The following is a 72,089-nucleotide window of genomic DNA, read 5'->3' on the forward strand; positions in this document are numbered from 1 at the left end:
ATGCCCCTAGTACATGCCATACACATTAATGCCCCCTATAACACCTTATGCCACACACAGTAATGCCCTTTATAACACATTATGCCACACAGTAAAGCCCCATGCACATTAAGCCACGTATAGTAATATTATGCCACTTCCCCACCTCCGGTGTCCCACCTGCAGCCGGTTACCTCTCTCTTTGTGTGCCCAGCAGCCTCAGTCTGTGCTCCCCTTGTGTGCTAGATCAACAGGTGGCCAGGTGTCGGGCCGCCCGCCAGCTCCTTAACATGCAGAGTCCAGACACAACCATGAGAGACTGCGCCGCTGTAATTCAAATCTGGCGCTAGACACGAGCAAATCGGACCTCGCAGACTGGCAGGTGCTGTTGATTGGCTGCCGGGGCACGAGCTCTGATTGACTCGCAACTGAAGCCAGATTATAATGAAGGCTGTGCTGTGTTTAAAGGGCTGCGGCTGCATGCCCACTAAATTCATGCTGATCCGGGCCCCCCTCCTCAGCGGAAGTGGTCAGACCGGCCCATCAGATGGTCACTCAGGCCCTGCTGTCAGCAGAAAGGAAAAGGTGAAAGGGAGGTAGCAATAGAACTATCATAGGTGTGCCCAAACATACCCTAATAGAGATGCAATTAGCAAAAGTAATGGTGCTCTGCAGGCATTACAATGAGATGATCGTGTTGCACCCTGATTATCTCCAGCCCAAGGAGCTGAGGACAGAACAATGCTATCATGTGCAATATAAAATACATTGTCAAGTTCAACTTGCATAAAATGAATTGGGGATACTACTGTGTGGCATAATGTGGTTATAGGTAAGTGAGGTGATGGAGTTGGGTGGATTGATGAGGACATATGATAAAATGAGAAGAGATTGAATGGGACATGATTTTGGGGGGAATTATGAGATGGGGGATTGATGATAGGGAAATAGTGCTAGACACATCTCTAAGTGGTGCTAGACAGGCCCTTTGGTGCACACCCTTATGAAACGTGCCATTCAATGAGTACAGTCGTGTGCTGAGTTCTTCCCTTTTGGAGAGAATCTTTAGCTGCCTAAACTGCACGGGAACAAGGTAAGTCATACTCATGATTTTTTGGTGGGTGAATCTCCAGCATCTCACCCACTTCCTAGTGAAGTGGACATAATGGGGAGTTAATATTGGCAATCACGGGTCTGTAGGGAGGGAGTGTAGTAGAGCCAATATAACTTCATTCTTTTTTGCCATGGCCCCTCCCCGCAGACCCTTAATTTGTGGCATGTTGCAGCAATGTGGGCATGGCCTAATGGCCTGAAGAGCAGGTCCCCGGAGTGGTTACCTGCAAGTCGATAAGCATTAAGTATGAACTGTCCTGTCATCACTACCCCCTGCCCAAGCTATGATGCATTCCTCCACCAAACATTATATTGCACCTGGTATATGCCCATTCATCATCACCAGCATATATGTGTCCCTGCAGTTGCCAGGGTTGTAACTAGGGTGGTGCAACATGTGCTTTCTCTGTGTGCCAGGGCTCGTTGGAACTTTGCATCCAACAGGCCAGGGTGTAGGAGGATAAGGGGAGGCCTTGTCTGTTACATGTAAACTGATTTCTGATGGCCGCTCTGAACACAGCCACCGATTTCCAAACCAGGCGTTACCTGTATGCTTGAGTACCATTGTCTGAGTTCAGCTGCCGACACAGTGTACAAACATGGATCTCCCCACCGCTGATATTTGCTGCATATACACTACAAGTAACACGCTTTCTATACCTTCAGTCGGTGATCTGCACTGCCAGCTCCTGGCTTGTACACAACTGTTCTGATGGACAAATCCTGCATCCTGTGCACCTTCACCAGTGCTCTCCTACATCTAAAGCTTGTGCATTATACTGCATAATTATTGTGTATTATCACTGCAGCCATTGGATTCACACTGCATTTGGCACGGACACCTAGTGGTACAACTGGATCCCCTTCATCATCGTACGGGACAAATTAGAGTAGTCATGCTGTTATGAAACACCAGAATATAACAGAGGTCTTCTGCATATAACTGCCACCCATTATTGCCTTAAGGTGGGTACACACCTGACAGATATATCTGCAGATAATGGTCATTCATACACACTGAACGGCCGTCATCTGCTTGTGCCCCCGGGTCTCGGAGGCCGGTGGGCATGTCGGGGGCATGTCCCGCCCACCTCCTCACTGCTGCCACTGTGTGTGTACACACTTGCCGATGGACAGATATGTCTGCAGACATATCTGTCCATCGGCTGTGTAGCACAGCCAATGTGATATGTCAGTGAACGGCGACGTTCACCGGCATATCGCGGGTACACACTGGCCAATGGGCAGCAGATACATTGGCCAATGTACCTGTCAGTGTGTACCCAGCATTAGAGTACAGCGCACTCACTGGTACTTAGGATGCCACCAGGTCTTAAACTCAGGACAATAAGGACTTATACAATACTTTGGTGATCGCAGCATATTTTGGCTGGAGTGCCGATTTCACCCATGCAACAAGCCCATCACAAGACTTAATAGTGTATAATAGCAGATGGTAAATGAAAAACTGAATATATATAGGATGCAGCTTGCAATAACAACCACTGCAAGGATTACAGTCACTGGTACAGTTGTAATAGCAGTCAGTGCTATAGCAGAGGTAGTAATACACTTTTCAGCAGGATATAACAGTTTGCAGATAGTATTGAATTGCATGTGTAATACAATCAGGGTATATCTGAGGTGGTAATACATGAGAGCAGGCTATAAGAGCTTGCAGATGGTAAAAGCACTAAAGAAATGCTGAGGCTGTAAATATACAATGGCTCACGATTTGCAGATCAAGATACTGATTCCAACAGACTGGGGGGCTCCAACACACAGACCAAGCAAAGGCAAATGCAGGAAAGTCACCAGGATCAGGAAAACAGGATCAGGCCAGAGGCATCCACAGGATGCAGAAACTATCACTGGCCAAGTGTGCAGGGCTGGATGCCCTTTTAACAAGAACCTGTACCAATGGCAGGTTTCATAACAGACCAGCCCCCTATCATTATAACTGCTTACAGTTGCTGAGATGCAAGCAGCCGGCATCCTGGCTGGGACTATAAATGCCTCAAAGCTGCACGGCAACCAGCGGGACCATTGGCCCTAGCGTCTATGGAGGTGCGGCGTCCCTGCTGCCTAGCAACTGCGCCTGTAATGAGCTGTGACAGCGGATCATAACACATGCCTCTTCCCCATGAGGCCATGCCTCTTTTTCAGACATGCATCTTATGTCCCTGGGCCAGAAAGAGTCACTGCTCTTTGTGGCCAGGGCACCAAAAAGTCTAGTTATGTGTCTGGCAGGTGCAATATATATAACTTGTAATAGCGTGTTCCTACCAGTCTGCCTGATCATGATAAGTACTAACACTTTTTCACTATACTAATTCTGCATTTCCACAACCCGTCCCTCCCCCTCTCCAGTCACAAGGAGGTACAGTGCCAGGTACATTACTTTACTATCACTTAAATGTATCAAAGGGCTTTTGAAGCATTTTTTTTGCAAAAAATTCATTTAATTTGCACTCTTTTAGTAAGCAGATAGCATTTCCAATACTTGTAATGTGATATGCAATCTATTTCACATTTACTAAAAGAAACTGTAAAAAATACCGGAAGGGAGTCCTGTGATAATAACACTATCTGGAAATGGCATTATGCAGGGCTCCTCCCTCCCAGTGCTTAAAGTGGTCCTATAGACGTGGTGGAACTCCCCTCATCCTCTGCACTTTTTCAATAAAGAGACAGCGCGCGCTGGAGCCGTGTGCTGCACAAAAAAGGGGCATGGTCTCAAAAAGGGGCGGGGTCACACAATATTATCCCCAATTCAAATTATGCCACACAGTAGCACAATCTTAGCCACATTACACTGCACATAGTGCCCGAGTCACATTACACCACATAGTAGTGTCCCTTCTTCATGTTATGACACACAGTAATGCCCCTTTTACACAATGCCCACATTAGTGTCCCTTATACACAGTGCCCACAGTAATAGTGCCCCTAATACGCATAATGCCCATAGTAGTGCCCCTCATACAATGCTCACAGCAGCAGTGCCCCTTACACATACTGCCCACACCAGTAGTGCGTAGTGCCCCTTATGCAATGTTCACTGTAGTGGTACCACTTATGCGGTGCCCCCTATGCAATGCTCCCATTAGTAGTGCACCCAGTAGTAAATACCCCTGTAGTAGTGCCTCCAGTAGTAATGCCCCCTGTAGTAGTGCCTCCAGTAGTAATTGCCCCTGTAGTATTGCCCACAAATAGTAATGCCCCCAGTAGTAATGCCCCTAGTAGTAGTTCCCCCAGTAGTAATGCCCCCTGTAGTAGTGCCCACAGTAGTAGTGCCACCAGTAGTAATGCCCCCTGTAGTAGTACCCCAGTAGTAATGCCCCCTGTAGTAGTGCCACCTGTAGTAATGCCACCAGTGGTAGTGCTCCCAGTAGTAGTGCCCCTTACACAATACTTACTTTAATCCACGCTCCTGCGTCTGCTGCCGCCCGGTCCGACCATTCCTCGGAACTATGGGAGAAACGTCATGACGTTTCTCCCATAGTGCCCACTGCTGGAGCCGGAAGCCGAAGCTCAGGAGTGAACTCCAGCCACTGGCTGCCGCTGTGGAGAAGGAGCCGGGCGCCTGCTGGTAACAAAATCTCAGCGGGCGTCTGGCAAATGGATCCTCCCTGTGGAACAGGGCGACTGGCTGAGTGGGCTGGAGGGTTCCTCCTCCAAATGGAACTGACAATGCATTTCCGCCCCGTTCTGGCCCACTTTAACCCATGCTCCCCCCATTTCTCAAACTCCAGCTCAGAATTCCCTGCCTGTTGAAAAGGGAGAGCAGAACCTGGAGCAGGCTTCTGTGATCAGCAATGTGTGTCTGATAGACCACATGTTGATCACAAAGAAAAATACGTTGGAATCTTAAAAAAAATTTACACTTACCTGCACCAGGGGCCGGTGATCGGTAAGCTCCTCTGTGACCCGGTGAGCTGATCACTGTGTTCCTTCTATAACACCGGTCATCTGCTCTGCACTGTGAACTGAGATGCTGTAAAGTCCCAGGTTACTGCACAGATCAGCTCCCCGTGGTCAAAGAGCAGTAACCCAGCAATTAGCTGACTGGGTCACCGAGGAGAAGTGCGCAGAGGAAATTCACAGGGACAGAACTTTCTCGCAAGCTCTATCGCGGCATGTGATTAATAATACAGTACATTCTTGTAAAAATAATACAACTCTTAATCCGAGTTCAGGGCCTGATTCACTACTGTACGCAACTGCGAATATGCACGCAATCTGCCGATTGCTTCGCCATGCACATGCATACGCATTGCAGTGCGCGTGCATGAACCAGCCGCTGCGATGGGGACTGCGATCGCAGTGGCTACGCAGACCCATTGCAGAGTGATTGACAGGAAGTGCCATTTGTGTGTGCTAATGGGAGGGTGGTCTGGGAAACGCAGGCATGCACAAACTAGCAACAGTGATACCATGCGCAGACTGAGGTCTCATAGTGTGCGAGGAAGTTAGCAACTTCTGAGTAAGGTCTGGGCTTGTGCAAGTGTATGTACAGTATGGGTCTGATGTTACCGATTATTTCACTATATTGCTAAAGTATATGGATGTGAGTAAGAGGAAGTAGGCGTCCTTATGTTAGGCTGCGATCATCGCAATGCAAATGCAATAATTTGCATATCGCTGCTGATATTAGCAACTACATCGCGTGCGTATTAGCAGAATAGCGATCCTTGCTGAATCAGTCGTTATTTTCACATCACAAATGCAAATTAATTGGTGATTGTGATAAATAGGCCTGTATAACTTAATACCAGTAGATGGTGCTATTGCAATCTTTGTACACTAAGGCAACTACAGTATATTGGTAATATAAATTATATATAGTGTTTCAGCAGATAGAAGCAGGAATAATGATGTGTACATATAGATTACAGAGAGCAGAGAAGTAGATAAAATATTAGATCTGCAGAGAGGCAATAGCTGTATAGGCAGTTTGATACAGTACTAATGGAAACTTATGAACCACCCAAAATATGTGTATTTAGGGCCTGATTCAGTACTGAACGGAATTGCAAAGCTGCACGCAAGCAGTTTTGCAATTCCATCTTTGTAGATATGGTAATGCAGCAGGAGGCATCACGCCTCCTGTGCATTACTTATCCGAGCTGCATTGTCCAGCGCAGCATCGGATAATCTGCGGGAACATCGGCCGGCTAAGTGACCTCTTCCCTCCCCCTCCATTCCCGGAAACGTAGGTCATCGCCGCTCCCAGACGGCAGCAGACTGTTAATTACTGACAGCCTGCTGCCACTCTGTGTGCATTCACGCAGGACCCACAGGTCAGACGCCTGCCCAGATTCCTGACCATCGGGAACCTGCGTTCAGCAGTGCACTAGCATGCTGTGCTGAATAAGGGCATTAGTGTTCCCCGCAGCTGTAATCACCTGATGTCCCCAGGATATGTATGCCATTCAGAGAGAAGTTACACATTGAGATGGTAGGATAATAAATTGGGTTTTTATAATAGATGTTGATATTTGAGGTGCTATTTGTGTTTAGTACAAGCAGTTCAGAGAAGACAGCAACTAAAATACAAGTTCTCTAACACCTAGAATTTTTTTTACATATGTATATGTATTTTATTTTAATATATATACATTTACTTTTTGAGGGAACTCTTATTTAAAGGAATTCTAAGCCTATTTTATTTTTATGTTTTTCATTTTCCTTATGTGTTTTCATAATAAAAATGGTAAGGAATTCTATAATAGAGGAACAAAAGGGGTCTCGACTGCTGCAGCCTTTTCTGATCTGGAATTTCCCTCACCCATATGTTCCTGCTTTTTCCTGTCGCAGTAATGCTGGCCATACACGATTTTGGGCCGATTACCCGATTTTCGACGCGTCATACGAAGAATCGTGTAGAAATTGTGTATTTTTTAAGTAGGATACGATCCGATGCTCGCTCCCGCAGCTCCTAAAACGTATCCTATGATCAGATGTGCAGCCCATATGATCCGTCGTATTCGTATGCTGATCGTGCCGTGTTTTTCAGCACGCGATGCATCGTGCATCTGACCGGCGTCATTTCAGTGACATTTTGAAGAATGTGTGTTCTTTCAATAACCCTCCCTCCTAAACTGGTGATCGATCGTATTGTGAGATCGTATGTACATCGTGTGTCAGTGGTGCGGCCGAGACTGCCAGGGAGCTGCCGGGGAGTTTAAGGGAAATCGTAAGATGAATCTTATCTTATGCTGGTCGTACTAGTTTATGGCCAGCCGCCAGTATAAGACTTCTCTTCCACTCTCACCACTTCATATATCTACTGCATCACTCTGCAAATCCCTATCCTCTAGGATGCAATTATAATTACTCACCTACAAACCCTCATCAAGGAATAATCTCCCTCTTAGATCTACTTCTCACCTGTGCCCTGCCTCCTCTCTGTTATCCACCTCTCATGCCCGCCTATAAGATGACATTACCCATTTATGGAACTCCCTATACCCCCTTGACCAGACTCTCTCCATCCTTTAAATTGCTGAATGGCCTCAATAGTGCCCTTTTCACGCTAGGGGCCGGATTCAATTAGATGTGAAAAGCCGTAAGTTTAGCCTATTGCCGCTTTTCATCTGTTTGCGGCTTATCTCCAAATTCAATTCCAGGACGTTATCGCCTACGCGTAAACACAATGGACTGTAACTGGCGGAAAAGTTTCTCCAATGAATGGCAGACGGAACTACCGAAAATAGGTTTCTTGGGGAGTTGTATGGATGGGGCAGGTGTTTTAGGATTGCAGGAGCATGCAGCAAGGAGATTTTTTACTTTTTTTTTAAATGCACTTTAGAGACACAAAAATATGCTAGCACCCATTTCAAGTACCCCAAATTTGACTGGACTATTTATTTTCACCAAAAAATACTGTTTTATATCATTCTTCATCACTTTTACAAATATGCTTCTAGAAAGATTTTAACACAACTTAAGGACACAAAGTACATTTATTAGGACTAATAGTACACATCTGTAATGATTCCCAGTGTCAGAGCTTCTTATTTTGGGGTACAGACTGATTCCCCCAATCTATTCAGTACTTTTCGCCTGTTATGCATTCGCCTATTTGCATTTTCGCCTGTTCTGTGATTGAATAGGGCGAAACGCAGGGACGCGCATGGCGCGAATTTGTGTCCCAAACAGGCCAATGTGGTGGAAAGTTCAACAGGACTTTTTGCGGCTAATGGAATACGGGCCTAGATTGGAAATGCTCTTGTAAGCTGGTCCGTCTCTACCAGTTGTTTTCACACCTAAAATTACTGTTGTTTGTCTATCCTGAACATACTTGTCTTATCCATTCTCTGATAGTCTAACTGTCGGTGCAGGTGCACTGTGGCACCAGATAAATTCCTTTAGAATGTAAGCTCTTACGAGCAGGACCTCTACCCTCTTGGGCTTCTCCTTACTTTACTTTCACCTACTTCTCCAAATTCAATTCCAGGACGTTATCGCCTACGCGTAAACTCAATGGACTGTAACTGGCGGAAAAGTTTCTCCAATGAATGGCAGACGGAACTACCGAAAATAGGTTTCTTGGGGAGCTGTATGGATGGGGCAGGTGTTTTAGGATTGCAGGTGCATGCAGCAAGGAGATTTTTTACTTTTTTTTTAAATGCACTTTAGAGACACAAAAATATGCTAGCACCCATTTCAAGTACCCCAAATTTGACTGGACTATTTATTTTCACCAAAAAATACTGTTTTATATCATTCTTCATCACTTTTACAAATATGCTTCTAGAAAGATTTTAACACAACTTAAGGACACAAAGTACATTTATTAGGACTAATAGTACACATCTGTAATGATTCCCAGTGTCAGAGCTTCTTATTTTGGGGTACAGACTGATTCCCCCAATCTATTCAGTACTTTTTGCCTGTTATGCATTCGCCTATTTGCATTTTCGCCTGTTCTGTGATTGAATAGGGCGAAACGCAGGGACGCGCATGGCGCGAATTTGTGTCCCAAACAGGCCAATGTGGTGGAAAGTTCAACAGGACTTTTTGCGGCTAATGGAATACGGGCCTAGATTGGAAATGCTCTTGTAAGCTGGTCCGTCTCTACCAGTTGTTTTCACACCTAAAATTACTGTCGTTTGTCTATCCTGAACATACTTGTCTTATCCATTCTCTGATAGTCTAACTGTCGGTGCAGGTGCACTGTGGCACCAGATAAATTCCTTTAGAATGTAAGCTCTTACGAGCAGGGCCTCTACCCTCTTGGGCTTCTCCTTACTTTACTTTCACCTACTTCTTACCCCCCACCATGGCACCTAACACTTGGTTGCTTATGCTCTGTTGCATAACTAGGTGTTATGGTCACTTATGCATCAGTGTATAGTATCCATGTCCTTGTCCTATTTTTTACTGTAAGTCCGTTGTCAAATTATTTGTTTGTGTACTTTGTAAGGCACTGATGAACACTTGTGGCGCCATATATATAAACGATAATAGTAATAATAATAATAATAATAATTAAGAGTAATTGTTATTGGTCTGGGACTTTAAGGACAGTTGCAACATAAAAGCCTTGTTTCCTTTATTGTCAACTAATACAACTAATGCAGAAAGTGGTGTTCCTTGTGAAATATGGGTTTGGTGCACTCAATAAGAAATTTAACTCAAAACTAAAGAACATGCACTGAGTAATTACATAGGCATTATCAGGAAAGATGGTGGTAGCAGAGTTTTTTTTTCTCCCACAATTTTAGTTTTTGAAATTTCCTTTATAGGGATGATCAGACCACATACTATACTTTTCATGGGGCACAATTATCTTCCTGATCTCTCAGGACCTGATTCCTGGCATCTTACATGACTATCACCCGGTCAGGCTGCGGGAAGTTTCCTGCATCCTGACTTAAGGAGCAACCATCGAGACCATCGGTCGAGATCGTGATCCCAGTCACCAGTCGGTTGCAGAGCTTTGGTCGCAAATGCAGCAAGGAGGTGTCCGACACCTCCTTCTGCATTTGCATCGGAGATGCACGGATTTGCACAGCCACTTGTGTGCGGCTCTGCAAATCTGTCCATCTCTGAATCAGGTCCTCAGTATGTCTTCTCCACATCGGGATATCCTGGAACGGTGGTCCAGAAAGTTGGCAATATGATGTAAATGAGTAATTGTGAGGCATGTAGTAATGACAAATATGTGTCCACTCTGTCTTTTAAGTTATTTCAGAAATAGATGATGTTATTGTTGCAGTTATTTATATAACCCCTACATTTTATGCAGTTTCTTACAGAGAATATTTAATAATAATTTACAACAATGCCTGTTCCATTGGAGCTTATAGTCTATATTCCCTACCACTTATACACACACACACGCATGTCATACATGCCTACTCTCCTGGGAATCGAGGGAGGCTCCCGATTTTTCGAGTAACCCCCCGCACCCCCGGAAGAGTAGGCATAACTCCCGCATCCTGCCCACTTCCTAGTAAAGTGGGCAGGATGGTGAGATTTTACCTGGAATTTTCGGGTCCGTACGGAAGGGACGGGGCTAAATGGCACAAATCGCATCATTACGGAGGCAAAGGAGGCATGGCCTAATGCCATCTATCGTCTGGTTCCGCCCCCACCCCCCGAAGAGGAGAGGAGCAGGTCCCCTCCTGTTGCTCCCGGAAAGCTGCCCAGGAATGTCGGCAAGTATGATGCATGTACATTATTATTATTATTATTATTATTATTATTATTATTATTATTATTATTATTATCATATATTTTATATGGCACCACAAGTGTTCCGCAGCGCCTTACAAAGTACATAAACAAATAGATTGATCAGTGACTTACAGTAATATACAATACAGGACAAGGACATGGATAATATACATTGCTACATTAGCGACCATAACAACCAAATAAGCAACAGAGCATAAGCACCCAAGTGTTAGGTGCCCTGGTGGTGAGTAAGAAGTAGATGAGAGTAAAGTAGGGAGAAGCAGAAAAGGGTAGAGGGCCCTGCTTGTAAGAGCTTACATTATGGGCCTGATTCAGAGTCACACACAATACTGATGTTCACGGAGTTGTACGTTTTTTTCCCTAAAAACCACTTTGGCGCATACGTTACACAGAGTGTACGCACAGTGGCGCTGTTGCGAATGAGATGCATGGTAATTGAAATGTCTTTATAAAGTATTGGAGGCTCTTGGGTGGTTACTGCGAAGTGGCTAAACAGACACATGGAGATGGCCGGCCTTATGGGCATGTCATGGCAATGTCGCAGGAGTGTCACTGAAGAGTTTGCATACACAGACACACAATTGAAAATCTGCACCTGCCATAGGGCTGTTGCAATTTATGATGGTGCAACCAATGGTGGCTTCTAAGGAAGCACCAGGAGGTATTACAGCGTGTCCAGATGCTCTTAGTGGGCTTCTCAGTCCTTGTACATTCATACACACGGATAGGATCCTGGCAAGAATCAAACCTCAGTGCTGTCAGACAGAAATGTTAAACACCATGCCACTATCCTAGTGTCGTACAGGGGCATGATGGGCTCTGTGGTAAGGGCCCTTGCTTAACGGGTGTGGTCAGCCACCAGAGGGGGGTTGTGGCCAGCCACCACAGAAGCTTGGCTAGCCATTAGAGTGTGCATGGTCTGGGACCCTTTATAAATATATAGTAAATATTGACAGTGCATGCATGATACTGTACCAGATTGAAAACAGCAATGCACAGTAGTGAACATACCATAGTCCTGGGAATGTAGTATAATACATATGTACAATAATTAAACACATGATGGTGATCCTGTCTATATATACCACATTAATACACTGTACATGTGATGGGGTTCCCTGTTACAGACTGGCCAGTGTCTAACCTCATTAAGAAATGCATTATGTCTAGTAAAGCTAAATACAATGCAATGTAAGAACAATTCACTTTTTCAGCTCTTACTACTGGGATGACTTAGTTGTAGGATAGTGAATGAATGCAGAGCTACAGTGCTATTCCAATCACTGACAGGAGCTGTGTTCATTATGTTAAAGCCTACAGCCAACAAGAGGAGAGGACAGGGTTGTGTCGTGACCACCCACTGTTATTGGCACGAGGGAGAATCTTGGTGTACTTGCTGTAGAACGAACCAAGCACCCATGGTCATCAGTGGTTCTGCTTCTCCAGGTTACTGACTGCTGAATAGAGTAACAGTGTATTATTTGAGTGCACAGTCTGAAACCTGACTCCTAGAAGAGGGAGTGAGCTCAAATGCAGGCATGTTGCGGCCATTTCGGGGGCGTGTCACAGCTTGCAACTGCTATCCCGTACACCAGTGATTTTCAACCTATATTAACTCGCGGCACACTACACAAGATTTTAAAATTGCCAAGGCACACTATCCGGCGATGCTGTGTGTGCGGACTATGAAAAAACACACTACATTAGTTCCCACAGGAACAAAACACACTACATTGGCTCCCACAAGAATAAAAAAACACTCTACATTGGCCCCCACAAGAATAAAACAATCCCATTGGCTGGCCTAACAGAAAAAAACCACATTGCTCCCCACAAAAAAAACAACCATACCACATTGCACCCCACAGAATAGCTCCCCACAGAAAAAGAAACCTATGGCTGGCCCCACAGAAACAAAGAAAAAACACATTGTTCCCCACTAAATAGGCAAATATATGGCTGGATAACATATGGCTGGTTCTCACAAAAAAAAATGACATGACTGGTTCCCACGAAAAAATAAATTATGGCTGGTAGCCACGAAGAAGAAAAAAATGTCTGGTCCCCCACAAAACCCACATTTCTTCCCCCCTTGTCACTCACACTGCAGCAGGATCGCGTGCGGGCGGGCTTAAAGGCAGGCTGCAGAGCCTGCCTGGACACAGCGCGGGCTGGCTGATTGGCGCAGGGCTTGGCTGGCAGAGCGGGCTGGAGGGCAGTGGACAATGCGGCGTGCGTGATCTGTGATGTCACGCTGCCGCATCTTTGCAGGTCACTACCCGGTCGCGCCTGAGTCTCCCAGAGGAGCTCAGCGGCCCGGGATGCTGAAGTACAGTAAAATGTGCCCGGTGGCTCTGACAGCCCCGCGGCACACTTCACAACCGGCCACGGCACACTAGTGTGCCGTGGCACACCAGTTGAAAACCACTGTCGTACACAGTAAAAATAGCTCCGGCGTCTTTTGACGGCCATTCTGTGCAACCACAAGGTTACTAAAAAGTTTGATGATCGAGATCAACCAATGTGTGTCTGATGGGATGGTTGCATCTTCCAGCACAAGTGGCGGATATGAGATGCTGCAAGTGGGCGTCTCAATACAAATCCCTGCGGCTGTGACATTTGCATATTTTTGCACATCCGCAATGCACAGGATCGCAGCTACAATGGCATTTGCGACTGTCTCTGAATCAGGCCCTCAGTCCTGTACTAGCAGAATTATTTACTGCAGCAATTCCCAAAAGTGGAATTTGTGTGTACCTACATTTGCTCTGGGTGGTCAGAGAGGTGTAATTAGATCCACTGCCTTTCCATGGTTCATCTATGGCCCCCAGTATGGTTACCTTGGTGTCTGGGTGCCTGGGTACTTTGGCCCATAACCTGTTGGAAATGATGTGTGTGCAGGTGTTGATATTGCAGAGTTATGCAGGCACCCACTAGCGGATGAATCAAACTATGAACAGCTCTGTTACTGGTGATGTTGGTTTACTGAAGTACAGTATAGTAGGTACAGCCGTACTTACTGATACATGCACACTGCTAATGGAGCAGAGCTTGAGCGAAGAGGGGCTCCATACATCCCAGCAACAGGGTAGTGGTGCAGGATGCTGGAACAGCGTTAAATGCAGGTATTAATCAGGTTCTCTATAGGAGCTAAGTAGGAGAATACTGTCTCCCCCTGTGTCATTCTCTCACAGTAAAGACAAGATTGCTCCTACCCATTCTCAGTAGTGAGCTTGGTGGCCATCTTGGAAAAGGGCATGAAGTCTCCCTGGAGAACAGGATGACTTGAGTCAGCACAGTAGTGCACAACTTTTTCAAAATCTCTTGCTTCTATTTATCTCGAATAAAGATGGGGAGTAGTGGAAGTGCTCACAATCCTAAAGCAGTGTTTCCATTTTTTTTTTTTATAACTTGACTGATTTTCATACAGATAACACACATAATTTTCTTTGTGACATACCAATGTTACTGTAATGTAATGCATTAAAATCAAATATTGGATAGATATAGTTGAAGACCAATGTGAATGATAGCCAGTTTATTTCATTCACAATATAGTTCAAATATAATTGTCAAAGTACCAGCTAATATGATATTGTACCCATTTTATAAACTAGCTCCCAGAATGAGCTCACCTTTGTGTACTAACCGTCAAATGTGTGCCAGTTGTGTATACTGCCCATCAGATGTGGCTCTACATTGTATAATGATCAGCAAACGGGGCTGTGTTTGGGATTACTCAGATGTAGTTACATTGTACACTAGTTGGAGTAGTATGTGTTTCTCTATTATGGTGAGCATATTATGCCAGGAGTATCCAGTCAGAATGTTCGCAATCAAAATGTCGACATCAGAATGTAGGCAGGCTGAATATCGTCAGCAAGAATGTCATCATGGACATACGTTTAGGCTTAGGCTAAAATATGAAAAAAATGTATTTTGACATTATGGTGTTGACAATATGAACATGTTGTGATTTTAACCATGTCGGCATTTGTGGATGTGTACATACTGCTTGTCGACTTACTGTCCATATTTCGACATTGAGAGCACGTCGACATTCTGAATGTCGACTCTTCTTACCACACCCATGCCAGGTATGTTTTGATTACTAAAAGTAATACAATTGTTTTGCGGAGATTAGGTCCCAGTCCCACATTTCAATGTTAACCTGTACTTTTGCTGGCAACTGCATACTATAGTATTGTTTTCAGTAAGCTGGAATATGTTACCTAGTAGACTCCAATTTGGATTTTTGGGTGCACACATTTAAGCATAGCAATAGTCACTGAACTCTAAAGGGAAAATAGTAATCTGGCTTTGATTTTGATGCATTCCAGCAGCTAGTTATTTACTGCAGGCTATTTTAGGTATTTGTTTTTCTTCCACACAAAGCTGTAGTGGGAATTTGGGATTTCAAATATGGAGCTAAAATACAGAATTCACTTTTTTTGTTTTCTTGTCCTTGAAGTTGACGTGTGGGAAGTTTACTATTTTTGTCACAGGCCATTTTCTCACAACCGTAGCTTTAATAATCACAAAAGCAGGCATACATAAATATACAACATTTTATTTACAGAAAAAAATCATTATTAACAAAGTGACATAATTGCACATAGGCAAAAAAATATAATATTCTATTATACAATAACAGATACAAGTTCATTGGTAAATATTATTTTCTATTACAGGGGAGGACATCAATTTCAATTGAGGGCCTAAATCAGAAATGTACGGAACTCCGATGTTCACGTACATGTCCGATCGTTTGAGATCTGTGCATGAGCAGAAGCCACGCTACGCATGAGTAGATCTCGTCCTGCAAAATCGCTCACAGACCCCTGGATGCTGAAGCCTGATTGACAGGCTGTAGGCGTTCTGGGGTGGAGACGATGACCATTTCCTAAAACAGAGATGTGTCACCTCCATTTTGTGGGAGTACTAAGGACATTGAGTACAGTGCCGAGGACAAGTCTTATGACACAGATTTACTGGCCTCGGCAGCAGAAGTGGAGGCAAACATTCTGAGTAACCTCAGGCTCAATCAGATGGCCGATGCGGCGACCGATGGTTGCAATGTAGATACGATACTGGGTCCTCGGATGCAGCCCTCGGATCTGCGATGCCAGAAGTAGGCGTCTTTTTACACTAAATGCCTTCTGCGGCATTAACATAATTTCGCACAGCCACAGTGTACAAAGCCACAGTGGCTGTACTATACCATCCATATATGAATATGGCCCAGAGATTGCAGAATAACATGCAACATTATTGGGACAATAAACTAAAAGGTAAAGAGGTTTGGAATACTACTATACAATGGTCAGTTTGTCCTAGATCTGTGTGTATAATGTCTGGTCTTGTGGATATCGCAATACATAAAAATAATACTATAGGGCATTATAGCCCTGTAATGCCAGTGTAATGCCGATAAGCAATTAAAGAATATTTATAGTATTTAAAGTGGAAGATGGATACATCCAAAGCCTTTTTGTGATCATTTAGGGAAAAAATAGCAAGTTTTATAGGACCTCACGGCAGATTATTTGTTATAAAATAATTTCAACCTCATTCATCATTCAATACTTGCAGCATAAACCCACAAATATTTAGGATCACCCCAATGTATGAAGGAGGTACCCCAGTAGATATCTCCATACCTGCCGCGGTCCCTCCATTTCTGACTGCAACCGCAGCCCCCATAGTTTCAGTGGGGGCTGTAAAGCTATCAGATTTACTAAGCTACAGTTTGGCCCCGTCAGCTAATGCCATCTGAGGGGGCTACTTTCAACGAAAATACCGGGAGAAGATTCCTCTGGAATGGCCACCGCACATGCATGGTCAGTAGATCACACATGCGCAGTAGTGATACAGGGTCGTGATAGAGGAGTGAAGTGACTACAAATGCGATCACTTCACTTTTATTACATCACAGAGATGGACTCCACATGTGTTTTTTGCTGGTGGACGCAATACTGATGCCTGAAACCCGACAAGGGTCAAAAGCAGGTTCGACAATCCCGGTGGCCACGATCCCGAAGGTAAATTTTAGGGATAGGCACTAGGCGGAGGATTAGGGTTAGGCTGCGGGGGGGATTAGGATTAGGCTGCAGGAAAGGTTAGGGTTAGTTTATCTGGCATTTCAAACATCGGGATTCTGGCACTGGTATTGTGACCGCCGACATTCTGTGCACCGAGATTGCGCACCCAACCTGTTTTTTTATACATTCAGGTGAATGTCAATGTAAGAAATTACAATTATCGGGTCTAAAACCTGATAATTGATAAATATGCCAAATAATCTCTTTTAACACTGCCTAAATTCATTGAATTTTATGACGTTTGCAGTTGATTTGAGTTAAATGTAATATAAGTTTGATATCATTGCTGTATGATTTCTCCACTAGGTAGCACTGTTCTATTGTTATTACTAAATATTATTTGACCTGTCCATGAACAAAGAATGACAGTTGCAACTCATGGCACTAAATGTAATTGTGGAGGCAAATAGATTGCTCTTATTTACTTATATACATACTAATAAGACAGCAATTGCATGTTTCTTAAACATGAGTGGCTGCAATTTTTGCAGAAACTGAAAAATAATGATGTTGGCATTGCTATTTACTATTAGAGAATGTATACGTGAAACAGACATTTTATGGGGGAGAACCAATATGAGAGTGCAGCCTATCAAATTACTAGGATTGGTGACATCACATCCTAGTAAATGAATAGGCTGTATTCTTATGACATGACTTCCTCCACTGTGTATGGATGCCTTGTGTTCCATTTCATGTAGAACTGCATTCATTTACATTCAAATAGGAATATTTGTTGCCAGAATGTCTAAAATAAACACCTTAAATGTAGAGATTATGAAGTTACAACAGTAACTGACATATACTGGATGAATTACAAGTCTCAAATGGTTCAATAAACCATGCAGTGATTTTCTGCACTAATGCCCATCCACCTGTAGCATGCACACTATATTGTCCTGTTTTCCTGTCCTGATTTCCTTTCTCCTGGTATGTTGGGATGCATTCTGTATGTTCTATGTCAGACCTGGTACAACAGATATAACAGATACAATGTTGAGTTTCCCTGTCAGAGTAGAGCCATTCAGATCCACTGATACCCAGAGATACCCAGGTCTGGAGCAGTGACTGTAAGCAGTCCTTGTATTCCTATACTGTGTACTGAATTATTTATGGCTTATTTTATAAACACTGACCAAAGGACAAAGCTTTGCCCTTTAAAGTGGAATTTTACCATTGACACATAAAACAATGAAAGGCTTGTTCTGTAGTTGGCACCTGAAAGTAAAACGTATTGTTTTAACACGTACAGTAAATTACATTATTTTACCAATATTCTTATTGTTTGAGCAGGTTTTCCTAGTATAGAATGAATTCCTGCCTGTTACAGAAATTTCCCAAGTGCAATAAACATCTCTGTAAATCCTTATGTGCCCTTAAAACATATGAAAATGAAGGGTGATAATTAATCTTGGGTAGTAAGGTTAGATCCTTAACCAAGAACATGTACAGTCTAGGAAACAGCTATCAGGAACTAGGTTTAGGTTTCAGCGCCATTCCACGGGTAGCTATAACAACAGGTTGACAAACAGTCAAAGAGGCCAAATATCAGGCTGCATAACCATAGCAAACCTAACTACAGACAGGTTAAAGCATCAGATATTTTCCACAGGCAACAAGGCAATCAAGAAGCTGTAAAGTGTAGGCTAAAAGAAAAAGTCAGAAAGACAAGTAGTCCAAACTTCTTGAAGGGACCCGTATCATTGTTTGACAGATAGACACTTGGTGAATTGAACCCGCTTTGGTTTTCACTAGTGAGTTTCTCTCTGTTAACACACAACTTCAGGCTGAATTTCTTTCAGTGTTGCAAACTGATTTCTTACACCTTTGAGCTCAGTCTCTATGGTTTCCCGACACGGGCAGTGCACAGTGTAGGAGGCCAACAACACAATTTCTTCTGTACTCTCAGAGGTCTCCAATTCGCTCTCCTTCTGCTCAAATGGCTTGTCCTTCAGAGGCTCAGGATCTTGGTATGTGGATAGCCATGCATGCTTAAGACACTGATCAGCTCGAGCACGCTTCCTGTACAAAGAGATGGTGTAATAAAGATTAATGACATAGCTTTACATATATTTTAAATTACACTTCAAAATTTACCATCGTCATGTTAAGTTTCTATCATTACAGTATGCTCTTGGGGGTATATTTATTAAAGTGAGATTTTTTTAGAAGTGGAGATGTTGCCTAGCAACCACTCAGATTCTACTTAACAATTAACTAGCACTTTCTAGAAGATAATAGCTAGAATCTGATTGGTTGCTATGGGCAACATCTCCACTTTAGTAAATATACCCCTTTACATTATCACATAGCTTTTACCCAGAGCAGAAAACAGTAACGTTGGCCATGCACAGAACGATTCTGCCCCTTGGCTCTAGCACTGAGCATCCTGTCCATTTCTTTTTTACTATATTAATTTGAGCTTACACTTGGGCCTGTTTGTGTAGTCAGAATGATGACCTCATACACAGGCCAATAACGTCCAATCATTTTTACATAATGAGCCACCACGATGTCACAGTTTGTATGGCCTTCTTTATTGGCGTCATCTTAACTGACTTGTTGATATGCTAGCTGTTGCTAAATGATATCTCTATTCTAGAATACTCTGGGAAATTTAGCAAAATTAAATATACTGAGAACTTCTCATATACTGTTCACCTCTGCTTTGTACATTTATGTATGCGAGAAGTGCCTTCAGTGGGCTGAACATCTGGTCTTATGATATGCTTCATAGTTACGTACCAGTAGGTGCAATGGTCTGCTTAATATGAATTGTCATGTAAAAGTTTTACTGATGCCTTCTGAAATCTATTCTAGAACTCAACCGAGTAACTCATACCTACTTAATATTCTTTTACACTGCAAATAGACATTTCTAGAAGTGAGTTATCTCCTATCAGACCAATCCTTTGAACTTCTTACCTGGGGTTCTTAATGAGCAGAGATTTGATGAAGTCCACAGCCTGATCAGAGATCCCCTCAAACTCTTCCTGGGAGTACTGAATGTCTACTTGAGAGATGTTCAGGAATGTCTCTTGCTTGGTGTCTCCCAAGAATGGTGACACTCCAGTAAGCATGACATACGTCAGCACACCGATACTCCTGTGTAACAAAACCCATAAGGTCAGTTAAAATAATCTTAACCCAGCAAACAGCCCTGTTCATACCAGCTACTGCAAACCTATACAACCATTAAAACTGAGGATCTGAAAATGAGTAATAAGCACATCACACTACTAGTAATGCAGATGCAAGAATGAACAGGTCTCTCCTATATATTCATTTACTAAATAGATATTCCTACATTAAAGATGAATTTATCTGTACACTTACCACATGTCTGTTGATGTGCTGATTGGTTCATAGCTGAGCACCTCAGGAGCTAAAATTAATAGGAGAAGGAATTTTAGCTGATTTTCAAATGCGTAACAAAGTTGATTTAAGGTAAAAAACTGTCAACATTAAATTGGAGCTTATGCAGTTAGGAGCAAAGCAAACGGAGCAAATCTGCAAAAGGAGCAAATATGCACAGCAAACCCATGTTGCACTGCAGTTGGGAAGAGATAAAAGGACCAGAGAGATTTATATGGGCAAGTTCAATTCTAAATGTCAGTGTAAAAATAAAGTTGCACGGTATTTGTGGGTTATATGCAAAAGCAAAAAGTATTTTCCCTGCAAGCAAAATGAAATGTATTTACTACACTTACATTGCAACATCTCTTGTCCAGGAGCAAATTTGCTCCTTTTTTTGCTTTGCTCCTACTTCTGCATAAGCCCCAAAGTGTTTTGCAGAAATTAAGCGCTTATATGTAAAGTCAATTTACTCCATAATTATTTTACGGAGTAATAAGGTTCTTGACAGTTTTCATATAATAGACTAAATAAAAAATGGCAGCTTGAGTTTATATTCTAATATATAAATCATCTGTTGTCGACAACGTATTTTCTGACACCCCGTCAACTTGTCTAATCTTGCATATGTGTGATTAGTCAAAAATTAACATACATGAAAGAAAGAACACTGATGTATTAGGTGAAAGACTTAATCATTATGTAGTGGCACAATACTAGATTAAAAATGATCCATTTGAATACGACATGGCAAATATGAAACCAATATTGCCAATAAGAGGTCTCAGATAACGCAACTGTAAAAATAAAACCAATCCCATTTGGAAATTTCATTTGGAAGGAAGTAACCTGAAGACCCTAGAATGGTGATGTTAAGTCATCTATAAATGTTTTACACTTACCTACATACTCTGGTGTCCCCAGAATTTCTCGCACCTCTTTAATGCTGTCCACCTGCCTGGACAGGCCAAAGTCTACGATACGGATTTCGCCCAGTGGATTGCTGCTTGTGAGCAGAATATTCTGCGGCTATAATAGAAAAGGTTCCAAGATTAGGAAAAAGAGAATCAAATGTATAAACAAATGACACACATACGGCATAGAGCAGATACAGATTCTTCTTTCCTATTAACACTTTAACAAGTCCATGAAAATGTCTATAACCAGCTTCTTTTGATCATTATTCATACTCAAGTGAACCCAAACAGACCCCATGTTTGTAGCCTAAATGGAATTTTCAGTTAAAGATAATATTTCTGCACTAGAAATTTTTTTTTTACCTTTAAGTCCAGATGAACTACATTATTTCGGTGCAGGTACAACACCCCATGCAGAATTTGTTGGATGAGCCTAATTACATCCTTCTCTGTGAAAGCTTCATCTTGATCTGCCACGCACTGATTGAAGATTTCTCCACCAGCCGCACTGGAAGAGATAAAATATAAAAGTGAAACTACCATATGTAGTTTTTATCATGTAGGTCATCAGGCGATGATGACCGCTTGTTGTAATTATTACTTTGTACAAGCCAAGTCATCCTGTGACTGCCCAGCTGTTGTGTAACTAGTACTACAGTCCTAGAATACCCTGCCAGCCTCTGTCGCGACACGCTAGGACCTGAAGTTACACAACAGTAGGACAACCATATGGTGCTTTACACTGGCCCAATACATAAAAAAAATAAAAACAGATTTAATTTGCATAAAACATAAAAATACACCAAATAACTGAAAAGCTACATTTTGTTAGAAATTGTCATATACTGTATAGCTTATAAACCAGATGTCAAAGGGATTGTGAATGGACAAACTAGCCTAAAGCTAAGGTTACATTACTGTTACGGGAGCAGTGTGCTCTTAATGTTAAGCATGCTATATTTGATACAGGCTGATCATCTCTTTCTTTAAAATATATAGCCTCTGGCTACTAATACAGTTTGTTCACCGTTTTAAATGACAAGTGCAAACAAATTGTAATTGGGAAGGGTGAGTACAGAACAATCTGTGTCTTTGCGATTATTCTTAACCAACACAAATATACAAGTTCAATCTTGTCTCACTCGATTTTGCCACGGGCTGTAATATGTAGTAAACAGATCTGAGTCACCTGGCAAGTTTATAAACTGCATAATAATCTCCCCATCAATTTGTGGCATAATAAATGCATTTGAGACACTAGCCCAGGGCTGTAAACTGTCCCAGACCTTCCCCTTTCAAACTCAGAGCTGCAATTATAACATTGATAAAGTGAGCGAGGGGTGGACAGTTTGCTGTATAAAGAACATATTGCCGTTCATTGCAAAATTTTGGGAGTTAGGCCAGATATAATCTCATGTTCCAGATATAATCTCATATTCCAGATATAATCTTGTGCTTCTCTATGCAACCTATTCTGTTCTGATCTGTACCCAACCTCCCTGCCACCATTGTTCACCAGGGCCCAAATTACACTACATATTAAAAGTATATTTGCATAGTTCTGCCCTGTTTCATTATTTAACAAAAAAGTCACCCTGTCCTTTGTACAGTAATGTACTTAGGGGCATATCCAATTAGCAGCGGGGTTTCCCCTGCAGCTAATTGTCGCGCTGGTGGTGATTCAATTAGCGGGGATTCCATGTGCGGGTGTCCCCGAGACCCCGCGCGCGAGTCCCCGCTATCTGAATTTACCTCGCACTAATGTTTTAGGGGAATATCTCGTAAATATTAATTGATAAATAGGCCCCATAGTGACTTTAATTTCCAGCAGCAAGAGATGGGTAAAACAGGCCATCAGTAAATAGAAGGCTGTAGAGTCTTGTAATACAGCCTTCAATTTATCAGGCTTTCCCAGGGTAAATATAGGATATGATTAAAGTAAATAACATTTTGGTCATGGAGAGCGATGTCTTGTAGTTTACAATACGGGTTTTGTTGTGTGAATGTGGAGAGCAGCTACGGTGGCTGCAGATCTCTCAGCAGTGTGACTGCTTTACTATTGACTTGCTCCCTCTGCAGGGTTACTGATCAACTAGGATTTTCCACACACACAGTTACAAATGTCAAACAAAGGCCTCCTCACGCCTAACCTTCTGCAATATACCTGGAGGGAAACTTAACATGCCTGTGTCACCATGGTACATTAAATTATTGCTTGAGGAACGCTGCAACAAATATGCCTCACAATATTCTTCAAAGCCTCTGAACTCTCAGAAGTGGCCCTTTGTAGTATTCTTGTTTGCCTGTATCTTATCTTCCACTATTGTTCACACAAATAGACAGAAGAGTAACAGATCCAGGATCCCGAGTTCTTTACAAATGATTTTGCTACTGGTGATTTAATACATATGGGTCTACATATAAAACAGTGAAAAGCCAACCTGTCTATCAAGGAGTTAGTAATGGTGATAGCACTGCGGTCGCTGGAGGTAACCCCGCCGATGATAACATTGCGAGCAGGGCCTTCCTACCTATATATCTGTCTGTTATTACCCAGTTTTGTTCTATTAATGTTTCCAATTGTAAAGCACAACGGAATATGCTGCGCTAAATAAGAAAGTGTTAATAAATAAATAAAATAAATAACATTTACTAGATATTGTACAAAGTACCGCCACAAAAAAAATGAAAAATTATTTACTACTTGAATAAAACATTTTTTCAACCATAAATAGTATAATTATAAAACATAAATAATTTAATAAGAATTTTTAACAATTTTCTTAAAGCACTGGAACTGGAACTTAAAGCACATGCTGCACTTCACACGTTGAAATCACATATGCGCGCATCTCCTGAGATAGGCACAGTGAAGCCCTTACTCCTGGCTAGTGCCGTCTAGGCAGCTGTGTATGGATCAACTGCCTCAACCAGATTTTAATGGTTAAATACAGATATCGCTGCGAAAAACTGTTGTAGAAAATCATTGTTATTGTTTGATATTGATAGGTTATGTGGTTATTTTTACTTAGTGTACAGTTGACCCAAGGAAGATCTGTAACATATCATGCAGTTTTATATATTACTTATTTATTTCTTTTTTTTTCTGGTAAACTGCCAAATATTTTACTCAAAAGGATTACATTTAACCCTGCCCCTCGGGCTGAAGTACTTCCTCAGCTTTACTTGCAAAAATCCAGACAGTCTTCTAATGGAAAAGGTTGTTTATACATGATATTTGTTCCTTTTATGTTACAAAGGTTTTCTGAAAACTCCTCTAGCTTTTTAATGTTTTATATTAGTGACCATATGTCAGGGGCGTTTCTAGAGAGGAGGGGGCCCGTGTGCAGCCTCCGACACGGGCCCCCTCCTCTCCGCCCGGCGGCCGGCAGCACACTGAGCTGTGCGCGGCCAGCGCTGGAGTTATAGACTCTGGCCACTAGAGTGTGCCCAGAGTCTATAGTGTATGCACAGGTAACCGGGAAAATGGCTGCAGTGGCCATTTTCCCTATACTGCGCATGCGCAAACGATGGGAAAATGGCCACCGTGGCCATTTTCCAGTCGTTTTACAGCGCCGGACGCCCCCACCGAAGTGGGACTCCGGAGAGGTAAGTATTGTTATGGGTGCAGGGCGTGCGGTGCGGGGCCCCCCTGGACCCAGGGGCCCATGTTCCCCACACATCCTGCACCCATTATAGATACGCCCCCGACCATATGCATAAAAATAGTGCATATATGTTTCAACCAGCCCAAAAGTGCTAAAAAAAACCCTACAGTATATACACTGACAATACGTACCAGCATTTAAAGGTGCCTATCCACTAGAAGACAGGCAAAAGACTGCACGATTACGACAGTCGTTTGTCAGTCTGTGATGTATCTACACTGAACGAGCAGTCGTTCAGTGTAGGCACAATCAATCATCTGCAAACATACTGAACCTGACATTATCGTCAGGTTGACCAGCATGTTTGCACAATGATAGATGTCTAAAAGACCAATTTTTTAAACAATCTGCAAATGATTTTTCAAATGATTTTCAAATGATTATCGAATGATCGAACAATATCGATATCGTTCAATCGCTCACTTTAATCGTCTAGTGGATAGGCACCTTAAGCTGGCCACATACAGTGGGGCAAAAAAGTATTTGGACAGCCACCGATTGTGCAAGTTGTTGCAAATATTTATTTTCCGCAAGAATATACAAATAAATTGTTTAAAAATCATACAATGTGATTTCCGGAATTTTTTGTTCAGATTCTGTCTCTCAGTTAAAGTGTACCTATGATGGAAATTACAGAACTCTCTCATCTTTAAAAGTGCAACAACTTGCACAATCGGTGGCTGTCCAAATACTTTTTTGCCCCACTGTATCTAAAGATTGTGTTTCCAACCAGCCTACTAGTTGGAAGCAAACGTTAATTGGCCGTTTGCTCTCAAACAGACAAAAACTGTAGTTTAGATAAATTGCTTTAATCTGTTTGATTTAACCAATTTGTTTGAAAACATGGTTTCCAGCATTTGGAAGCAAAGGGACGATTGTCGTTTGCTCTCATACATTACCAGACTTTCATTCCAACCAGCCAACTAGTTGGCTGGTTGGAAAGATAATCTTTAGATGTGTGGCCTGTATTTTTCTGTTGAAATCTAACCGACGCCTGGCAATATAAAATGGTAAAAAAAATTTTTTAAAAATCACTTTTCTGGACAAGTATTTACTATGCCTACAAGTGCAATGAAATAGCTTATTGCACGTTTCCCACAAAAGTAACACTTGTTTGAAAGTTTCCATGTGTGGGATTCCAGACAAAATGTCTTGTTAAAAATACTGAGGCCATTTGTCCACGGCCTAGTGCAATATTTTACCTCACTACATCTGTAACAGGGAAGGTTCTCTCCCTTCAAAACTTCTGTGGAATTCAATATGCTGTAAATAGTAGCTTGCTTTTGCAGTCTTTCATGTGAAAGACCCTCAAACTGCAAGAAATGAATGGGTTAATCTACTTCCTGTCTGCGATAAAATGCATTTATGAGAATTTATTGTCTCAGCGCATTCCATGTTCAGGGGCCTGCAAGTCCCATCTACTATCTTAGGAAAGCGGCTAACAAGCTTAGAAGAACAAGGGGCACTGACAAAGTAATTATTAGAAACATAATTTCCTCACAGTCCCTCTCATATGTACCACCAGATGCTTTTGAGACGTCATGGAAAAAATAATCAAATAATAAGCCAGAAATACTCTTTGTAGCTAATCTGCAGTAGAATTTACACAGCACCTGGCTTTCCATTTAGAACATCAAGTCAACTGTGCAAGTTACACTACATTCTGTGGTTTGTAACATGAATTGTATAATCCTATTTACCTATAAAGGCTAGATTTTTGTTTTCTGATTGTGTCATATTTTTCTGCTTTATCCTTGGTGATTCTTTTTTTCAATTGTATACCCTTTTTATCGTGTTTATTGCTACAGTAGGTAAAGCAAACATGACCACATGGATGGTACCTCTTGGCACAACAGAGCAAACAATATATGGCTGCTAACTGTTAAATTACTATATATAGTGTTCTTAAGGTTTACAGGCAGAACTATTGAAATCCATGCAGATACAAGATTTAGTTTATTTTCATTAAAGTTCAATATTTATCATTCACAGGTTAAAGAAGCAGCCATTTTCAGATTGCATCCAGTTAATAGTTGTATTAAAAGGTGTAAAAATTATAGCTGTCTAGTGAATTAATAGGTTACATTCTTATAAATACTGATTCAGGGCACAAAACTGCCTCCGCTGTGAGTAGGCATCAGGGGCACTTAAACTCTACTCTCATTGGCAGATAAAAATCACTGTTGTGATAAAGATGGGGTGATATGTGGTGATATTGTCTATAAAATGAAGTGACACATATAAAGGTTTGAACATGTGCTGTACAGATATAGTTTTATGATCTCCATATAAGGTATTTAAAACAGTTTTATAGACAATGTCTGTGAAGTGGGCAGGATGTGGTTACCTGTGTGCAGCTGACAGAGATACATACAGTATGTAAGGTTCCCAGAAAGGAGCTATGAGAATTTCCTATAGATGTGTTTTGAGGTTGCCTGCAATATGTAGTGACGGCAGTCTGTACACATTGGTTCATAGCACCTGTCTGGATCTCAGGGATAGTTTCCACAAAAGAGAAGAGATCACTTGAAATGTGTGTTGTCTCCAATAAAAATAATATTATTTACTATAATTGCTCAGAGGGCAAAATCTGCACTATATTCAGACATCTGCTATCATTATCCAGCTTGCTCTGGGTAAGTAAGTGCTGGTGGGTGGGGTGAATTTAGTGCATGCTGTACTTAGACGTTGGAGCTATGATAATAAAAAACAAGACATGCAATAATGTGCACATGTCATGGGTAAAGTTAATTTGCGACACAAATAATACAACCCGCTATCTTCTGCCTGAAGGAACCATAACAGACCAGGATAATCCTGACACTTACTATTCCATGACAAGGATGATTTCGCTGTTTGTCTCATAGACCTCATGCAGGTCCACGACATAGGGAGAGTAGCGCGCCATTTCCAGGATGGCAATCTCGTTGATGATGTCACTGCGGCAGTCTTCCCCCTTTCTGCGTTTTCTCAGAAATTTTGCTGCATATTCTTTTCCAGTCAACAATTCCACACATTTCTTCACCACTGCAAACTTCCCCCTAGGAGAGAATGTCAGAAAAGGAACTTAATGCCTGTTTGACTTTTATGCTCTTTGTAATGAGATTTTTGTTCATGAAGAGATTCATGGATATCTACTTTGAATTACTGCTATTAAATAATCCATTGATCTATATGTGCAAGTTATATGTACTCACTTTTCCAGCTAATTACAGAAAATAAAGACAAAACACAGTCAGCTTTATACTGTGAAAAGCGGACGTGCTTAGTTATTATGAGTTGTTTAAGCATTTAGCAATTTGCATAATTTATGCAGCTGTTTCTAAAATATACTGTACTAGGCATCTGAACACAGTGGAGGCAGTCAATTTGTGGGACGAACCAATATCTATGAAAATGATATCCGTTCACTAGAAAGCAATGGGCCTCATTCTTGGAGTGTAATCTCCTTTAGCTGTGCTCTGTGCCTCCATTTATGTATATACTCCTAGAGAGGGAGCAGAAGTTTCCTACTGGACAGTGAGGAACACAGCAATTTCTAATTACCAAAAGAAGTTGAAGTTTGTACAGCCTCTAAGGCAGTGGTTCCCAAACTGTGCACCGCGACACCCTGGGGTGCCTCGGGACACTTGCAGGGGTGCCTCAGGTTGGTGGTCCAGCACCAAATAAAATGATTTATGGTTAATGTAATGTAAATATGTGGACAACCAGAAGCTTAAACCTGTCCACAACCACATAACTGAACCTAAGGATGACAGGTAAGCACAATTTACTTCACTTTACCAAAAAAAATTCTGAATTTCTCAATAACAAACTTTCAGCTTAGGGGTGCCGTGAAAACACTGCTGATACTCTAGGGTGCAGTGATTCAAAAAAGTTTGGGAACCACTGCATGTCTAATTGTAGAGTGTATGCCCAGCATAAGGGGTATATTTACTAAAAATTGATTTGTTTAATAACAGACAATTTATTTATTTATTTTTAAGTATTAGTAAATGTGAGATTTAGTCCCAGAAACACAACATCGATGTTGATCGATTTTCAACAATTTAGATCGACCTTTAGCAAATAGTTTTTCTGAGGGCCTTAACTAATGGGCGCCAGACAGAACAAAGCTTAATTGTTGCTCCGTTCAGGAGTGAGAGTCGCCGGCGCCGACATTTCTGCTTACAGCTTCCTGAGCTTGTGACCAGAAATGTGCGAAAACTGCAAACCAGCACTTTAGATGGGTTTAGCCGCTTTACATCCAATGCTTTTGGGCGCAACAAGCTCGATAATTAATGGGCGCCCAAAACAAATGAATTCCTAAAGATTTAATAGGATGCAATTTGCACTTACTGATTCATTTGTCCATAAATGAGGCCACACCGAGTAGTATTTTAGGAGAGAAACTGAAAAGTAGAATTTTATAAAAGTGGTGATTATAAAGTGGGAGGAGGTTAGACCTGATGTGACATTACACTTTTTCACAGTGTGCTGCTTTGCATTTAACACCCACAAAACTATCTAGACTAGGATGAGTACCTAAGAGCACTGGGCCTGATTCAGACCCGCTCGCGAGCGCTGAGCGCTCACAAGCGGGTTGATGTTGCCCAAGGGCGCTCCGTCGTGCGTATGCGCGAGACCCGAATAACGACGGCCAAGCCGTCGTTATGGGTCTCGCACCAAAGGGGACGTGCTGTCGATGGTGATTGACAGCACGCCCCCTTTGGTGGACGTGCCGGGGGCGTGGCTGCCCAGACGGAGGCGTTCCCATGGGAACGCCTACCGTGTGGGGCCGGCCCCACTGACATCACTAGTGATGTCAGTGGGAGTGCTTTTGGCTCTGATAGAGCCAAAATCACTCTAGGGCTTGCGGCAGCGAGACCCTACCGCAAGGGTCTTGTTGCAAGCCCGATGGTCACGATGGTCTTGACCATCGCGACCATCAATTTGGCCGCTCACTATAGCTGTGGGTCACCCACAGCTATGCGAGCGGCCAGGAGGCCGCTCAAAAAAGGAGGAGGGACGGCCCTGATTCAGAGCGAGCGCTCTGTCAGAGCGTCTGGCTCTGAATCAGGGCCACTGATACAAAAGAAAGACGTTTACTAGTATTTTGTAAATTAGCTCCAGTGACACCACGAAGACTGCTCCTGAATTTATAGGTTTCATTATCATGTTGGTTCAGCCTCAGTGATTTCACTGTTTCCTAAGGATTGAAAAAGTTGTATTGCCATGTATACTGATCCATTCATGATATAGCTGCCCACTGTGTGTAGGTGACAGGATCACTTATATGCTCTAAAATGATGTTCTATCAAAGATTTAACTGATTTCCTGTTTAACATGAGGTCAACGGACATCTGCAGCAGAAAGGATTTTACTAGCCTCTATAATAATATTGGTTATTTTAGTACAGTACATTAATCTTCCAGCTTGAAAGTGCCATTGGAATCCATTATACAACTTTTACATAATCGAAGGGGAAGTCAGATTGTCTGCAGCCAAGCGTATGCATACCACATACATCTGTTAATACATCTTCTTAGTCTGCTTTTTTTCTAGACATTAACATTTTTCACTAAATGCGAAAGTCAAACTTTACCCTGTGATAAAGTCCATGATAGTATAAAAGGGCTAATCACATCAAATAGTGTATAAATTGTATTTAAACAATTTGTAGGATGGGTAAAATGTATAGCTATTTTGGGGTTACGTGTTTGTTGTAACTAGTGTGGTGTAAGCAGTGTTTTCTGTGGTGGTACTTAGGGTGCTGCACTTTTTTGCTTTAATTTGTATTACTAGTCCCAGAAACAGGAGGAAATCAGTGAAATCATTTCTGCACTAGGTATGGTCATCGAAGACTGACCTTTCATAAAATTGGTCTTCGTATCTGATACAAAGCAAATATTTGGATCATTGTGGAGATGTGGTGTAGCAATAGGGTTGATCCAGAGATCACAATGGAGACAGTGATGTACTTACCTTCCTGTCCAGTGTCTCTCTTGTAACAGCGCATGTGCAACCTTTTCTGTTTTTTCTCTTTTTGTCAACTACGCATGCGTGACATTTTCTTGTCATTTTTAATACACTTTTAAGTGTATTAAATATGTATAGGCCAATCCTGTATTGATCCAAAAGATCGATGCGGGACCTCCGATTGGCCATGTATTATCCAGAGTGTGGGATCTACTATTAATCTTGAATCAACTTGTAACTTAAGGTGAGCATTGCCCTCTTTTTACACAGAAAAAAAGTCACTGGGTGCAAGTAACAGAGCATTACGTTTTACATTATGAAACTGACAGTACTTGAGAGCAATTAACCTTGTAGTATGAAGCATTTCCCACTGAAGAGCTCCCATGTGACAAGACACTAATGCTTCCTTTACAATTTATGTGACACTAAAACAAGCTTTAGAATGCAGTGCTAGTGGTTACCATGATACCACTTAATTACATATCAAAAGGAAAACACAACATGCTGCATAACAGTAAAAAAGTAAATGATAAATTAAACAGAACAAAATAATCCATATATAATGCAATCTCTGGATTATTGTACTTATCATTGATTTCTAAGGTACCATAGTGTTCCATGGCGCTGATAGTGGGTAAATTAGAATATGCATACAGTAAATCAGGGCCATACAAGGTAGACACAATAAATGCAGACAATAAAAAGGTTAGGGTGGAAGAGGGCACAGCTGAATCAAGGAACGACTGTGACTCAGAGTGGAGATTGGGACAGTTGTTAGGGAACATTAGTGTGGGTAGTATAGGTGGGAGTAGAATGTTGACATTAGGGTTCGGCTGCTGGACAGAAGGGATAGGCACTAGGAGGAGGTTAGGCTAGAGGAAAGTTTAGGGATTGGGGATCTAAAGATGGCCTCCGGGAAAAGGAGGCAGCCAGGACAGCACTGTGGAGGAGTGGGGCTCGGCGGTGGTAGGCAGGTCTGGGGGCAGTGATGGGCGGGGCTTGTGGAGGTGGGCAGGTCTGGGGCGGGATGACGCAATGTGGCAATTGTAGCCCCGCTACCCGCTATTCAATGCCGAGATTACCAGCATCGTGGAGTGGAGGACAAAGCCACAATGATGCGATTCAATGCGAATTGCATCATCGGCTGTCTGTGCCGCCCACTTCCCTGGGGTAGTGGGCTGCCGTGGATGGGTGGCCATAGCCCCTGGGAGACTTGTCCACTTTTTCAGGTGGCTGGGAGTGCCACTGGATTTTCAGAAGCGTCCTGGACATTCCGGGAGGGAGGGAAAGTATGCTAGGTGCTGGTGTGCTGGAGCAGCAGCATGACATGGAGAGAGCAGAGACTAACATTGTATTACCGCCATACGCATGTCCGGCGGTTCAAATCCCAACAGCGGCAGCCCGGCAAGGGTGAAAATCCTGATCGTCCCTAAGGTAAGTATCGCTAACCTAATTCCCCCCTTAACCCTAACCCTCCCTTAGGGGTGCCTAACCCTAACCTCCCCAAGTGCCTAACCCTATTCCCCCCTCTAAGTGTCTAAACCTAACCTCCCCGTCCCCGCCACCTAAACCTAAGTCCCCCGGGGGGGTGCCTAACCCTAACCTCCCCCCGGGGGTGCCTAACCCTAACCCTCCCTTCCCCTAGCCTAACCCTAACCTCCCGGGGGGGTGCCTAACCCTAAGTCTCCCCGGAAGCCCTAAACCTAACCATCTCACCCCTCGCGGCTGTCCGCGCCCGGCATCACTTTGATCGGGATGCTGGGCGTAGGTCTTCTGGCGTCTGGTTAATGACAGGCGTCTAGAATTAGACACCTGCCATTAGTAACACGCAGGGATTAGAACGTCTGGAAGCTGGCGGTCGAGATTTAGACCGTCGGCTACCAAACTACATCTCCTGCAAAGTGGCTCCACTCTTGCGAAGACACAATTTATTCAAGGGCCCAATTAACTGACATAAAATTAAGGTGATTGTTGTATCTAATCATTTAGCTACAGAGGGTGGAAATTGTACTTTTAAATCTACTTTTAGAAAGTGCAATTGTCCTTACAAAAAGAAAAGTACCTACTGTTTATTATGGATAATTAATATTTGCTCCACTTTAGACTATATTGTTATACTTCTTGACCCTGGCAGTAATCAAGTTAGGCCTCCTAAGAATCAGTTTCATTATAATTCCAGTTTAATCACAGCATACCCCTTTATTTAGGTACGGTATTATTAAACTTTTATAGAAATCAAGACCAATCCTGGTTTTCTGACATTGTAGGATATGTGCAAGTGCCTTCTGTGCTCTTTCCTTAACCTAAACGTGAATAGAGTGTGGGTGAAATGCATATAAAGGCTAACTGCTTATCTGTGCAACACATGCACAGTGATAGCTGCCATCTGACACGTACTGTTGCTGAAGTGATTTTGCCCTTCCATAAATCTACAAAATAATCATCTGTAAATCAAAGTATAGCCTGTATGAACTCTGTATATAAAAACAATATCTAACCATCAACATCCTGTTGCCATAAGGACTGGCTCCATGTGGTTTGAATAGTCTTTACAGCAGGAAAGGAAAAGTAACATGGGAGGAAGTTGGTACTAAATAAGAACAACCAAAACTAGGAGTGTTCTGTCTTACTCCGCACAATCACAGTGTTTGTTTATTTGTCCCCTTTTATATAATGTGATTTGAACTTGTGTTAATTGGGTGGTGTGATTCTCTATTAAAGCTTAAACACATGGGGCGGGATGTATTGAGGCAAAAATACGGTATCACATGTACCAAGCACCGGAATGCTTTGCGCCCTGGTGGGTAACGCCATCTTCAGGTGGTGTTACCCAATAGAAGCCTATGAGCTACTTATCGGGACGCCTCCCCTAAGAGCTGTCCTTTGTGATTCTCATCGCATTTCTAGGTACATACTGCGGTAATCAACCAGTTTGTACCCGATGAAAGGCAGGATGAACCGCATTGTGGATGAGATGCTTAGTACAACCCGCCCATTGTATTAGCAATAATAGAGGATGCTCTTGAATAATGATGTTAAAATGCCTCTATATCTGTGACTGAGACAAATACTAGTTGAAACATATGTTCAATGGAACTGTATAACTAGAACTTAATTTTCCATTATCACCCCCTATTCCCATCTCACTCCTTATAACATGCCTATCTACCTCTTCATTAAGGTTTCCACAGTAGGCTACCATTAGGTTCAATTTGTTCCCTAGTAGAGTTTAGTACGGTTTAATAAGGTCAGTGACATGCTGAAAGAAAGGGTCAATTCATCTTACAACCAACAAAGGAATCTTTTCTTTACCCATTACTATAAATCTTTATCCACACAGATCTTAAGTGTCATATAATATCTAAACATATACAGTATATAGCACATAACAGCTCTAGCCCCAAATAAAGTAAGGGAGATTCTATGTGATTTTATTAAATAAGCGAAAGGGAATATAGGGAATCAGAAGCTGCTTCAAGAAGCCAATCTAGAAACAGATTAATCACCATGCACTCAGCCAGTAAAAGAGGTTCATAGGTGGATGTAATGCCGATGTTTATGGTTTAGGTGAGTTAAAGTGAACGTAAATGGGCATGTCAGTGAATGCTGCTGCATTCCCAAACGCAGATCCACAACCACAGAGGCCATGTTTAGAGGATTTTCAGAAGGAGACACTGCGCCAGCCATAGGCTGTCTTAAGTATCAATAGTGCGCTGATGGAGGAGTGTTTACAACCGCAGGCGGATTTGCACTGTCCACGAGCATTGAAAGAGGACATCTCAGAGATGGCACAGTCCGTCTTACGCTAGTACACAATGGGGAGGCTGAAACCAGAATTTGTATATTATCGCTGTAAAAATTTGCAGCTGTACATGCATTAGCATCTACCTCTGACATGCATTAGCATCTACCTCTGACATGCATTAGCATCTACCTCTGACATGCATTAGCATCTACCTCTGACATGCATTAGCATCTACCTCTGACATGCATTAGCATCTACCTCTGACATGCATTAGCGTCTACCTCTGAAGCAGGCTTAAGTCCTATACTCCAATTATTTGTCTACCATACCCCAAAAGGGCATGGATACAACCAGGTAAGAACCCCTGTTGTAGACGATGATAAAATCACAATCTTAAGGCCCCTACACAATAGACAATATTTTGAACGATATGGTCGGTTCCGACGCATCGGAACGACAAATCATTCAAATCGCCAAGTGTGTACGTACTATGCGCGCTACCGCGGCATCGTCCATCACATCTTTAGATCTTGTCTACATGCAGGAATATCTTGTTAACGATTCCCTGCAGATCGTGCAGTGTGTACACTCTACCAAACGACCAGGTGATATGGATACATTATAACTATCAAACCTCTAAATGATGCAAGATATATTGTTTGGTCATATGTTAGATTGCACAGTGTGTATGCACTAGATCATTTGTCCGGGAGTTCAAGGGAAATCGTTGACGACATCACAACGTTTGCAAGTCGTTTAGTGTGTACCTAGCATTAGACTAACATGTAGGGGCACTAAAGTCTAATGACCTCACTCCCACATTGTGCAGTGCTTGTCCCATAGCACATCTTTAGTTGATCAGTCAAGTGTTGAAGTACATCCTGTTATAAAATAGGCTTTATGAATATGTCATGCTGCCACATTCCTTTCCAAAGGAAAAATATTACTTTTTAGGTTTGTCACATGTGAGCTTTGAGAGAACGGCTACTGGCACCACTTGTAGCCCACCACTGATGAATATTGTAATGTACAATAGGTACTTGTGGCATTCCAATATAGCACATACTAAAGCTAGCCATATATATACTGATATGAATCTGCTGAACAATCGCATACTATTTAATATGTGGACAATGAATATTCAATATTATCAGTCAACTTGTGTACCTTTAAAATTGATCATTTCATACTTGGAAATGTTATCTGGTCGGCTGATCATTACCTGACCAGTGGTGTATCTATAATACAAGTGTTGTGGGCGTGTAGCTAGAGTCCTGTGCTATTCTGAGGAGAGCACACAGAGCAGTGATGCCTGTTTCTGATGGACCCTCTTGGGGAAGGTGTAAGTGCCAATACTACGATGACGGCTTCGGACAGTACTGCTGGGTACACACTGACAGATACATTGGCAAAATCGTCAAGCATGTACTTCCTAATCGCGCTACCACGGTGTCGTCCATCACATCTTTAGATCTTCTCTACATGCACGTCAGCCAGTGTGAACCCGCGATATGTCAGTGAACATCGTCGTTCACTGGCTGTGCTGCACAGCCGATGGACAGATATGTCTGCAGACATATCTGTCCATTGGCAGGTGTGTACGGGCGGTCTGACACAGCGGCACAGCGGCAGCCGCGAGGAGGGGGGCCGGACACGCCCCCGACCCACCCACCGGGACCCAAGGGCACAAGCAGATGATGGCCGTTCAGTGTGTATGAACAACCATCATCTGCAGATCACTCGATCTGCAGATAGATCTGTCAGGTGTGTACCCAGCTTTAAACAGTGGACAATGTGTCTTCCTGCTTGAAGATACTAGCATTAGGACAAGGTAGTAAATCTGGCTGCCGTTGCATTTACAGCCACTTTGCATCCTACTCAGATTGTTATCTATTCTTCACAGGGAAATGGTCATACTTTATACTGTGGATATGCTACAAAGGACTGAAGACAAGGTCATTCTTTGGAAACTGGCAGTGTAGTGATAAATAATCTTTTCTTTCTAAAATGAGAAATGTTAGAGATTGTTTGACCGTGGATTTGTGGTCTTTGGCTCAACAGCTGAACTACATCTCCCATGATACTCGGTGGTCAATAGCCTGGATGCTATTTTGGCATTTGGTGCTTTTGTAAAACCAAGCTGGTTTTGCCTTTTATAATGATTGCTGCTTTAAGAAATACGGGAAGACTGGCAGGAGTTCCCGCAGCGGCACCAGATCGCACCTTATTACATAAGCCCTCTCATGTGAAAGGTGGACCATCCCTAAGATTTTGCATTGAAATAAAGTGTCTCGTATATGTAGCTGCATTTGCACTGCATGATGGTATTTATTTATGGTTTTGTTTAATTTCTCCATATGTAGATAATGAACATTGATGTAACTTTAATGTTTGCAGGCATGATAACTACTGTTGTACATTCCCCCTTCCTGAGAACCCATGGTAATACCTTCCTTTTAAGAGTTGAATCAGCAGAGTTTCAAAACATTTTCCCATACAGTACTGAAACCTTTACACATAATCGTTTTGTACACAGGCCTTATATAGTTTTGTACACAGGCCTTATACAGAAAAAGAAGAAATATTTTACATAACTTCAACTTCTGCATTATCAGTGCTATTTATTTTAAAGTGGAAGTAGAGAAATTGATAGGATTTGTTAAGTTTATAAAAGTCAGATATGGTAATTTACTTTCAGCTGTACAATCATTATATAAAGATAAAGTTGGATAAGATTGGGTATAACTCTTTTTTTTTACCTGTCAGTGCTATACCTGTAATCCTCCACTTCAAAGTGATTACCTGAGTTACCTGGCTGCAGATCATGTGCTGTATATACAGATAACCTTCATATGTCCAGCACGCCACAGACTGACTCCACACTAAGCTACAGACTTATCTCTAAATGGGAGCCAGGTGTATTGCAGAATATTTGCTGTAATATTCAGTTCCATTAGGAAACATACAGGTTCTGAAGAGGAATAAAAGGCCTCAACCATGAAACAATCTTATTCTTATCGCTATATAATCCTATTAGCAAGGTGGAAAGGTACATGCAGTGCCCAGAGCATAAAACAAATGCTTGCAATCAAATTCTGGGCCTGATTCAGAGGTTGACGGTAAAGAAACCGCGACTGCGCCTTCTTATGCAGCAAGACTGCATCTTCCTGCTAATGCCTCAACCGATGGAATTCACAAAGAGATGTCCACTGGCTGCGACTCAAATCTGCTGCTTTGCGTAGTAAATCGCACGATCGGAGCACATCGGCTGCACCATCGGACATTAGCGCAGCCCCATGGTTGCTCAGAATGTCCATCCGATGCCAGTGCAACTGTGAAAAAGATGTGGCCGCTTCACATCCGTGTCTCGCTAGCCTCATCCCATTACCACCCAGGTATGCCCACTGAAATTGTCTTTCTGCATCCAAATTCATTCTGGGTCTCCCAGCGGTAACCATCGGGACGAATGTGCATTACAACTCGGATGCAAAACAGCGGTCTCTTGCGACCGTAATCAACACTGCATCCACCTCTGTATCAGGCCCCCTGACACATATGGAGACAGTAATAAGTTCAGCGAAGCGAAAAGTTGTCACATCCAGCTACAGCACTTGCATTGAGTGGACTTTCTCATTTGGCTACAACAGTTTAACAAAACATTATTGCAGTCGATATATCGCAGATGGCCCCATATCACAGCATGTTTTACCAGAAGCAACTGTGATCCACAATAATGCAACTCTCAACATCTTGAGAATCTTTATCAGAAATGATGGAAAATGCTGTTGGTGCAGCCAATAACCCTATCTGCCTGTGTGTGTGGTTATTGTATGTGGTTATCTTCTGACAGCAGTACCAGGATGCCATAGAACCAGAAGTGATCTGGCTGTATATTAGGCCACTCACGTTGAATAATACTCCTGGCAAGATCAATATGTATGTGGATGACTTAATATTGCCCATGGAAGAGCAGTTCTGGTTGAATACATGGATTTGTATACACTTTAGTCATACATAGTGTAACACATAATTTTCAAACAAAAAATAGAGAACTAAGGATATTAACATGGATAGTTTCCCAATACTTGCACTACTTATATAGATAACAAAGGGCCGCCCAGATAGTGCAGTCAATTGTTTTATCTTGAGTATTTTTTTCAGCCACAGAATGGCTGCTTTCACTGTATTCAGGTGATTTAAGCTGGGTACACACCTAACAGATATATCTGCAGATTGAGTGATCTGTGGATATATCTGCAGCTGATGGTTGTTCATAAACACTGAACAACCATAATCTGTCAGCAGGACCCCCTCCCCGCGGCTTCCACTGCAAGTGTCCGGGCGGTCGGCTCATCGCCCATGCACACAGCACGATGGACAGATATATCTGCCATCGGCTGTGCAGCACAGCCAACGCGATATGTCTGTAAACTACGTCATTCACAGACATATCGCTGGTACGGGTTGGGTGTGACATAACAAAGGCTTAAAAGCCATAGGTTCAAATCCCGAACATGGATGCCCGACAGAACAAAATCCTGGTATATTTAACCCTCCCCTCTCCCCCCCTAACCCTCCCTTGGGGGCGCCTAACCCTAAGACTCTGGGGGTGGTGCCTAACCCTAAATCCCTCCCCGTGGTGCCTAACCCTAACCCCCCTCCCCGCACCCTAAACCTAACCCTCTTGGGTGGGGGGTGCCTAACCCTAACCTCCCCCCAGTGGTGCCTAACCCTAACCCCCACTTCCCCTAGCCTGAACCTAACCTTACCAGGGGGGTGCCTAAACCTATCCCCCTCCTTCCCCCCCCCCCAGGGCTAGCGGCTTGCGACGCCCGGCTAACCTACGTTCAGTATGTCGGGCGTCAGGATTTCGATGTGGGGCTAATGATGGGCGTCGGTATTCAGACACCTATCTTTAGTCCCATGCCGGGTTTTCCGTGTCGGGATTCTGGCGGTCGGCATTTCGACCGCCGACATCCTGACTACATCCCCGCTGGTACACACTGGCTGACAGGCACCCAACATATTGGGGGATCAATTGATCGGCCAATATATTTGCCAGTGTGTACCCAGCATTAGATTGCAAGCTCTCAGGGACAGGGCCCTATCTACCCTTTATCTCACCACTGCACGTCCTCTGTCACCTCATGTGTACCTGTTCTCTTTTTATGCGCGTGTGCAATTATATTTTATATCATTTGTAACTCTTATTGTCCGGCGATGTTAAGTTTTAAGGTGCATTATCAATAACGATGATGATGAGGAGGAGTCACTTTAATTATTAAAATTCTGTAGAATAAGAGGCCAGAAATGTAAAGACATATTATTGCTCCAACCAACCAAATCCCAGCTCCCATGACTCCAATTCAGATATTATAGTATGTTAATGTTGTACGACTGTTACAGAATACGCTGTGATTCAGTTTTTCCCTTTTACTCCAGTTGCCCATGGGCAATTATTGTACAAGTGACAATTATTTTACTTTGTCTGTGCATTGCCTGCACAGGCCGACCGCGGGGATCCCGTACCCAACCCGCCTGCACCACCACAGCTGGCAGACAATGACTTTACTCAATTTTATTGTTTACAAAGGAGAGAGAAAACTGTTTGTTTGAAAATGGCAGCTAACTAAACATATTATCCTCCTAGGTTAACAGGAGCCATCTGCAGACTAACAGATGGGTGTAAAATACTTGACGAAATTGCAGGGAATGCTAACAAGTGCTAATGTTTTCCACCTGTGCCCTGTACGTGCCCACTCCAAGACCTTCATCTTCAAGGTCAGATACACAGGAATGTAGAAAAGCACATTCATTTGAAAGTTTTTATACCTATCCCCTAGAGGTGGGAATTCTTTGGTCCTACTAGTACAGCAATTAAACCATGTTTCTTCTGAGACTCTCAAGACATTATAACCTTGTTAATAGTGTTATACATTGTGCAGAGAAAGTAATTTTGGGTACACACTAGGACGATGTCGGCCGATATGTAGTTTTCGGCTGAATCGAAATTACATATTGGTCGGATTGTCCAGTGTGTATAGACTACCTGTGCGCTCCTGCGGTTATGTGTTATCAGCCGGTCAGCTGTGCTGAAAGGACAATATCACATGCGGCGTCACGGCAGATAATGAAGGATAGAATTGGGGATCGTTCATTATATCGCTCAAAGTGTACCTGCAGTATGATATGTCGGCCTGTCGGGCTGAAAATACATATCGTCCTGGTACACATTGCTAAGTGTGTACCCAGCTTAAGTACTCAGCTATTTCCCTAATGTGTGATACACAAACGTTTAATGCTAACTGAGGGGACAAAACCATTTGCATACTCTTCATAAATTGGCCACTTTAATAAATAGATGATAGTTCATTATAAAGAAGCAGAGCAACCAATATCTCAGCTCTCAAATATAAACAATTATCTAAAATAAAGTTGAGAGAACATCCATGACACAGTACCTGCACTTGCATTTGGGTTGGGTGTGGGGTGAATGGAGAACACAAGTAAACAGGACAAACAGTGTCCCAAAAAATATATAACCACAAACACTCCCATGTTCAGACAAAATTGGTTTCATTGTCATACCTGTTTGCATGTGTTTACTAGTTAAAAAAGTATAATTTTGGTAACCGGCCTAATGGTCACTTACAAAAAAACCCTTTATGCATAGACCTATCCTCAATGCGTCATGTGGCACGAGACATCTGGCATGAGTGAGCCACCAAGTCAAGTGCGACTCGGCATGTGCCAAGCAGATTTTATTCACGAGAAAATACGTCTTAGTCGCAAACGGATGCTACAAACCACTACATTGATTCATTTGATGTGCGACACTTGTAGAACTGTGTGCAACTGAATTTTTATACGAAGTACAACGGACCATGGAAAAATTATGTTGCCCCTCATCTTAGAACTTTGTACACAGATTCAGACTCCTTTTCACACTCTAGTCTTGCATATGAAATTAACCAGTGCACTCTTGTGAAGTGGTTTGTTGCATCTGTTTGCACCTTAAGCTTTAAGCTGGGTACGAGACCTAACAGATGTATCCGCATATCGTGTGTCAGCTGACTGCCCGTACACACAGCACGATGCCCCAATATCTGCAGATATATTGGGCACCGGCTGTGCAGCACAGCCGGTGCAATATGTCTGTGAACGACGACATTAATAGACGACGCATTTATGGGCAAAACATATAGTTGGTGCAAGCTAAGTCAGACGGGACCTGGTGCTTCGAGAATGGCTATTTGGTGCGACTGCAGCAATAGTGTATGAGACACAGCTGTATGAGTAAAATGTGCATATCTATCAGCTTATCACATATGTCGGTGCATGCTCAGATTCCCTTTTTGGAACTGGAAAATAGGGATGTGGCTATTTTTGTTATACCGCGACTCCAGAAATGAGCACAGTGGAAACAGTAATAATATCACTTTAAAGTTGTGTCTACTATAACTTTAGGAACTTGGCCATGTAGGTTCCAGCTTCATTTAGGTCTTAAAAAATGATAATGACAATATGGGGATATCAGCGCTTTTTCTTATTATGTCTCTGTTAATAAGATCCACAGTCCTCTTGTGGGGAGACAGATGCTCTGCAGCCATTACTTTTCAAGCGGCTGCACCCATATATGTACCCTCTCAACTCCTTGAATCGCTATTGAAATAGGTTTTACAGAATCTTTTTTCCATAATACAAAGTGCATGAGTACTAATGGCCAGAACTACCACCACTACATAGGGTGCAGCCACTACTAGACCCAGAGGTGATAGGAGCACAGTAATGGTCAACCCATCCCTTCCCACTGCTCCACCCCAAAAAAACTGTATACATGCTGAAGGGGTGTATAATAAAACATTTAACAAAACTGCCACACAGGTAACTGCGTACAGCAAATACATATAACAAACTGCATATACTCAAATTCTGCCATTTTGATTGATTGCTATGGGTCAGTTACCTGTGTAAAATTTTTACATTTTTACTGTTTCTAAATGTCCCCTAGGGTATTCATAACAGGTATTATGTGTATGTACAGTGCTGACATAGAGTAACTCCAGCTGGCAGAAATCATTTTTCAGTAGCATTCCTTTTCACACAGAGTGGCCTGACAGCCTGTTTCTTCTATCTAGAAAACCAGACGATCTTCTTTTGTTCCCATGCAGGGGCCAGTCTGTGTTAGTATTGGCCAGGTGTCTTATCTATGGCTCACAGGAGGTTAGGAGGTCATAATTTAGATGATTTTACTGACTGCAGAGAGCCATGTTTGCCTCACTCCCACACATGAGATTAGAAGCATTTTAATGTGCGATTTGTCTATTGACCAAAGAAAAGACTTTGCCCTTAAATTCACTAAATGGATTAGCAGCAGGTATATCTTATTTAATGTCTTTATATGGGGATAAACATAAACTCATTTCTTTCTCTTTGGCTTCAAAGTATTCTGAGACAACTAAGATTATAAGACAAGGACACAAGGATACACTTCAATGACACAGCTTGTCCAAAACCGGCATGTTGAGTACCTTGACTATTCTATGTCATCCAATGTATAACTGATTGTTTGTTTTTCGCTGTCTGAATGGGACTGCATTTATTTGAATGCAATGTAATTAATCCAGTGGCAGTTACGTATGTGCCAACACTCACCTTTAATGCAAACTATGGGGAAATATGCTTTACATTTTCAACAAAACATAAATCAAGGTTGTTGTGCACCCGATTTCCTACATATTTGTAATATTAAAATATACTCTATCAATTGCTCTGTCCTGGTATGATGACTTCAACAAAACAGTGCCATCAATAAAACAAGCAATAAACATGAACAATTAGGAAATGCCTGTATATCATGACCAAGCTGTTGAATAAAAAATGTTCCAGTTATATAAATTTCATGGATCTCCGCCTAGCTGTTATACTGAGAAACACTGGCATCATTGTCCATGGCTAGCGTTTGTATTTAACACAAAATACATAGGGACTAAGGGGTCTATTTACTAAGCTGTGTTAGGAGATAAAGTGAACGGTGATAAGGTACCAGCCAATCAGCTCCTAACTGCCATGTCACAGGCTGTGTTTGAAAAATGGCAGTTAGGAGCTGATTGGCTGGTACCTTATCACCGTTCACTTTAAAGGTGAGTGGTCTAAAGTAAATTTAAAGGGATTATCATCTAACACTTGGGATTCTATACTATCTGGGGCCTTAGATTTGACTCTGTCTACAACAAAATGTCTTAGCAAATGCTTACCACATCCATTATAATGACAGTTCCATAAAGATACGATATTTATAAGTGGTTGCAATGGTTGGGAACTAGGGTTAAAGTCAAACATATCTCTCTGGTCAAAAAGTACACCAAGAGCATTGGTAGAACACCCAAAAATTATGAATTGACTATATGAATTATTGTAATTACTGTAAAATTATAATCACATAAGGCTCCATTTTTGTAACTTCTTAGAAATCTATCATGATAAAAATGAAAGTTAAGTGGCCACATGTATAAAAGATTTGGCCAAACTGGATAAGAAAATCATGAGTTATCTGCACTAAAATCCCCAAAATGTTTCCATTTTCGTAATACAAACCTCCCCTAGGTCTAGATTTCAGTTGGGCAGTTGGGTATATAAATCCTGTTTACTGCTGCTCTGCATAATAGAGCAGCATTCATTGGGCATTCAAAGTTAAAGAAACAGGGCATGGGGGTGGTCCAATCCACCAGAAGCTCTGCTGTCCACTTCCGGTTCCCATCAAAAGTTTAGAGGTATGCCTATGCAATACTTAGGACAAACATGATCACTATTATGATACTGTCTAATTGTATAACTGTCTATGTCTATATGTATATAGCATCCGTCTGCTATATAAATATAACAGGGCTGATTTATTAGCATTGTATTTAGATGCAAAATGTCATCACTAATCAGCACGTAGTTCTCATCTATGCTAAGACGATGACAATTGTCTGATTGGTTGCTATGGTTTAGTGCAAATGCTCTTGCAATGTTAATAAATGAGCCCAATGTGTGTATGATAGTTGAGAGAAAGAGGGTAGTACTATTACAGAGCCCTGCACATGCATTTAGGAATTCAGCAATGTTGGGGAAGGACGCATAATTCAGACAAAAGAGAAGTTTTAAAACAAGAGCTTCATTGTTAGCAACTGGAAGGTGGTGAGCCAGGGGGACAGTCAAGACGTATGCTACAAATAGTGCAGGATTCTTAGAATTCCATCCCGGCAGAGGTGGTAAATCCAAGAAAATGCCTCAGATTTAGGGGTTGGCTTGTATCTGAATCTGAACCAAGAATCTAACTTTCTATATTTTATAACACATATGAAATTGTCAGATTATTTACACAGAAGAAGTTTTCCAAGTTTGCTGCGTACCAATTAAATGTAGTAAATAGTAATCCCTATCGCGCACAATGTCAGGCGCAGCAAATTATTCCCAATAGTACCACCAATACTACATACAAAATAGAAAAATAAACAAATGGAAATAGCGGGACAAGAAACAAATTATATGTAATACCATACAAGTAGAATAATGTCCCATTAGTGAATTTTCTTCCAAAACAATTTTTCCTTCTCCACGTTCCCTTTAGGGTACCTCAGTATTAGTGGACCTCAAAAAAAGAACACAGAAATATTCCACATAACGTAATACTGTTTTATTCACCACAAACAAGCAAATATTAGTGCACTTCTAGGGGTGAGTAATCCTTCGTACCAGAGCAAGGCAAAACATATGCATATCACAAGTGGATAAGTTCTCTATTATTCCCTCCAGGCCTGGATACCTCTACTTGGATATGTTGTTCAGGTTCCTCTCCTCTGGTTCTACAATGATTCCCCACCTTCACCGACGCGTTTCGACCATCAGGGTCTTTCTCAAGGTCTTTCCCTTTCACCTGCTGAGGCTTTATTCTAGAACGCTGTGGACTACAGAGACATTCCCACCTTTGTTTGTACCCAGAACTACAGTTACATAAGAGCATTCAGTCACAGACTGTTTCAGGTTCTACCCTCCTTGACAGATTTATATATGTATGATGTAAGCTCTGCTGCTGACACTCATCAGATTAGTAGTTTTCAAACCACAAGAAATTCACCATGACTTGTAGATTGATTTGCTTCTAAAATACATATGATACTGATTAGCTTATCCATATCTCCTGAAAGATTTAACATTAATCTAAACCAGAGAAAAATATGTTGAGGTTATAGTAGATGGTGTACAGTATGGCTAGAATTCTCAGTCCACTATATTATTCAGAAAAGTATTTATCATGAGTAGCTCATAGGTCGTCAGTTTTTTTATATGTAGCAAATTAATTAGTAGGGGGTTATTTATTAAACTTCCACTTAATGTAGCAAAAGTGTAATTTTTTCCTCTGGCCTGGTTCATGTATGTGACTGAAAAACTGGTTTGAGCTTCCCGTTCTGCAGCCAATACTAAAATAAAAAATAAATAATGACACATTCTTATAAATACAGGGACAACTTGCGAGTTATATTGGCACAAACATGTCTTGCTTAGAATGTCTCTAAGATTAATGTAGGATAATTCAGACCTTTCATGTTCCTTGCAGAATGTGGGCAAAGCGTGGGCATACCTCTAGCTTTTAAACCATGAAATTGAGTATGAAACCCAGGGGAGGGGGACTTTGTGCAGTCTCCATGCAGGCCTCCCCTCTATGCCGGCGCATGTTTCCAGTAGAGTCTCCTGAGCATGTGCTGATCTCCAGGAAAATGGTGCGATTGCCAATGGTGCCGGGACCATTTTCCCGGTGATTTCAGTACTTTGCATGTGCTGATCTCCAGGAAAATGGTGCCTACACCATTTTCCCAGTGTTTTGTGCGGCACCGACGGAGTGTTAAGTATCATTAATGGATGCAGGGAGTGCAGTGGGGGCCTCCCTGGACAAAGGGGCCGTGTGCGCTGCACAACCTGCATCCATTATATATACGCTCATGATAAAACATGAAATGATGTTCCCCACTGTCCCCTTACTGTCACAACCTAGGACATGAATGATGCTTCAATGTACCATATTATCGGAGAACAGCAAAGTAGCAATTTATTAAATACGAAGGTTGTTGAAATGTGACAGTAGTAAGGGCTTTTAAGTGCCATTTTTATTTTTGCCAGCATGTACAGTAGGCTAAATAACCATCTGAGACCACAGTGTTGCAAATGACCATGTAATAAAGCATTTGTACAGTGTCTTTCAAAATAAATTTTTTTATAACTACCTCGTAAGTAATCATGTTCAGGCCTTTAGTGATGACAGTCACCATGCCTGTCTTTCAGTCTTTGATGCAGGGCTACAAACAAGGTTGTGTATACAGATGTTCCAATTTCTTGATAAGGTGGATACTTTTCTGGGTCATGAAAGGTTTAACCAGCATATCTCTAACTACTCCCCCTCCTTCCCCATCCTTCTGTTCTGGTAATGACAGGCTGTGGCTTTTTATCACAGGACCCTAGCCTCTTTAATCTCTCTGTTTCCCTCTCTCTATATATAGATGTGTCCTAATACATCTAGCCTCCTTGCACACTAAACAGCCCTTCTAGTCGCGCCATGCTGTGGCGTGACTCGGTAGCGCAGTGCGTCTTTTTGTGCAACTTTTTACCTTAAAATGCATCTTATTCGCACAGCGATGCGAATAGGACACACAAGCAGCTTCTGCTGATTAAAAAGATATGCAGTATGCCTATGTTCTGTGTGCGACTGCCGGTTCATCTGCATGCGAAATGCTGCGTTACAGTGTTACAGCCACTGACACTGTAACGTAGCATTTTGCATGCAGATGCACCCACAGTCACACACAGAAAATAGACATGCCACATATCATTATAATCAGCAGAAGCTGCTTGTGTGTCCTATTCACATTGTGTGAATAAGATGCATTTGAAGTTAAAAAGTTGCACAAAAAGACACTTGGCGTTACCGACTCACACAGAGCTTCCGCATTATGTGTAGCATGACTTGTAGCGCAAGAGGATAGCTGTATGTGGACACATCTGTATATCTCTCTTTTAGATTTTTCAAGTGCTTGAAAACAAATCAAGAATTCTGAATGTAAGTGCGTTATTAACAAAATGACTCGCTGACCTTTGACACCCAGCAACCAGTCTTATATAAGTAAAGCCTTTTACTAGTAAACTGTATGTCCTTTGCGTACTGTTATCCTGCGTAATGATACAAATTCAACATCAAAAAAGCAAATCTAACATGTTAAATGACCCACAATCCTCGGTGATAAGAGTGTGGGATATTGATTAAACTAATAATGTCATTAAAGTGTACTCACCACATATATATATATATATATATATATATATATATATATATTCACTAGGAGAAAGTTACATTGCTAAAGTTGCATTGATATCACTAAATCTAAGTAAAATGAGTGGAAGCCATGAGCTCACATTAAGACAAATGTAATAGTCTAAGCTGAATCCTGTGCTAACAAATGTGCCCCCTACTCCTGACCTAAGACCCCACCATTTCTACATTGTTTACCATCAGCCAAAATGAATCGGTTTTGTTTCTGGAATTTCCATTTGGCGCCAAAATTAACAAAGTCTTTAAATAGATTTTCTTCAAAAGGAAATACATGTTTCGCTTTAACTGGATTTGATTCATGAGACAAATCATACATGAGTTTATAGGGAACCCTTCAACTCAGTGGGGGCAGCCATTTTGTGGGCTGAACCAGTAGTTGACATTCAGCCAATATATTCACTAGGAACTAGTGACATCACTGAGGCATGAGGCACAAATTACATAGTGCTAGCATTGCTGGTGAAAAATGGCTCTTACCTCTGTGTAAGGGCAAATAGCACAATTTTTCAAAGTTATCGAAATAAGTTAAACTTCCAGATATGTACAATGCGAACCAGTTCCATTCTGCTTATAAAAAGCTTATGGGATAATCAGGAAAACTTGCAGAGGTGGCAAGAGGCCAACTTGGGGGTTTTCACTCACCTTGGCAAGTTAGACTATAGTACATATATAATAACCCTGCAGTACTTTACATTTATTCCTGTTATTCATTTACACATCTGACTGTAGTCTGAAGAGTTTACTGTAAATGTGATGTGTTACAGCTTCTGATGACAATATGTTTTGTTTACACCTATTTCATGTTACGGTGCTTATCTGCAATTCATGACAAAAAATGCATAAAATAATAGCATAAATGGCTTCTTATAGGCTCATTCCCATTATGGGTTCTAAAATTTAAATGCTGTGTTTAAAATTTTAGAATGTGGCACAGCCGATATCTCATCCGCAAACGCTCACTGATAGTACAGTGGATTGTATTGGTGAAATTACAATGCATTAAAAGTGCATATAAAGCACATTATATACAGTAAGTAAATTACACTTTAGTTTTCACAACCATTTTGCAATGTTTTGTGAACAACCTCTAAAAGCCTGGGAGTCAGTAGCCAAAAATCTTTTTTTTTTTCTTTAACAGAAACCTAGAGACCCCCAAAAAAGTTAAACAAGGAAAAAAGGGCCCCAAGCAAAGTAGGCCTGTCAAAGTAATTCTGTCAGTATAGGATTCTACATCTCCATAGGGAGAATAAGTGCAGACACATTACAGAGCAACTGACGGACAGTAATGTACTGTTACAGCTAAATGAGTGTTTACCATCTCAAATGATCAGTTTTAGGCTTTTGTATCACAGCTTTAAAAAAGTAACTAATGTATGGTACATATGTATGGTACAGTTTATACTGTATGGTACATATGTATGGTACAGTTTATACTGTATGGTACAGTTTAGGCCTGCAGAATTCCAAATGGCTTTCAGAAATAGCAGATGTATACAACATTCTACAAATAAGATGTACAAACTTGATACAAAATAATAAAAAAGCAACATTTTGCTGACATACTCTGACCTAGTAGAAAACTTAATGGGCTTAATTCAATTAGGCGCAACATATGCCGCACTTACTGTATCACCATACTCATACATTTTTGTTTGCAGCTACAGAGGGCGGCATACCAGGGCGAGATTGGGACGAGACTGAGCCGCGAGTGGGGTGAGGAGTTCCTCTGCCTTTATCGGTATTTCTACACCGTTGCGGCAACTCACCCCCTTCACTCTTAATTGAATTAACCCCAATGATTTCTGAAATTTAGCAAATATGCATGTGTACACAGGGAATCGGTATGACATACCGCCGGACTTAAGCCTGGCAATTGTAATACCGCCGCCGGAAGGCAGGAGTCCCTAAACCTAACCCCCCCCCTCCAGCGGCTAAGATGTCCTTCGTTTGGTATGCAGGGCGTCGGGATTTCGGCGTCTGGATAATGATAGGCGACGGTTTTTAACGCCTATCATTAGTCCCATGCCGGGATTTCACAGTCGGGAAGCCGGCGGTCGTCATTTCGACCGCCGGCTTCCTGACTACATACCATACACAGTATTATGTTCTGGAGGCTACACATTTTTTCTAAGCTGCAGTTTACACCATATATAACAAACACTGAATTTAACAATACACGCAAGCTAAGGGATTCTTAACTGGGGGTATTTTTATCCCTTGGGTTATGGTAACCAAATATTGAGCAAAGGAGACTCAATTACTGAACAATTACAGAAAAAAAGTTGTTATGAGATTAGAATAAACTACTTTGGAAATGATAGGACACAAGTAAGTTTTATATATATCATTTAGTCTGTACCCAGCTTAAGGTGAATGAGTGTTTGGGATAGTCACAGAGCTCTTTTAAGACCAGGATTGATGGGTAAGGGCCAAATCATAATATATTAAATCCAATTTCTCTTGTCAATCATTGAGGATATACAGATCAAGGTTTAAGTCAGTGCTACCTACACCTACACATGAACCGAAGCGAGGAATAAGGCAGATCATTTTCTTATAGTAAACAAGAAGACTGGTCACATAATAATTGTTTGACCAGGACAAGCTGCTTGGAATTCCAATCCATCCGCTCACAGCTCTGATATAAACAGATCAGGATATCGTTTCTCCTGTAAATGTATAGCTTAAACTCTAACGAGCACTATCAGAGCACCTGACCATGCTCAGATCCCGTGCTAGCATTCCCAGACGGCCTGTCACATTCTTTCATTGTGTGGCATAGTAATAAATTCAGAGTGGCTCCAGAAAAACCACAGGGACCTCTAAAGAGGAAGTCCACTTCTGATTTTCTGAGTAAGGTTGCAAACACGGAACAAGAAATATACTGAACATACCATAACCACTATGACTATTTGTATACTAAAGGATCTGTTGTATCTTCTTCCCTGCCTAGTACCCATATAACTTAACACATAACTGCGTGATGTATCGTTACATAGCATCGCACAGTTGCTGGGTGGAACCATCGCATGGTGTGTACCCAGTCTTAGACTGCTTGCCTAACTAGTATACCCAGGAACATACAGCCACAACATTTCTGCTATGATTTATTGACATTAGGTAAGTACCCATATGTTTTGGCCCACTTATTCTGCTGCTACAGAGCCAATGAGCCTGGTTCTTAGTTGGACGCAAACCGAATGCAATGCCGATGTTCACATTGTTGCGTGACTATTTGCTACTGAGCAGGTGCAAAGAATTCTGAAAACCCCGACAGCGCATGCGTTACCCTGAGTGTACATACAAAGGTGCTCTTGCGATCGGCTCAGATGGTATCAGAAATTGAGCGGTAAAGTGATGGGCATTCCTGGGTGGTGGCTGGGAGGTGACCTGAAGTGAACGCAAAAAAAGTCTGTCTCGTGGGCATGTTATGGAGTGTTAGTGAAAATATCTGCATTCTCAGATACACAGCCGTTTCCACAGACGCCATGTTCAAACGGAGAAATAGCACCTGCCATAGGGCTGGTACAAGTGTCGCTGGTTTGCCGATGGTGGCATGTCAGGAATCGCTGGCAGTGTTACTGCATGCAGAGATGAAGTGGGCATCTTAGTGCTTGCCCATTCAGGAGCACACTAGGGAAAGGCTGAAACTAGCATTTGCATATTATCGCTCCCATGACTCCTCCAACAGATGCAAGAGCGGATGCACCACCTCTAAATCAGGCCAATGCTGTTTGTAGGTTGCACATTACTTGTAAATCAGCCTTTTCAAATAGTAGTAATTACTTACTGATGTGCTCTTCTTACAGAACAAATTAAAGGTTTTCCCCATTCAAAAAGGTGGAATTCCAATAAGTGTGGGTAAAAGCTTTTAAATCTTACTTCAAGTGGCTATTCCATTATCTCCCGACCATGTCTACAGGATTTATGTACTGAGTGCCTCCAACACGTCACCTACAGGTTTCTTCTCATGGCATATAATGTTACACAACACAGGTTGTCTAAATGTTATCTTACACAACTTGCACAATAAGATATTTAGGGGTCTATTTACTAAAGTAAGAGTTTTTAGAAGTGGAGATGTTGCCCATAGCAACCAATCAGATTCTTCTTAACACTTAACTAGCACCTTCTAGAAGATAATAGCTAGAAATTGATTTGTTGCTATGGGCAACATCTCCACTTCTAAAAACCCTCACTTTAGCAAATTTACTCCTTAGGGTCCGGAACTCATATCGACACTTTCATATGGGAGGGTGGGGATATGCTAAAAGTAGAAATTATAATGAACTGTAATTAATTTATTTAAAAAATAATAATAATAATTTGATTATATATGTCAAAGGACAAGTTTTTCTTCTTTTTAATCATCATATAAGGACAGTAAATATTAGTTTCAAGTGTGGATTATTGGTCAGCACAGATATCATATATGTGCCCCATGCATTTTGTACAGTTCTGTATTGTTTCCTTGTATGTTCAATTTACCGAATGACTCTACAATCTCTACAGTGCTATATACATAAAGAATAACAATACGTCAATAAAACGTATAATGAAATGATAAAGATTGGTTAGGCTATAACATTCCTTGAAGTTTTCAGTAAACCAGAATAACTGCTCTGTAGCCACCACACAAAGTATGCTCATAAATATCAGCATATAGTGTTATTTAAGATGGAAAAGAATACCAGCAGGAGAAAGTATCTTTTTTAACGTTAATTTTATTTTTATTAGTTTAGTTCTCTTTAAACTTGATCATGTAAAACATATTGTGGGGTCTCCTGTGCGGACAGACACCAATTTACAGGCCCTAGTTCCACAAAAAAATAAAAGCCTGGATTTGAATGTGTAAGGTTAGTGTTACTCATAAACTTACTGTCTACATGAGTACTAGCATAGTGGTGTGAAGCACCCCTGATCTGAGTAATTAACCCATGTTTCTTATTGTTTTCCCACAAAGTGCTCCAAACAAGCTAGTTATGCACTACTAGTCACAACACAAATGTTCTCACAGCAGAACAGTCTGAAGTAGGGGAGTAAGTAGAAGGGTTGTCACTTGAAGTGGAAGGGTGCAGGCTGTAACATATGTCTCTAGTGATGAAAGGACGCACAATCACTATCTTTATCAGTCAAATCAAGTGTGTAAATGAAGCTAATGATAGCTTTATGGCTGAAAAAAACATGTTTGCTGTCAGCAAAGCCGCCATCTGGTGCAGTACGTGGCCCACAAAGTTTTGTTTTCTAGGTGTTTCCTATATATATGTATAGAAATAGATAGATAACGTAATTGGTGTGTGCACTCATGGTTATTATACAGTCACTTTGCCCGGTGCCATCAACAATGCCATGCCAGGGTAAATGCACTGTCCACAGAAGCGGCACTCAGGTCAGAAATTGACACGGATGATAGCAGGTAAAATTCTCCAACGTTTCAATGTTTTATTGTCGCATTTTCCTCAGGGATATCATATGATATGAGTACCGCTTCTGTGGACAGTGTTATATAATGCACGGAAAAAAAGAGAGTAGTAGCGACCACACGTTAATCAGCACACCTCCATACACTGCTAGATGTAGCGATCTTCATTTCACAGCATGGAGTCAGCTGAATGACAGATCAGACAGGTTTGATAACCAAACCAAATGATTCAGACCATTTTTCTGCAGCTTTTAGACTATCCATTACCCGACTTTGTGAACAATCCGACCAAAACCAGGAGGTTTTGGTCGAATTGTTCACAAAGTCGGGTAATGGATAGCCAGCAAGGACCAGCGATTCGCGTGCACGCTGGTTCCTTGCCGTCCCCGACTGTCTACTGAACATGCCCGTCAACCTGACGACGCTCGTCAGGTTCGGCATGTCCAGAGATAGGAGGTCGGGCTCCTTCACTGAATGATGTTCAGTGAACGCCGTTCAGTGCAGGCATCGCACCTCGGCGACCTGAAGGTCTGAACGCTAGATGTTCAGACTTTCAGGTCGCACAGTGGATACCCACCTTCAGGCTGTGAACGATTATCGTTCATGTCCATACACTAAAAGGTAATACTGTAGTACAGAACACTCATTTCATCAGCTGTTCTCAACGATTCATTCAGTGTATGGCCAGCTTCAGTGACATCTTCATGGATACAGCACTACTGTCAGAAAGATTCCGCATTTATAACCTTCTGCTGATAAATCATATTGCAAGCTCTTCTATAAATCAGAACAGCATTATAATATATTCTTGTTGTATATTAGAAGCTTAATTTAGTTAAGGTAGTGTGAATAGTTATACATTACAATGTGCTGATTAACAGGTCCTGGATAAGGACAATTACAGCTAATGTTTCATAATATCTGTTTAGCCGCAGGTCTCTTATAAACACTACAAACTCCACATTACACATAAGACGTTACTGTTGTCTACATTGTTTGTAATGATGAAATATCAAATGAGTGCTGATATATTACATAATGACAGGGTTTAACCACACAAGTCTCAATCATGGACATTCTAGGCTACAATAGTATTATTACAGGAATCTGCACAAAGGGATACCAGAATATACATCTGTTTTAACTGCAATTCTAAAAGAATGCATGGGAAGAGAGCAGCACTATTATCTTAACCCATTTGAACAAAGGGTATAATTGGGCAGAGTACTTAAGTAAACATGTTACCATGATTGTTAATGATCTGTTGGGAAACACACAGTGGGTATTTGATACCTTTCAAACAGGTCCTCTATGTGGCAGAGCGTAATTTGTGTGACTGAGCTGCTTGTTATTGATGGATCAGTTTATTTTATGGGCAGGACATGTGTTTAGTTTAGATTTAGCAGTAATTATTGAAACAGAGATTTTCATTCATTTTACTACAGAGAAAAATGGGGCAGTCATTCTACACAATGATTTTGGCAAGTTTATGAATATTTTTAAAGCAGCAATAATTTAAAAGGCAGAATCGGTATAGTTTTGCCTTTTTAAATGATTGCCACTTTAAATATATAGTAGGGGCTGACCCGCAGGCTATTGCATAAGGCCCATTATCTCCGATGGCCACCTGTATTATTAGATGAAAACTCCATCCAAAATTAAATTGTTTGCATTGGGGATTGATGTAATAACTACAGGCAGGAGCCCAGCTGGCACCACAGGGAGGCACTGGGTAAAAATCAAACAGTTGACAATGGGTAGTGAGTGTGTTGTGAAAGTGACACCTGCCCAGACAGATCACTGCGATCACCAACTGAACATACCCAACTGACAGCTAGTCACTACTTACCTGGCGGCTTCCACCAACATGATACAGAAAACCCACCGGGCTACAATTATTGGCAGATTATTAGGGGGAGACTTTTCTAGAGGGAAAAACGCTTTTTTTTCTTTTTTCTTTTTACTGGATTCTCCTTAATTAATTGCCCATAAACTCCATTGGAACAGTGCACCTAGTGGCCGAATAGTGATGAAACTGGCAGAAAATTAAGTTTGGTTTACCAAGCCTATAAAATTACTCAAAACATCTCCCTGACATGGTGTTATCTTTGTTTTATCAGAAAAACACTATTGTCCCTTTACTGGTAATAAATAAATAATAAATAAATGCACACATACTGATAAAGTTTCGCACAAGGATAACTCATGCAACCATGGTCATTAACCATTCCAAGGGCATTACCAATGTGATTTCACTCACAGCCCACAAATGAACCTCAGCAGTGACTGATATTGGAGACAAAAATGTTATGGAACACTGCGTTAAAGCACACAAATACTAGTAAGTATATACTATATAAGTGGATAACACTACTTTGCACCCGACTAAAATAAACTTTAGTTAACCCTGTATAGATGACATGAACCAGTCTCCAGCTGTTGCGGAAATGTAAGTGACAGAGGGGGAGTTGCACTAAGCCTTGGAGAGAGATAAAGTGGAGAGTAATAAAGTACCAACCAATCAGCTCCTGTCAATTTACAGGCTATGTTTGAAAAATGACAATTAGGAGCTGATTGGTTGGTACTTTATCACTCAAATTTGGGAGGAATTCATTTCCTGACAACGACGCAAAGTTCTGTCCCGGAATGTCACATTGCGTCCTTCCAGCATTGCACATTTTCCCAAGTACAGTACCTCTGTTGGGTGCAAAGGAAAACTTGCAATGCCGGCAGTACTGTCATTGGCCGATATGTGTGCAGCACAGTTTATTATGCCGAATAAAATTACCCCCATTAGGTCTTGTGCTTTACAATTTAGAGTAAGGAGAGAACTAGCCTGGTGCATATAATGTCACTGCTCAAATTAAAGATGCCTGTGGATGCAGGTCATGTTTGGAGACAGTCATGTTAGCTTTATATAATAATAATAATAATAATAATAATAATAATAATAATAATAATAATAATATTAAAGCCAAGCTTGCAATCTATATGAAAGTACATTTTTGTCATGTATATTGAACAGTTACAATTATGTCACAGGATAAGTAAAATTCCCTAAAGTCCAAATTTACAGTAGCAGTTTCATCTCTCTTACCTGCCCAATTCCTTCCCCACTATGCTGTAGTTGTCAGAGAATGGGTTTGTCCTCAGCAGAGTCTGCGTGTGAGTGACCAGGCTACCTTTATCCATCATTCCAACAGCAGCAGTCCCAAAATGTTTAAAAACAATGCAGAATTACAGAAGTCTTGTAACAAAAGTGGATTATCCAGAATGATGCACAGAAAATTAAATTTATGTTAAAAATACAAACAAAAATAATCAGAAAAAGAAAAATATGAATTAAGACACACAAAATATAAACGTGCTTCCCAAGTCCTTTGCAAGTATAAAAACAAAAGTTAAACTTCTATGCAAAAAGTTTACATTGATAAATAATCTTGAAAAGCAGCATGTTATTTACAAAAACGAGTACTGTGGCAGTGTGCCCTAGATAGTCCTTGTGGAAGTGTGCCCTAGATAGTCCTTGTGGCAGTGTGCCCTAGATTGTCCTTGTGGCAGTGTGCCCTAGATTGTCCTTGTGGCAGTGTGCCCTAGATAATCCTTGTGGCCAGTGTGCTCTCAGCAGATAGTCCTTGTGGCAATGTGCTCACAGCCTGCTCGTACGAGAAAGTAGCTCAGATAATGCAAGAGCCAGAAGCATTATGTGGATCAGCAGCACGTAGTGTTGTATGATTTCCTGTGCTGGTTATGGTTTGCTAAATCTGAATATAGCGTTTCCTTTCCCACAACTTCTGGTTCTCTGCATAGAGCGTCTCAGACTGTAATGACTTGTGTTGAATAGACAGAAATCACTCACATCTGTCTGCAGTCTGGGCTGAGCTATGGCACGGGCCGTGCGTCAGCCAATCACACAGCACAGTACAACGCTCCTAGTGGCGATTTTGGAAACTTCAGCCAGAACTATGGAATTCACACACGTGTGTAAACCAGATATTTCCATAGTATCAGCTGTTTTTGGCCCTTGCAGTTCCACAAGCTGCCTACCTGCAGATAAGACTTATTACGTTAAATGGTAAACATAAGGAAGTCTGAGTTGAAATTTTTAATTTTGGAAACAGGGGTCTATTTACTAAGCAGTTTTAGGAGACAGAGTGAAAAGTGATAAGAAAGTGATAAGGTGCCAGCCAAACAGCTCCCAACTGTTATTTTTCAAACAGCCTGTGAGATGACAGTTGGGAGCTGATTGGCTGGCACCTTATCACTTTCAGATCACTTTTCACTCTGTCTCCTAATACTGCTTAGTAAATAGACCCCTTAGCCTAGTAAAATGTAATAATAGGGATGTTTTAGCAAAAGTTGTCTCAGGATACTGGTGCACCCAAGGAAACCCATGCAAGCACGGGGAGAACATACAATCTCCACACAGATAGGGCCGTTGTAGGGATTGAACCCAATATCTCAGTGCTGCAAGGCAGTAATGCTATTCACCATGCCAACTGTGCTGCCCCATGACCTTAAGCACAGATAAAAGGATATTGGGGCTGTGTGTATCAACATAATTGGGAAGAGGATCTGTTGTAAGTAAATGTCAAGTTTAACAGAGGACTAGGATTAGTGGCCCTGATTCAGAGCAGGACGCTCTGACAGAGCGATCGCTCTGTATCAGGGCCGGCCTTCTTGTTTTTTAGAGTGGCCTCCTGGCCGTTCGCATAGCTGTGGGTGACCACCCACAGCTATAGCGAGCGGCCAGGAAGATGGTCGCGATGGTCAAGACCATCACGACCATCGGGCTTGCGACGAGACCCTTGTGGTAGGGTCACGTTGCCGCAAGCCCCAGAGAGATTTCGGCTTTCAAAGAGCCAAAATCTCTCCCACTGACATCACTCGTGATGTCAGTGGGGCCGCCCCCAAACGGAGGCGTTCACATGGGAACGCCTCCATTTGGGCAGCCACTCCCCCGGCCCGCAGACCAAAGGGTGCGTGCTGTCACTCAACATCGACAGGACGCCCCCTTTGGTACGAGACCCGGAGCGATGGTTTGCCCGTCGCTATATACGGGTCTCGCGCATGCGCACGACGGAGCCGTCTCCGTCGTGTGCACCATCAACCCACTTACGAGCGCATAGCGCTCGCGAGCGGGTCTGAATCAGGCCCAAAGTGCATTACCTGAAGCTGGTTGCTTAACTCCACTATGCTGCAGTGCTAGAGAAAAAACATGAGTACTACCTTCTGTCCACACTGTAGCTCTTCAATAGATCTCTATAGTGGACAACCCTATTATCATTGTAATAGTGGACTAAAGTCAGCAATGTCCTTACTGCAAAATTTAAGTGCCACTACTCTCTGCTCATTCTCCTTAACCTCTGCTGCTTTTGACACTGTGGACCACCCTCTACTCATATATATACTTCACTCCCTTGGTCTGTGTGATACTGCCCTCTCCTGGCTGTCTTCCTACCTCTCTGACCATTCTTACTGTCTCCTATTGTGATTCCACTTTTCCCCCATTAATTTCACTTCTCCCCCATTTCCACTACCTCCAGCTGTTCCCCAAGTTTTGGTTCCTGGACCTCTTCTATTCTCCCTTTATACATCCTCTTTAGGTGAGCTCATCAGCTTATTTGGTCTCCGATATCATCTCTATGCTGATGACACTCAGATCTACCTCAGACCCTGACCTTTTCGCCTCTCTCCTTAGTTGTGTCTCCAGCTGCTATTTCCTCCTGGATGTCACAACGCTTTCTTAAACTTAACATGTCTAAAACTGGGTACACTAGCGATCTGCACATATATCTGCAGATGATGGTTGTTCATAAGATGGATACACACTGCAAATATATATCTGGAGATCGAGTGATCAGCAGATGATGGTCGATCAAATACACAGAACGACCATCATCTTCCAGGCAGCCGCGGGTCCTGCTGGCCGGGGGTCGCTGCATGACCTCCTCCTCGCTGCTGCCGCTGCATGTGTATGGGCGATCAGCTGGTCGCCCGTACACACTTGTCGATGGACAGATATATCTGCAGATATACTGTATCTGTCCATCGGCTGTGCAGCACAGCTAACGCTATATGTCTGTGAACGATGCTGTTCACAGACATATCGCAGGTACACACGGGCACCAGATATATTGGCCGATTAATTAATCTACCAATATATCTGTCAGTGTGTACCCAGCTATACACACTGAACAACCATCATCTGTCATCTGGCCATGGGTCCCGCTGGCCGGGGGGACGTTTTGCGCCCTCCTCACCGCTGCCTTTGCTACAAGTGTACAGCCGGTCGGCTGTGTGGCTACTGTATGGTGTATAAGGGACTCTACTGTGTGGAATAATGTATAAGGGGCTATACGGTGTAGCAAAATGTGTATAAGGGGCACTACTGTGTGGCATAATGTGTTTAAGGGGTATTACTGTGTGTCATAATGTATTTAAGGGGCTCTACTGTGTGGCATTATGTGTATAAGGGGCACTACTGTGGCATTATGTGTATAAGGGGCACTACTGTGGCATTATGTGTATAAGGAGCATTACTGTGTGGTATAAAGTGTATAAGGGACACTACAGTGTGGCGTAACATGATTAAGGGGTAAATATGAGACATATTTGTAGGTGAGAGCAAATTTATAGTTTGCAGGGGGTAGCCGTAACCCTAGCACCGGCCCTGACTGTAACCTCTTCTTATCTGGCCTCCTAGGTTACCACCTGTCTCCACTCCAATCTGTCCAGCTCATCTTCCTCTCCAAACATACTACATCTGCCTACCCTCTCCTGCAAGCTCTCTACTGGCTCCCCTTCCCCTTCAGTACCCAATTCAAATTCCTCCCACTCATTTACAAAGCCTTTACACTCCCAACCACTGACTTCGCTCCACAAATTAACTCTATCTCTCCTCCCAATTGATTACTTCCACCCTCTCCCGAGTTCCACCTCCAATATTTTGCGCGTGCTGCTCCCTACAACTGGAACTCTCCCTATCACACCCTCCACCTCTCTTCAATATTTCTTAAGGACTCTCTAAACTTACTTCTTTTTCAAAACTTTCCAGCTGTCATCCTAACCCACTGTTCCATGCTCCTTGCTGACTATCTGTCCCCACTGTGTCACCACTGTCTGTTTCCCATTCCCCTTTAGATATTAAGCTCTCATGAGCAGGGCCCTCTTCCCTCGTGTGCTTTCATCATCACCTTCTCACTGCCAACAACAGCCCTGCTGCTTATTTGGGTACTATGGCTGTTGCTACAGAAATTATGTAAACCTTGTCCAGTGTAAGTCACTTGTTCTGTCTATACTGTCTCTGTTTACATACTCTGTAAGGCACTGAAGACCCCCTGTGGCGCCATATAAATAAAGTATGATAATAATAATAATAATAATAATGATTGAGAATAAAAAAAAGAATGTGAAGTGGAGCCAATCCTTAAGAAACACTTGAGCCAATGGTGGTCTACAGCTGTTATTCTGCACAGAAACCTGCACCAGCCCCTAGGCTTCCACATAGGCAGGCTGGTACTAAGTACCCAGACCCGCGCTTGTTTAAAGGGAAGAAAGCCCCTCTCCTTGGTGGCGCTTATAGTAGTTTTCTAAGGCATGGCCATGCTCCCAAGATTTGTCCACACCTCCCCATCACTCAGGCCTGTCATTGCTCTCTATGACCCCGACAGGTATTCACTGTATACATCAGAATTTTGTGTAATAAACTTCAAAGTATATATTGACAAATTTTAGTACCTTGATTCTCAGAGGACGATGTTAGACATTTATGGTAGCTACAACCCTGATTTGAAAGTCAGGTCACAGGGACATCATTATCTTTATTTTATAACCTCTTGTATAATACACAAGCAATTCCATTATTTACATGGCAGTATCAATACAGTTTCACTAGACACAGCGAACTGTGCACTACAATCTCAGTGACCTGGTGCAATGTATTTTCCTTGCAGAGCTAATTCATTCCAGTTTTTGCTACAGTGAGTGTCTACCTCTCTGAAAGATATGCATAAGACAACATGTTCATCTAATGGGGTGAATGCTGAAATCATTTAGGGACATTAAGTGGTTGCTGGAATTCTGTGTCTTCTCTTTGTATACAGCAGAGGGTCCTGAGCTGTCTCTAGTCACCAGTCTAGCCCTGTGTAGAACCATCACGGATTCTCCAAATTCCTTTGTATTTTCCATGGAAATTGCAGGAAACAATTAGCAAACAAAAGGGAGTCCATGGTCAGTGTAGTTGCTTATAAGAGGACCCTGGAGAGAATGGAGCCAGTTTACAGACTTACATATCCTTCAATTAACCCATTAGCTCTGTACTTAGCTCCACAGGTGAGGTTGAAGTGTATGACTAGGTCTGGCACTTACAAGCTAACTAATTACACATCTACAGTATGACATTATTGATCTCATCAGTTACCATAATGAGACATTCACTTAAGTTATACCATTATTTTTTACTTTAATTATGTTTTTATCTATATCTATATCTATTTATCTATATTTTATCTATAAATGTTCAGTAAATACAATAGACGTGTTACAGTGGGATGTAGTTGAAATCCCAGTCGTCGAATGCAGGCGCCGGAATACCGGCACCAGTCAGAATCCTGGTGCCAGCATCCCGGTGGTAAGTAGTGGGGTTAGGGGGAGAGTTAGGGTTAGGCACTAGGGGGAGGGTTAAGGTTAGGTACTAGAGGGGAAGGGTTAGGTTTAAGGTGCAGGGAGGGAGGGTTAGAGGTAGGGTTACGATACTTACCAACAGGTGTTGGTATCCTAACCCTGTCAGGATGCTGGCATCGGGATTCTGACCACCGGGATCCCGTACGCCGACATCCCGTACCCAAACCCATACAGTATACCTACCAGATCCTTAATTTGTGAATTTATTAAAGTTTGCTTTTGTCTACACGCAATTGGGGTAATTTTCGAAGCAAGACAGCATGGTATAATATCATTGTATCCTCATATAGCAGGTTTTACGGGTCATGTGCTCAGGTATATACACGTAGAATCTGTGTATTAAGGAGCCAGCCATTAGAACATGTACACAAATCGCAGCTTTTGCTGGGTGGACCTGGATTGTGGGGGGGGGGGGGGGGCATTTCTTGTTGCTATGGGCTAGATGCAGTGGAGTAACTAAGGGGGGTCGAGCAGGGCGTGTGCCCTGGGCACTGTAGGACCGGTGGCGAGGGGGGGTTAGCGTGGCAGCGATGTGTGTGTTAACCGGCAGCCAATGAGAGTCAGACAGGCTGCAAGAGCCCGCTGCAAGAGCCGGGCTGGAGCTCACTCATGACGTCTTTCCCATAATGCAGAGCGCGCCGGCCCAGGAGGACTGACGTGTGACGGCAGCGGCGGGAGCAGCGGTACTTTACAAAGAGGACTGCCTAGGGGGGACCACTACTGGGGCACTGCATAGGGGGGACTACTACTGGGGGCACTATATAAAGACCACTGCATAGGGGGGATCACTACTGGGGGCACTGCATAGGGGAGACTACTACTGGGGGCACTATATAAAGAACACTGCATAGGGGGGATCACTACTGGGAGCACTGCATAGGGAGGGGACTACTACTAGGGGCACTATATAAAGGACACTGCATAGGGGGGGACCACTATTGGGGGCACTGCATAGGGGGGACTACTACTGGGGGCACTATATAAAAGGGCATTGCATAGGGGGTACCACTACTGGGGGCACTGCATGGGGGGAGTACTACTGGGGGCATTATATAAAGAGGACTGCCTAGGGGGGACTACTACTGGGGGCACTATATAAAGAGCAGTGCATAGGGGGTACCACTACTGGGGGCACTGCATGAGGGGGAGTACTACTGGGGGCACTATATAAGGGGCACTGCATAAGGGGGACCACTACTTCGAGCACTGTATAAGAGGAACTCATGGGGGGGCTGCATAAGGGGAACCACTACTGGCGGTACTGTATTAGGGGCACTACTAGGGGCCTGCATAAGAGGGACCACAACTGGGGACATTGCATACTGGGGGTACTGTATAAGGGGCACTACTGGGGTTAAGGCACATATGGAAAGGAATGTTCAGAGTGACGAGAAAGGTGTGTGTCATGTTGAAACACCCATTTATAAGTGACCACGCCCATTTTTTGGGGGCACACGCGCCTTTGCCGCGCGCTCTTAGGGTGGGGGTCGGGGGTCCATTTATAAATTTGCCCTGGGCTCCAAATACCCTAGTTACGCCACTGGCTAGATGCAAGGTGTATATAAATATATGTGTGAGCTGAAGTAAATATGTAAATGATCTTAACATAGTAAGATCATCGGAGCATGCACAAGTCGGAGCCACAAGGGGAAGGGGGGACATCAAGGTCTAATTTGCCTTCGGGCGTCTGGGATGAACTTACGCCCCTGTGTACACCATTATAAACAGCTACGCAATTTTCAGATATTTCACACGTAAAATAAAAAAAAAAACAGAGGTCCCTCAGCTAGTGAGTTAAACTGCCGTGAAACAGTTAAACTGCTGTGAACAGTATTTAAAGGCAAATAAAAAGTAGACAATATTGTGGGATGTTCCTGATGTTGTGCCCAATTCATTAATATGTTTCAGTTTTCCAGAGTAAATTAAGTGTAATTTAAGTGTAGATATGTGCGCTACAAGTCACGTTAAACATAACGCAACTTTTCGTTCAACTTTTTCCATTCAAATATTTCTTATTTGCAAAGTGATGTGAATAGGACACACAAGCAGCTTCTGCTGATTAAAATGATATGCGGCATGTCTATATTCTGTGTGCGACTGTGGGTGTATCTGCATAAGAAAAACTATGTTACAGTGTCAGCGGCTGTGACACTGTAACGTAGCATTTAGCATGCAGATACACCCACAGTCGCACACAGAATATAGGCATAGCGCATATCAGCTTTGTGAATAAGACACATTTGAAGGTAAAAAGTCCCACAAAAAGATACTCAGCGCTACCGAGTCACGCCACGGCATGGTGTGACTAGAAGGGCTTTTTAATGTGTAAGGATGTAAGCTGTATGTGGACACATCTGTATATACCCATAGATATGCCTTGGAAATTTTTGTAAAAGGCTTTCAGTTAAACACATTTTGCGGACTATTCAACGGTCAGATCGGGAGGTCGCATCTTATGAGCTGTTTAAAAAGTGAGATGCCTGACCTCACGATCCCTAAAGAAAAACTACACCATGAGATAAAAATGACTCAGTGTTACAGGGTGCACACTGATCAGATAATCGCTCCGAGGATCAGAGTGTTTATTTGATTTGCAGACTGATCTGCACAGTGTGTACCCAGCATAACTTTGTGATGTATGAATTTTTAGTCCGTCATTAACAGCTAAAAGAGTTGAAATCTATCATGTGATAGTCACATTGCAAAATTATTAATTTTTAAGGCTTCCATTCTACCTTTTTTGAACAGTGTAATATAATTATAATATGCATAATATAAATAAGTGAGAAACACAACAATGATAAAAAAGGAATCCTGCCCTTGAATACATATAGTTTATTATTATTTAAAAATATACAGTTTAAATTGAAGAACATCACATTTGGAGCATAAAATAATTACTGAAGTTTCTCCCCTTAAACTTCTTTAGCATGATTTAGAAGTATTTGTCTGCACCTACTCCCTCCACAAACACAACAACTGATACCCCTTTCACATCTGAATGCTGGGTCACACCCAGGATTTTGTCCATCCCAGGTGCGACCCGTCTGAGACCCCTTTCAGATTGGCGGCCCGACCCGGCACTAATGCCAGGTCGATAACGTCACTGCCATCACGTGCTGAGCCGGCGATTGGAGATGAGATAATCTCCAAGCACTGGCTCCTCCTATGCAGCGAATGGGACCCGGGTCAAATCGACCCGGGTTACCCATTCACACTGCACCGCGAGTCGGGTTGAATACGTGTTCAACCCTTCTCGTGACCATGGTTGAAATGCCGGCTAATTTCAACCTGGCTCTTTTACATTGCACAGTGGTTGCTGCGCGTTCGCATGCAATAACACGGGTTATTGCTTATAGTGTGAAAGGTGTATTAGGAACCTATTTATCAATAAATATGTGCGGGATCTCCCCTGAAAACAGCTGTCATCCATCACTGCTGCTCAGTGACATCATCCGAAGGGGTGACACCAAAATAGCACAGCAACTCTGCTAATTTGTTGTCAACCGAAGAGGCCCGGAGCCCCCTCCCAGTGACGGCATTGGAAGCGCTATATGTAAAGATATGTATGAAAATAGACCTTGAATTGATGAAATAAAGACTGATTGTATGAAGGGAAATATGAAGAAAAATAAAGAAAAAATGGAAATGAAAATAAAAAAGAAAATCAAGAGAGACAGGATCAAGGGTACAGACATGTACACACATGGCAATGTTATAGCTCTATCATGAATGAGTGTGTGTTTAGACAGGGATTGGCTTCATACACTTCTGTGGAAGGTGTGTTATGGGAAGGTGTGTTACGCTTACTCCACTGCTGTCCCTAGAAGTGTCCGGGCACGGTGTTGCTGATTACTTCCTCCCTCCTTGCCAGCTAAAGGCCCCCATACATCAGCAATGGATTAGGCCAATTCGCCGATGATCAGATGCTGTGGTCGGAGCATCAGTGAAAACCAACATGTTGGATGACTTAAATATCACGTTGTTTCATTGATAATCAGAAATATCGGATATCAATGCTCAGTCTTACTGCTGTGTGCTCCTTATATGTAAGAGAAGATAAAAGAATTTTGGGTAAAAATATATAGTTTTTTTTTTAAACTGGGATAACATTCAAACTGCTTCTTAATTATACACAACAATAGTTTTCAAAATTGTTTTAAATTTGATGTGGGTTATGTAACAATATTAGGCTTGGTATATTAATACATTGTATAATATTGCAATATAAATACTTAACAATCATGCAACACATTCTATGAAAATGTACTGTATCTACACATTCTGTTCTGTGATCATATATCTGGGATTATTAAAGATACCTTTACATTTCAATGTTGCCTGGGTACTATAACAGACAGATAAATTACACATTCTCTTTCATGTCCTTATTGGAAGGGTTAATAGGATAATGACTTGTTACTAGTTACTCGCTACTCTATAATGCCAGAGGAAGCCTGGCAGGATGAAGTCACTGCTTGGCACACCACATGATATATTTGGCATGTTAGCCTGTGAGTCGGCCAGTCAGGTTATAGCCTGCACGGTCTGAGCTGAGGTGACTTTCTCATTACTGTGCTATGATGCAGCTGTGTGTCAGTCTTGGATAAGGCTAAACAGCTGTTATTCTATTCAACCTCCTCTGTTTCATATGCGCTGCTGCATTATCAGAGACGACCAGTAGAAATAGTTAATTGCTGTGAGCTGTATGGTTATGTGGTAAATAGTTACCCATAATTCCGGGCTGCTGTGGTAAAACGCAATTGTTAATTATGTGATAAAGCAGGATCCCAGCAGTCAGGCCCGACGCAGGCATCCCGACAGGGTTAAGATACCGACAGCTGTCAGTAAGTATTAATATTAGGGATTTCATTACCTGCCACAGCAAAAATTGTGTGTACCTATTGGAGTGCAACTGTGGCAGACAATATGTAGGGAGAACAACCCGAATGCTAAAGGAGAGACTCTCAGAGCACTGTATAGGGGTTGAATCCCACAGTGTTTCTCTTCATTTTAAAGAGAAACACTCATGTGATCTCAAGTCTCTTATCTCCTTCTGTGGAATAAAATATCTCCCCCCCCCCCAGGTGGAGGACTAAATATCAGGAGGGGGATTTAGCAAGATTAGAAATGAGGACTATTTATGATCTAGGCACTTCAGCCCCCAGGGGTCTCAATATTGATTTTGAGACCAAGTGCTTTTCATGGTTTTTATAGGAGATTACCCATTGTTATTTTAGGTTGATGTATTTACATATGCTTCTTTGTATATTTTTTAAATTTTGTGTTTTTTACTTTTTTATTCTTTATGAGGTATCCTCATCCCTATGATGACATATGAGTTTGTTAAAGGCACTACTATTCCCTTGATAAATTGATTGAAAGATGATCCGTCCGTGGGTGGAGTCACCTGACGTCCGTATGGTCAGCGAACGTGGATGCCTCCAGTGACCATTTCCGGATATGCGTTCCACCAACTGGAAATACTATTTTGATCACGGAGGGAGATCATGTCTGCGTGTCACGGTGGCCATGCTCATGGACTGGGGCTGACGCCGATGGCGACTTCCGGTTATGCACTTTGACAAACCGGAAATATGATTACGGACGGAGCCGGCCCTCTGACTGTTTAGAGAATCGGCATGTCAGGAGGACCAAGACCGAATCAATATGGAACCTGGATCTTTATAGACATATCTGTTGACCATATGATTAAGGACCATATTTTAGTTTTCACCGGACAGGGAATATATGCATATATATATCTTTTCTTTATAGATGTGCATATATATATCTTTTCTTTATAAGATAAAGTGTTTGTTTTTAGATATTTATCACTATGAAGTTGGCTTTTATGTATTTAGATATTTATTATGACATTTATTATGGGTTTATATACAATTGTTTATGGAGGAGGCTCACAGGTGTATGTACTGATGATGGTCATATGTCTGTGACACATGGATAAAAGGAGATCTGAAATTCATTTCCCCCATGCACCTTGAGGAAGGAACATTGTTCCGAAACGCGTCGGTGGTGTGGGGGAGACTGCTGCTATCCAGCTGAGCCTAGGAGGGACATTTGCTGTAACACTTGGGAAAAGATCTACCCGGGATAACATCGATCTCCCCATGTTTTTTTACAGTGTCTACCTCTAGGCCCATTCTGGTATTCAGGAACCCCTAAAGGGGTTACTTTTTTTATTCACTTATTTGTTGTTCATATATGTCAAGTGTCTTGTATCTTTGGAAATTAAATATCCATACTGTTTCACACTATGAGAGGTCGTCTCTTATGATTTATGTTGGAAGTCCTCTGGGAAGTACAGGACACAGGGAAGTGAAAGACGGTGATGAAAAAGTGAAGGAGGATCTAAAAGATACATGTATGTGCATTCATTCACTGTGTTTAGGTGAGCGTCTATCTTCAAAATAAATTATATCTGAAGTTCATCTCTCCAGATTATTATTGAACATTTATTATTATTATTTTTTATTCTTTTTATTTTTCGTTTATGAGCTAACATCTTGACGACTTCTTTTAGATCAGCGCTGGGTGGCCTTCCCTCTTTTTTTTGTAGCTGTCAGTAAGTATCTTAACCCTTCCCCTAACTTAACCCTACCTCCTCGCACCCTAATTCTAACCTCCCCCCAGTGGCTAAACCTAACCCTCCCGCCCAGTGCCTAACTCTAACCCTCGCCCCCTAATGCCTAACCCTCCCCCTAGAGCTTAACTCTCCCCCTAACACCACTACTTAACGTTGAGATGCCGGCGTTAGAATTGTGACTGGTGTCGGTATTCCGGGCCTGCATTCTGAGCGCCGGCATCCCGCATGCCGGGATATAAACTACATCCCGATATAAAAACTTAAATGATTGCCCTTTGCTTGTCTACCACTTTTGTCCCTTCTGGGAGATCTGAGAGAGGAGGTGCATCTGCAAGTCACAACCCCTGCAGCACGATAACACAAATCCCATTATGCCCAGAGAAGGTAGGCTATAAAGATGTGAATAACATCATGAAGACTTGCCCATTTCACAAGATAGAGGAACAGGATCTCTAAGGGCTCTCCAGGAGAGTAGACTAATATAAGATTACCACACTATATAAAACATTATAAATTGGTGAATGAATAGTTCATCTGCCAGCAAACTACCAAGTATTATACTACTCTAATGCTGGGAACACACTGAACGATGTGTTCCCAGTCGATATGTCTGCCCGAAGGGCCGACATATTGGATCCGGGTACACATTAGAATGAGGTAATGAACTACAGAACGATACCTAGTTCAATCTTCCTTCATTACTGCAATGGGGCTGCTTGCGATATCGTCCTGTTGAATGCGCAGCACGGCCGTCACAAGCATCTGCCGGAGCGCACATATTGGCCATACACACAGAGTAATGCGGCCAATATGTAATTCTGATTTGGCCGGAAACGACATATCGTGCAGACATCGCTCCAGTGTTTACTCAGCTTAACATGTCACATTCTGTCATCCGCTGGTAAGATTTGCCTATAGAGACCATACTTACCTACTCTTACACAATGTTTCTCTCACATCCCGTCCATTTTTAAAACGTGAATGCCACATTGTGGGGCCCTTCTTCACATTATGCCACATTGTAGTGACCCCAGTTCATATTATGCCACTACTGTATATGCATTAATGGGATCATATTGGTATGAAAGTGCAACTCAAAAACATACACTGTAATTCTTTCAAAGGGAGATTCCACTTAAAAAAAAATTATGAAATAACTTTTCTTTCTGATAATATACTTTTGTGATGGTCCACATAATTTGCTGTATTTATTGTTGTATATATCCCAGATATCTCCAACTGTCCTGCGCCCAGGAGCAATTTTAAAAATGAGATAGCCATATGTAAGTTTCTATTGTGGACCTCTCCCCCAGAAAATATAGCACCTGCACTGTCATATAAGATAATGCAGACTTTGGCACAGTACCAGAACCTTTGCGCTGCCCCCCCCGGTCACTTCCTCCCTCTGCAGTGGGAGATTGCTTGTGGCTGCTAAGCAGCAGCCACGGCAGTCTCCTATGCCTGAAGGGGGGAGCGATCACACTGATCGCGCCCCCCCTCTGGCTTTGCGCCGGGTTGAGGGGCTCAAAACAATCTTTTTTTTTTCAAGGGGGCGTGGCCATGCCTCCCACAATTAGGCCATGCCCCCTCTTTACCGGGGCCCCGTGTGGCTCTCTACGCGTCTGTTTTCAGGAGCTCAGTACCACTGACTAATTTGAGTTAGCTTATCCAGAATGGGCACTATTTTAGTTTAGGAGCACCATTTCTGTTTTGGTAATAAAGGGCTTCTCCACCTTCAGGTGACTTAAATCAGTGAAGTGCTTCCAATTTTGGTAGGGAGAGAATTTTGTGGACCAATATGTAGGGGTAAGGAATGCATAGTTCCCAGTGGCAAGAGCATGGGTATGGCAAAGCAAATGACTTTATCACTCATATTCCATTCCCACTACATTAGTTAGATGGTTTCAAAAGCATTCCCTGTTTTCCAGATAATCTAGAAGAACTCCCATTCATTTGTATACTGTAGTGTGAGATCTTTTTTTCATAATCTATACTACTAGACAGAGCCGTAACTAGACTTTTTGGTGCCCTATGCCAGAAAGAGCATTGGCACCCCCCTCATTTTTGAAAGGGATATAATGCACCCAAAAAGGGCCATGGCTTCATGGGGAAGGGCCATGGAAGAGATAGGGGAGGCCAGGAGATGCTGGGGATGAAATAAGAGGAAGCTACAAGCAAGAATGATAATAAAAAGAAATTTGACAGGACCAAACAGCGCCCCCTGACCTGTGGTACCCTGTGCGATGGCACCGACTGCACTACCCTAGCTACGGCCCTGCTACTAGATCATGTTCAATACTAATGTAAATGCATGAAGTCAAATAAACATCATCAGCTATCACAATTTACTATGTTTTTCATAGATGGATATACAGTTTCATGCACATTATGGCAACACATCTACCTAGGATACAAACATTCAAAGCACAACTACATTGGAAACTCGCATTCACAAATTATGTATGTAACATATCTAGGATTCACTCATTCCCAAAGCAACTACTCTGGACAGGGAAATTCACAGCATGCATGTCCAGGATGATGCCCATAACTACACTGCAACTACCCTGTAGACTTATATAAAGGTGACTTATATACACAACACTTGTTCCCAGGATTTATTTATACACATATTCCGAGGCACTTTACAGAAATTATTTCAGTCACTCACATCAGTCACTGCTCTAGTGGAGCTTAGTCTGTAACTCTGTGGTTTCAGAAATGCTGGATGAATGAGGTTAAGCCTAAATTGAGATGTTGAGATGTATGTCTCCACAGCACCCTGTCTTATATGGGATGGATTTCCTGGTATCCTGACCATGTCAATTTCATCTCTTGAAGGGTCTGACAGGTTCTGCTGCTGAAAATACATTTACAGTGAACATAATAATAAGAGAAGTTAGTATATTGTAAGTTATATTGTAAGCTCTTATGAGCAGGGCCATCTACCCTCTTGTGCTTCTCCTTACTCCTTGGTTGCTTTGCATTGTTGCTTATCTGGCTGTTATGGTCACAAATGTAGCAATGTATATTATCCATGTCCTGTATTGTATTATACTGTGCTGTAAGTCACTGTAAATCTACCTATTTGTTTATATACTTTGTAAGGCGCTTCGGAACACATGTGGCGCTATATAAATAACTAATAATAATAATATGCTAAATACTGTAGGGTAAGTTTGTTTAATGTGAGGAATCTTGTGCCCAAATACAAACAGCTTAAACAACCTGATATTGAACAATGGTATCCGTCCAGAACGTCAACACTGTAATGACGACAAGAAAAACGTCAACATTCACAAATAACAAAATGGATAAAATGTTGACATGTTAAATTTTAAAATTTCTCTACCAGCATGCTCCTCTTATAGGATGTTTTTATTTTCCTACTTATACAGGGTTGCCTTGAAGGCTATTCTTAATGAGCAGTACAGTCGCTACTGGGGTCCGAGACTGATCAAGACTA

The 72,089-nt window shown here is 42.1% G+C and overlaps 1 protein-coding gene across 1 annotated transcript; it reads right to left on the reverse strand.

Moving 5' to 3' along the window:
- Positions 1 to 15,355: 15,355 nt before the first annotated feature.
- LOC148525663 (serine/threonine-protein kinase 17A-like) lies at positions 15,356 to 57,194 on the reverse strand. The gene is made up of 7 exons (XM_088470751.1): positions 56,429 to 57,194; positions 27,669 to 27,881; positions 21,536 to 21,680; positions 21,158 to 21,284; positions 20,238 to 20,286; positions 19,827 to 20,006; positions 15,356 to 18,923 (listed from the first exon to the last, which is right to left on the reverse strand). Exons 1-7 carry the CDS (start codon positions 56,524 to 56,526, stop codon positions 18,671 to 18,673), a joined length of 1,065 nt encoding a protein of 354 aa, XP_088326877.1. The 5' UTR covers positions 56,527 to 57,194; the 3' UTR covers positions 15,356 to 18,670.
- Between the last annotated feature and the right edge of the window lie 14,895 nt (positions 57,195 to 72,089).

The sequence above is a fragment of the Taudactylus pleione genome, unplaced genomic scaffold, assembly GCF_031769625.1.
Source record: "Taudactylus pleione unplaced genomic scaffold, aTauple2 ptg000102l, whole genome shotgun sequence".
Taxonomy (NCBI): Eukaryota; Metazoa; Chordata; class Amphibia; order Anura; family Myobatrachidae; genus Taudactylus; species Taudactylus pleione.

Excerpts from the sequence above, each read along its gene's own strand:
- LOC148525663 (XM_088470751.1), bottom strand. The coding sequence starts at position 56,526 with ATGATGGATAAAGGTAGCCTGGTCACTCACACGCAGACTCTGCTGAGG. Across the intron at positions 20,287-21,157 it reads GGGGACACCAGAGTATGTAG|CTCCTGAGGTGCTCAGCTAT; the intron begins GTAAGTGTAAAA and ends TATTAATTTTAG. Across the intron at positions 18,924-19,826 it reads CTGCTCATTAAGAACCCCAG|GAAGCGTGCTCGAGCTGATC; the intron begins GTAAGAAGTTCA and ends CTCTTTGTACAG.